The 50,833-nt window shown below is 52.2% G+C and overlaps 1 pseudogene across 1 annotated transcript; it reads left to right on the forward strand.

Annotated features, from left to right (window-relative positions):
* Positions 1–4,324: 4,324 nt before the first annotated feature.
* Positions 4,325–48,943, forward strand: LOC149440034 (sentrin-specific protease 3-like; annotated as a pseudogene). The gene is made up of 11 exons (XR_016307799.1): positions 4,325–4,496; positions 8,100–8,519; positions 8,604–8,799; positions 15,258–15,369; positions 31,499–31,646; positions 31,725–31,772; positions 33,924–34,001; positions 42,653–42,790; positions 45,055–45,138; positions 45,243–45,293; positions 48,407–48,943. The product of XR_016307799.1 is annotated as a sentrin-specific protease 3-like (transcript).
* The last annotated feature ends 1,890 nt before the right edge of the window (positions 48,944–50,833 follow it).

Consider the following 50,833-nt stretch of genomic DNA (forward strand, 5'->3'; position numbering starts at 1 on the left):
AGAGCTCCTGTGCCTGACCCCAGTGCCTCCAGAGCTCCTGTGCCTGACTCCAGTGCCTCCAGTGACCCCAGAGCTCCTGTGCCTGACCCCAGTGCCTCCAGTGACCCCAGAGCTCCTGTGCCTGACCCCAGTGCCTCCAGTAATCCCAGAGCTCCTGTGCCTGACCCCAGTGCCTCCAGTGACCCCAGAGCTCCTGTGTCTGACCCCAGTGCCTCCAGTGACCCCAGAGCTCCTGTGTCTGACCCCAGTGCCTCCAGTGACCCCAGAGCTCCTGTGCCTGACCCCAGTGCCTCCAGAGCTCCTGTGCCTGACCCCAGTGCCTCCAGAGCTCCTGTGCCTGACCCCAGTGCCTCCAGAGCTCCTGTGCCTGACCCCAGTGCCTCCAGTGACCCCAGAGGTCCTGTGCCTGACCCCAGTGACCCCACAGCTTCTGTACCTGACCCCAGTGCCTCCAGTGACCCCTGTGACTCCATTGAACCCTGTGACTCCAATCAGGACACAGCTTGCCAAATTTGAGTTGGCTTTAAATGGTGAAGCGACACTAGGCTCAGCATATGAACTGTCACTAGTCCAAATCCAAGCCTGTGTCTCCAGTGACCCCAGAGCTCCTGTGCCTAACCTCAGTTCCTCCAGTGACCAAAGAGCTCCTATATGTGACAGCGGTGCCTCCAGTGACCCCTGTGACTCCAGCGCCTCCTGTGCCTCCAGTGACCCCAGTGCCTCCAACACCTCCTGTGACTTCAGTGCCTTTTGTGAATCCAGCACCTTTTGTGACACCATCACCTCCTGTGACTCCAGCACCTTCTGTGACTCTAGTGCCTCCAGCACCTCCTGTGACTCCAGCACCTCCTGTGACTTCAGCACCTCCAGTAACCTATGACTCCAGCACCTCCTGTGACTCCAGCACCTCCTGTGACTCCAGCACCTCCAGTAACCCCTGTGACTCCAGCTCCTCCTGTGACCCCAGCACTTCCTGTGACTCTAGTGCCTCCAGCACTTCCTGTGACTCCAGCACCTCCTGTGACTCCAGCACCTCCAGTGAAGCCTGTGACCCCAGCACCTTCTGTGACTCTAGTGCCTCCAGCACCTTCTGTGGCTCCAGCGCTTTCTGTGACTCCAGCACCTCCAGTGATCCCTGTGACTCCAGCATCTCCTGTGACACCAGTGACCCCTGTGACTCCAGCACCTCCTGTGACCCCTTTGACTCCAGCACCTTCAGTGACCCCTGTGACTCCAGCACCTCCTGTGACCCGTGACTCCAGCACCTCCTGTGACCCCTGTGACTCCAGCACCTTCAGTGACCCCTTTTACCCTAGTGCACACAAAGCATTCTGTGTGACCTCAGTGACGTCACCCCTGTGACCCCAATACATGTGCTGTCACCCCCCGTGACCCCAATACATCTGGTGTCACCCCTGTGACCCCAATACATCTGGTGTCACCCCTGTGACCCCAATACATCTGCTGTCACCCCCTGTGACCCCAATACATCTGGTGTCACCCCTGTGACCCCAATACATCTGGTGTCACCCCTGTGACCCCAATACATCTGGTGTCACCCCGTGACTTTGGCTAACACCGTACATCATCTTACTTCCTTGCTACAATGGGAATTATCCAGCACACAGTATTTCTGGCAGGATCCACAGGTCTTCTCTGTCCTTGCTACAAATGTTCCTAGAATAAAAAAACGAAAACAAATTCAGCCACCCCACCTAGGGAGAGGAGAGCACCAACATATACTGTATACGACATCTCTGTTCCTGGGTTTACACATACTTCCTGTCTTAGGGTGACAACACTGCTGCTTCATAGATGTCCAATCTGTGAACGTTGTCACTATATATATATATTAATACAGGAAATACGGATCACCAGGAGAACTGGGAAACCAGAAAGGTCAAAGGGAGGGGTGGACAATAGCGGCCTCCATGGTGGTGTATGACCAGTCTCTGAATATCCTCACAGGACAGGCAGGGTGTAGCGTAATAAATGGGGTCACCGCCTGGCAGGGATTTGATGGTAAAACAGGGTTGTTGTCCATGTTCTTGGATAGGAAAGACCACAAGGCCAGGATTTTATCCCACAGAAGGTGGTCACTTTGGTTACCTGGGTGACAGAACGTGGACACCATGTTGCACTCTGGGAATTATCATGGTGACGGCGGCCTAGTGAGAATGCAGCTGGTAAAAACAGGACGTGTTGTCCATGTTATTGAACGGGAGAGGCCTAAACCCAGATTTAATCCCAGTTACTATGGTGACAGAACATGGACACCATTTTGTGCTCTTGGAATTACCAAAGTGATGGCAGCCTCATAAGGTATTCTGTGGAGGGCAGAAATGGGTCTTGTTGTCCATGTTATTGAATGGGAAAGGCCAAAAGGCCAGGATTATATCCCAGTGTCTCTGGTTACTATGGTGACAGAACATGGACACCATTTTGCACTCTTTGAATTACCATAGCGATGGCGGCCTAGTGAGGAATTCTGTGGTGGGTAAAAACAGGAATTGTTTTACGTGTTTCTTAAGGGGGAAAGGCCACAAGGCCAGGATTTTATCCCAGAGAAGGCGGTAACTATAGTGACAGAGCATGGACACCATTTTGCGCCCTTGACATTACCTAGTAAGGTATTCTGTGGCGGGTAAAAATGAGGACTTGTGCTCCATGTTATTAACAGAGAAAGACCACAAGAATGGGATTTGATCCCAGTAACTCTGGTAACTGTGTTGACAGAACATGGGCGCCATTTTGCATTCTTGGAATCACTATGGCGGTGGCAGCCTTGTAAAGGTATTCTACCGAGGGTAAAAGCAGGACTTGTTGTCCATGCTATTGATTGGGAGAGGTCACTAGGCTGGGATTTTTTTTCCCAGTGTCTTTGGTTACTATGGTGAGAGAACATGGACACCATTTTGTGCTTTTAGAACTACTGTGGTGATGGCGGCCTAGTATTCTACGACAGGTAAGAAAAGGGACTTGTTGTCTAAGTTATTGAATGGGAAAGGTCACTAGGCTGGGATTATATTGCAGTATCTCTGGTTACTACGGTAACAGAACACGGACACCATTTTGTACTCCTGGAATTACCACGGCGATGGCAGCCTAGTAAGGCATTCTGTGGGGGGGATAATACAGGACTTGTTGTCCATGTTATTGAATGGGAAAGGCCACAAGGCTGGGACTTTTTCCTCAGTGTCTTTGGTTACTACGGTGACAGAATATGGACACCATTTTGCCCTCTTGGAACTACCACGGCGATAACAGCCTAGTAAGGCATCCTGTGGAGGTTAAATACAGGACTTATCGTCCATGTTATTGAAAGGGAAAGGCCACAAATGACATCCCAGTGACTCCGGTTGCTATGGTGACAGAATACAGGCACCATTTTGTGTTTGTGGCATTACCGTGGTGATGGACATCTAGTAAATTGTGGAAGGATAAACTTGGGACTTGTTTTCCGTGTTATTATTAGGGAAAGGGCACAAGGCTGGGATTTGATCCCAATCCGGTTACTACGGTGACACAACATGAACACCATTTTGCGGTCTTGGAATTCCTGCAGCGATGGCGGCGTACCAAGGTATCCTGTGGCAGATAGTCCAGGTTACTGAACGGGAAAGGCCACAAAGCTGGAATTTTATCCCAGTGACTCCGGTTACTATGGTGACAAGACATGGATACCATTATGCACCTACAAAATTACCACGGTAATGGCGGTCGAGGGACTTGTTCTGTCTTGTGCAAAATGAATGCAGCCCAATGGATTGGGTATGTGAAAAGAAAATGGCGGTATGTTGGGTACTCTGAAGTGAATTTAGAGCTGGCGCTCTCTGGGGAAGGCGTTAATAATGGCAGGAAATAGGGGGCATTTGGTGACTGGACTCTTTTACTAGGTCCTGTCCTGTGAGAGGTTTTCAGTTGAGGTTGGAGCCACGTTCAGGTGGAGCACCTGGAGGACAGAGAACAATGAGCACGTGCTGCCAGGTTTCTGGGTGTACGAAGATGGCGGCCGCTCCAGCACTTATATAGGCCTCCGATCCCCCTCCGAGTCCTCCTCCGCCTCACACAGGCACATATATCGCGGTAAGAGTTCGCTCGTGGTACTGCGGACCGTATACACTTGAAAATGCTGGCTCCGGGTCGCCTTAAACGGACCGGAGGGTGTCGAAGGGAGTACCAAGATGGCCGCCGGCCTACAGAGCACCAAGATGGCGGAGGAGCGCTTCCTGGAGACTCGGCTGAGCGGCGGCGCGGGAGTTCCAAGGTGGCGGTGCTTCCGGCGCGGGAGGAGGCGTTACCATAGTGACCCGCTCCGTCGGCCTGTCAGGGCCCTGACGTCATTTCCCCGCGACGCCCGCCACCGACGACGCCAGAGAGAGGAGAGCGCCGAGACCCGGAGAGCCGGGAGAGGGATGAGAGGAGGAGCCGCCGGCCTGACAGCACCGAGAGCCTGTGCGGGAGAGCCCAAGACACCCCCGCACCCCTCCCCCACCGTGTGTGTACTCCTCCCCCACGCTGCACCCCATTCCCCCTCCCCCACCCTCTGTGTGCACCCCTCTATACATGTGCACCCATCAATATACACTGCACCCCACTGTACATGTATGTGTATTACTCCCCTCCCCCACATGTGAAACTGCACTCCCTCCCCCATATGTCTGATATCCTGTGTACCCCTCCCCCACCCTGCACCCCATTCCCCTCCCCACTCTGTGTGCACCCCTCTATACATGTGCACCCATAAGTATCCACTGTGTATTACTCCCCTCCCCCACGTGAAATCTTGTGCACCCCTCCCCCCATTGTGTGTACCCCTCTATACTGCACCCCATTCACCCTCCCCCACTCTGTGCACCCCTCTATACATGTGCACCCATAAGTATCCACTGTACATGTATGTGTATTGCTCCCCTCCCCCACATGTGAAATCCTGTGCACCCCCCCTCCACTGTACCCCTCTATACTGCACTCCTTCCCCCATATGTCTGATATCCTGTGTACCCCTCCCCCACCCTGCACCCCATTCCCCTCCCCCACTCTGTGCACCAATAAGTATCCACTGTACATGTATGTCTCCCCTCCCCCACGTGAAATCCTGTGCACCCCTCCCCCCCCACTGTGTGTACCCCTCTATACTACACCCCTCCCCCATATTGTACCCCCTCCTCCCCCCCACTGTGTACACCTCTATACTGCACCCCTTTCCCCTCCCCCACATGTGACATCCTGTGCACCCCTCCCCCATACTACACCCCTTCTGTGTACCCCTCTGTAATGCACCTCCTCTCTGTGTACCCCTCTCTGCTACACTCCCATCCCCACCTACTGTGTAACCCTCTATACTGCACCCCCTTCCCCTCCCTGGCTGTGTACCCCACTATCCTGCATCCCCCCCCCCCCCCCGTGTGCTCTATACTGCACCCCCTTCCCCACTGTAGTCCTCTATACTACCCTCCATTCCCCTCCCCCTTTGTGTACCCCTCTATACTACCCTCCATTCCCCTCCCCCTTTGTGTATCCCTCTATACTACCCTCCATTCCCCTCCCCCTCTGTGTACCCCTCTATACTACCCTCCATTCCCCTCCCCCTCTGTGTACCCCTCAGTACTGCACCCCCTTCCCCTCCTCTCTGTGCCCCTCTATACTGCACCCTCTTCCCCTCTGTGTACCCCTCTATACTGCACCCCCTTCCCCTCTGTGTACCCCTCTATACTGCACCCCCTTCCCCTCTGTGTACCCCTCTATACTGCACCCCCTTCCCCTCCTCTGTGTACCCCTCTACTGTATTCCCCCAGTGTGTACCCCTCTTTACTGAACTCCACCATATATTCTGTGTACGCTTCCCCCCATGTGTGACATCCTGTGTACCCCTCCCCCATACTGCCCCCCCGTCCCCTCTCCCTCTGTGGTCATGCATCCCTGTATATGGCACTCCTGTATTACATACTACATGCATTACTCTGCACCTCCCTGTTACAGCATACCTGTCCACCCGGCACCCCCTTATTATATGTGTGTGCATACCGTGTGTGCATGGATGTTGTATTCTGCCTGGGAAGTTCTGTTTAGGAGGGTTCCTCGTACGATGCGTCCGTGTCCGGGAGGGTTCCTCGTACGATGCGTCCGTGTCCGGGAGGGTTCCTCGTACGATGCGTCCGTGTCCGGGAGGGTTCCTCGTACGATGCGTCCGTGTCCGGGAGGGTTCCTCGTACGATGCGTCCGTGTCCGGGAGGGTTCCTCGTACGATGCGTCCGTGTCCGGGAGGGTTCCTCGTACGATGCGTCCGTGTCCGGGAGGGTTCCTCGTACGATGCGTCCGTGTCCGGGAGGGTTCCTCGTACGATGCGTCCGTGTCCGGGAGGGTTCCTCGTACGATGCGTCCGTGTCCGGGAGGGTTCCTCGTACGATGCGTCCGTGTCCGGGAGGGTTCCTCGTACGATGCGTCCGTGTCCGGGAGGGTTCCTCGTACGATGCGTCCGTGTCCGGGAGGGTTCCTCGTACGATGCGTCCGTGTCCGGGAGGGTTCCTCGTACGATGCGTCCGTGTCCGGGAGGGTTCCTCGTACGATGCGTCCGTGTCCGGGAGGGTTCCTCGTACGATGCGTCCGTGTCCGGGAGGGTTCCTCGTACGATGCGTCCGTGTCCGGGAGGGTTCCTCGTACGATGCGTCCGTGTCCGGGAGGGTTCCTCGTACGATGCGTCCGTGTCCGGGAGGGTTCCTCGTACGATGCGTCCGTGTCCGGGAGGGTTCCTCGTACGATGCGTCCGTGTCCGGGAGGGTTCCTCGTACGATGCGTCCGTGTCCGGGAGGGTTCCTCGTACGATGCGTCCGTGTCCGGGGGGGGGGGTCCCTCGTACGATGCGTCCGTGTTCGGGGGGGGGTCCCTCGTACGATGTGTTCGGGGGGGGTCCCTCGTACGATGTGTCCGTGTTCGGGGGGGGTCCCTCGTACGATGTATCTGTGTGATGAGCTCAGTAAAAAAACCACCTGTGCCTTATGCGCTATGTACTATACTGGGGGAGGGGGGAACATTGCATATTACAGGCGGTGCTTTGCTGGTGTGCTTAGGGGAAGCCTGCGTTATGCTGTTTCTGTCTTTTTCAGCAGACTTGTGTGGGTACACATGCGTATTACAGGCAGACCACTTGGGGAGGGTGCCTGCTGTGCTCATGGAGGATGACAAAGCTGTCCCTGCGCTGCTCAGAAGTGGGGGGAGGAAGCAGGCACATTACAGGCAGACCACTTGGGGAGGGTGCCTGCTGTGCTCAGGGAGGATGACAAAGCTTTCCCTGCAGTGTTCAGGGGGGACGACAAAGCTTTCCCTGCGGTGCTCAGGAGTGGGGGGAGGCCATCACATTACAGGCAGCAGACTTGTGTGGGTACAAATGCGTATTACAGGCAGGACTACTTGGGGAGGGTGCCTGCTGTGCTCATGGAGGATGACAAAGCTGTCCCTGCGCTGCTCAGAAGTGGGGGGAGGCAGGCACATTACAGGCAGAATACTTGGGGAGGGTGCCTGCTGTGCTCATGGAGGATGACAAAGCTGTCCCTGCAGTGCTCAGGAGTGGGGGAGGCCATCACATTACAGGCAGCAGACTTGTGTGGGTACACATGCGTATTACAGGCAGCACACTTGGGGAGGGTGCCTGCTGTGCTCATGGAGGATGACAAAGCTGTCCCTGCGGTGCTCAGAAGTGGGGGGAGGTCGGCACATTCCAGGCAATGCTTCGGTTCTGTGCTCAGGGGACGCATGTACCTTACGGGCAGCACACAAGGAGCCCCTAGACCTGTAGCTCCGATGCATTAGATGTCTGCCATGCTCCGTGTCAATCCCTGATTCAGGAAAAGTCAGTTGGGAGACAGGAAAGAGAAATTCATTACCACTGAAGTCACTGTGGTCACAATAAAGGGAAATATTGCCGTGTTCATGTTTGCAGAACGTTTGGTGAAATGAAAGTTGACGTTGATCTTAGGAAGGTACATCCTCCATGACTTCCCAAGCCTCAGATTTGTGTCCCCCACCACCACCACCACCATGTTGTCTGTTGGTAAGAAGATGTTAGTTGCGGTAATTCTAATGGCTGTTTGTCGTTCCAGATCGCCGCGATGAGGCACACCCCCGTCCAGCGCCACCTTCCCCCCTTCTCTAGCCACCTGCTGCCCCCGGTTAAACATGACAAGCTCTTCCCACTCAAAGAGGACAACGGCTGGGAGGAAGAGGAAGAGGAGGAGCCTCAATTCCGCAAATCATGTCGGCAGCCGCCCAGACAGCGGAGAGGGCGAAGGGTGCGGCTGCGCGTTTTACGCTCCCTGTACCTACGCCTGTACAAGCGGACAGTTACACTGCCCTTCTACTGGAAACTTTGGGGGAGTATGGGGGTAAAACGGAGGCGGGCATCGAGCCGAAGAAGAGAAGGAGGCGGGGGAATGTGGGGGTGGAACTGGGGAAGGCACAACACAGATTTGCAAAGGAGGAACAATCGTTGGCCAATCACATAGCAGAGGCGGAGGAGACAGGTATATGGGGGTATTGCCTGGTGATGATCCTGGTGCTCGGGTCCCAGAATCCCGCGCCTCACTTAGGCTTTCTTTCTTCCTCAGGTCCTGCCCGCGGGATACCCAACGGCTTTTCTCCACTACCAGCAGAACCCGAAAGCATCGTCATCACCAACGTCTGCAGTGTCCGGCAATGAAGACGGCCTGGCTCCAAACGGGCCCCACCAACAAGAAGACCTAAGTCCACTTCTAGAGAAGGACGTCCCAGCCTTGACTGAAGAGCATGTGGCCTGCGTACAAAGTAAGCCCCCCCTTGCTGAACACAGAGGTGCCCTGCTTTTGGGGTAGGGGGCTTGAGCAGTCAACAGAATATATGCAGAGCCATGTTTCAGCATGCTAAAGGCTTTAGTGCACATTTTATAGCAGGATTCTAGTTGTCATAATGAAGCCTTTGCTACGCTCTTCTGTCCTCAGGTTATCCCTATTATACTGGCTCTCACATATCCCCCCCCCCCCCCCCCCCCGACCTTGGTGACTATGTCTTCTCTCCTATGGGGATTTCAGTAGATGTGCTTCTCGTGCTGGGCTTTCTGTAGCATCCAGGAGACTATTCTGTAAACTGCAGATGAATTACAATTCCCAAGATTCACCATCCTATAGAAGTATGGAGTAGGGCTTGTTTGGTATCACAGGATCGCCCCTCGTTACATCACCTCCTAGGAGTGGGAGAGCTATGGGCGGGAGCACATTACATTTCTGGTGGGAAGGTGGAGAAAGCTGTGGGTGAGCGTACATGACCGCCTATCATCCGGCAGACCCTCATACACTTCCCTACTGACACCGTGTCCTCCATGCGGCAGACCATCGTACGCTGCCCTACTGACACCGTGTCCTCCATGCGGCAAAACCCTCATACACTTCCCTACTGACACCGTGTCCTCCATGCGGCAGACCATCGTACGCTGCCCTACTGACACCGTGTCCTCCATGCGGCAGACCATCGTACGCTGCCCTACTGACACCGTGTCCTCCATGCGGCAGACCATCGTACGCTGCCCTACTGACACCGTGTCCTCCATGCGGCAAACCCTCATACACTTCCCTACTGACACCGTGTCCTCCATGCGGCAGACCATCGTACGCTGCCCTACTGACACCGTGTCCTCCATGTGGCAAACCCTCGTACACTTCCATACTGACGCCGTGTCCTCCATCCGGCAGACCCTCGTACACTTCCCTACTGACGCCGTGTCCTCCATGTGGCAAACCCTCGTACACTTCCATACTGACGCCGTGTCCTCCATCCGGCAGACCCTCGTACACTTCCATACTGACGCCGTGTCCTCCATCCGGCAGACCCCCGTACACTGCCCTACTGACGCCGTGTCCTCCATCCGGCAGACCCTCCTATGCTGCCCTACTGACGCCATGTCCTCCATCCGGCAGACCCTCGTACGCTGCCCTACTGACACCGTGTCCTCCACCGGCAGACCCTCATACACTGCCCTACTGACGCCGTGTCCTCCACCGGCAGACCCTCATACACTTCCCTACTGACGCCGTGTCCTCCATCCGGCAGACCCTCGTACGCTGCCCTACTGACACCGTGTCCTCCACCGGCAGACCCTCATACACTGCCCTACTGACACCGTGTCCTCCACCGGCAGACCCTCATACACTTCCCTACTGACGCCGTGTCCTCCATCCGGCAGACCCTCGTACGCTGCCCTACTGACGCCGTGTCCTCCACCGGCAGACCCTCATACACTTCCCTACTGACGCCGTGTCCTCCATCCGGCAGACCCTCGTACGCTGCCCTACTGACACCGTGTCCTCCATCCGGCAGACCCTCGTACACTTCCATACTGACGCCGTGTCCTCCATCCAGCAGACCCTCGTACACTGCTCTATTGACTCCTATACACTGCCCCGCTGACCTTGCATGCTCTGCCCCCCTGATATTTTTTACTGCACCCCCACATCAGCCATGCTAGATCTGGCCATGGCCCCCCTATTTGCAGTGTTTGGCTTTGCAGGAAGTCTTCTGATTGCATTGATTACTTCTACAGCACAGATCAGCCTTGAAATGACGCTGCTAGCAGGTATGAAGAGCAGGCACATAAAAGTGCACCTACAGGCAGTCTCAAGAGCAGTGGCGCTCTCTCGGCTCTCTCCTTCCTCATTGGTTTAGAGACAGCAACAGGAGTCATTGACTATCACTGCTATCATTCACAGCCAGTAAAAAGGGGGCAGGGCCAAGCCATGCTCTGAGGAGCATTGGGGCTGCTCTGGGCAAAACTGTTGCACAAGTTATGGACGTTATTAAAAAAAAATATGGGTTTGCGATCACTTTAACTATAATTGACAGCACTTTCCTCAGGTACCAGGCACTTCTCCGGGACAAACACCGTCACTAGATATGCAGGGTTGGTGGGGTCCGTTCACTTGTCCTTTTATTGATAGGACGCAGGCCTGTGCCGTAATTGCCTGGATTCTAGCAATCAAGATAGGGGCTCCCTGCGTCCTAGTAACAAAAGCCATTAGACAGCAGGGGCCACATTTGTCCTAGCAACCAAGAACACAAGGCGGCAGAAGCAGTCTGTGTCCTAGTTGCAAATATTAGGGGGGTGGGGGAGTGGAAAGTGAGGCGCCCTAACTGAACCCTCGGTAACTGAATCCTGAGTGTGTTCGTAACCTCCGCAAATCAGGATTCTCTCGGGAGGAGCCAAAAAGCTGGAAAGCAAGGAATAAAGGGGGATTTTCTTCATATTTTCAATACAGTTTCATTGGAGAAGCTAATACAGGCATTTAGACATAAATGTATTCATATTTACAGAGAAATGTGTATAAACATTACTCCAAAGTGTACGCCTTCTGTCCTGAATTCCTCCAGAAATATAGTGCACTTCCTGGTTGGTGAGGTTGCCTAGGCACTCCCGTGTTGTAGCCTCATAGCCCTTCATCTAAGGCACTGCTGCCTCTGACTTCTAGTCTCAGGAGGTTTGGTGACGTCACTACTGTGCTGCTCATTGGTCTTGCTGGAGGGTCTGACATGAGGAAGCAAAGTCTTGCCTCTACCAAGATGGCCGCCTCGACGTACAGTGTGCAGAGCAAGGCATGGCGGGGTTTAGAGCAAGGCATGGTGGGGTTTAGAGCAAGGCATGGCGGGGTTTAGAGCAAGGCATGGTGGGGTTTAGAGCAAGGCATGGTGGGGTTTAGAGCAAGGCATGGTGGGGTTTAGAGCAAGGCATGGTGGGGTTTAGAGCAAGGCATGGTGGGGTTTAGAGCAAGGCATGGTGGGGTTTAGAGCAAGGCATGGCGGGGTTTAGAGCAAGGCATGGCGGGGTTTAGAGCAAGGCATGGTGGGGTTTTTCTACTAAAGCTGGAGAGTACAAAATCCGGTGCACTTCTGCATACAAACCAGTTAAGCTTTAGCAATAAAACCTGAAAGCTGACTGAACAGGCTGAGGTCAGAAGCTGATTGGCTGCCATGCTCCGCTGCCCCAGACTGAGTGGACTGGCTTTAGTAAATCTCCCCCAGTGTGTGAATCATGGGGGAAAAGATCAGCTGCAAGGGGACCACAGGCAATGCTGGTGACTAGTCCTAGAATTGTGTTTTGGGATACAGCTTCCAGAGTTCAGATCCTCTTTCACTACTACTCCCCGGAAGGGTACCATCTGATCTCCTCAAATGTACCGTATTTGTCGCTGTATAAGACGCACCTAGGTTTTAGAGGCAGAAAACAGGAAAAAATAAATTCTGAACTAATGGACTGCGGACAGCACAGGAGATGACCAGAGACTGCGGACAGTACAGGAGATGACCAGAGACTGCGGACAGTACAGGAGACGACCAGAGACTGCGGACAGTACAGGAGATGACCAGAGACTGCAGACACAGTACAGGAGATGACCAGAGACTGCGGACACAGTACAGGAGATGACCAGAGACTGCGGACACAGTACAGGAGATGACCAGAGACTGCGGACACAGTACAGGAGATGACCAGAGACTGCGGACAGCACAGGGATGACCAGAGACTGCGGACAGCACAGGGATGACCAGAGACTGCGGACAGCACAGGGATGACCAGAGACTGCGGACAGCACAGGGATGACCAGAGACTGCGGACAGCACAGGGATGACCAGAGACTGCGGACAGCACAGGGATGACCAGAGACTGCGGACAGCACAGGGATGACCAGAGACTGCGGACAGCACAGGGATGACCAGAGACTGCGGACAGCACAGGGATGACCAGAGACTGCGGACAGCACAGGGATGACCAGAGACTGCGGACAGCACAGGGATGACCAGAGACTGCGGACAGCACAGGGATGACCAGAGACTGCGGACAGCACAGGGATGACCAGAGACTGCGGACAGCACAGGGATGACCAGAGACTGCGGACAGCACAGGGATGACCAGAGACTGCGGACAGCACAGGGATGACCAGAGACTGCGGACAGCACAGGAGATGACCAGAGACTGCGGACAGCACAGGAGATGACCAGAGACTGCGGACAGCACAGGAGATGACCAGAGACTGCGGACAGCACAGGAGATGACCAGAGACTGCGGACAGCACAGGAGATGACCAGAGACTGCGGACAGCACAGGAGATGACCAGAGACTGCGGACAGCACAGGAGATGACCAGAGACTGCGGACAGCACAGGAGATGACCAGAGACTGCGGACAGCACAGGAGATGACCAGAGACTGCGGACAGCACAGGAGATGACCAGAGACTGCGGACAGTACAGGAGATGACCAGAGATTGCTAACATAGTACAGGAGATGACCAGAGATTGCGGACATAGTACAGGAGATGACCAGAGACTGCGGACAGTACAGGAGATGACCAGAGACTGCGGACAGTACAGGAGATGACCAGAGACTGCGGACAGTACAGGAGATGACCAGAGACTGCGGACAGTACAGGAGATGACCAGAGACTGCGGACAGTACAGGAGATGACCAGAGACTGCGGACAGTACAGGAGATGACCAGAGACTGCGGACAGTACAGGAGATGACCAGAGACTGCGGACACAGTACAGGAGATGACCAGAGACTGCGGACACAGTACAGGAGATGACCAGAGACTGCGGACAGTACAGGAGATGACCAGAGACTGCGGACAGCACAGGGATGACCAGAGACTGCGGACAGCACAGATGACTGCTGACCTTTGGGGAGGGGGGGGAGCGGGTTCCTGAATTTGACAGGTACCCGCTCTTACTTCCGCAGAGTTGTTCTTTCATCTTACCTGTTCCTCGATCCAGCCGCGCGCTGTCTTCCCGGCTTCTGTAATGGCGCTCGGCATGACAGCCGGGTGCCCAGTGCGCATGAGCGAGAAGCACTTGCGCTTTGTGATTGGTCCGGCGGCTTCTGGGATCTGTCATGTGTCCCAGGTACCGCCTTACCATTCACAAAAAGCACCGCTTCTTGCGCATGCGCACTTGGCACCCGGCTGTCATGCCCAGCGCCCACACTACAGAAGCCGGGAAGACAGCGCGCCGCTGGATAGAGGAACAGGTAAGATCCCGCTGCAGAGCTGAGCGGCCGGCCCGGTATTCTGACACGGGCGCGGTGGAAATACCGGACCGGCCGCTCCATATTCGCTCCATAAGACGCACTGACATTTCCCCCCCAGTTTTGGGGAAGAAAAAGTGCGTCTTATACGGCGAAAAATACGGTAGGTGGTTACATCGGATTGATGTCTGCAGCGACAGGCATCATCCTGGTATCAACATTTTCAGCTGCCGTAGCACTTTTCATGTAGAAGTGATGGTGTGGCTATACAGCCACTCCACCACTTCTACAGGCGATGGAACGGGGCACCTTTCTGGGGCTTTCCTGTTTCATCGGCTGCGAGGAATTGACGTCATCCCTCCCTCTCTGTGAAATGGGAAACCAGAAGCAACGAGGATTTTGTCAGTTTCGGTTCTTTGTTTACCTGGCCGTTACCGGGTCCTGCAAGCACCAGCCTTGGTTTGATCAGATGCTTTGGAGGCCAGAGGACACATCTGGGGTCTAATAGAGCCCAGATCTCTCCACAAAGAGGACCTGTCACCGCCCATGCTATCACAAGGGATGTTGTTCAAAATCAAAGGAGCAGTGTAGAAAAAAAAAAGGAAAAAAATGTAAAGCTCCTCTGTCCCGTCCCACGTGTGCTCATGCGCAAATGCGAAGGCATACCTAAGTCCCATGTACGTATGTAAAGGGTGTTCCTATCACATGTGAGGTATTGCCGTGAACGTCAGAGTGAGAGCAGCAATTCTAGCACCAGGCCTCCTGTGTAACTGAACCAGGAACCTGTAGAGGCTGCCGCCTATGGAGATAGTACGGTCCTGTCGTCTGGTGCCGGTCCACGGGCACATGCGGCTTAAAGCGTTTAGGTATTTTATGTACTCAGCGTAACATTATCTTTTATGCTTCACCAAACAATTGGGTATTCTATTGTGTTTGTGTGCAATAAAGTTCATTAAAGTGTAAAAAAAAAAAAAAAAAAAATGTTTTTAAAAACCCCCTGTGCAAAGTGACATAATAAATTGCAACACCCAACATTTTATTCTCTAGTTCCTGTGCTAAAAATATGTTGGGGGTTCTGAGTCTAGCAAAAAAAATGCTGTTTTTTACCTTTGTGTGAGAAGTGTCAGCATTGGTAAGGAAGTGGTCAATAGACTTAGATGCTGGCTTTGCTGTAGATGTCCATGTGAACATGTGAATGACGGCTGCTGCTGCTTTCCGGCAGGTATTCTGGACCAGTTTCTCCAAACGTACGGCAGTTTGATTCCGCTGGGGACGGATGAAGTCCTGGAGAAGCTGGAGGATGTATTCCAACAGCCCTTCAACACACCAACAAGGTATTCTGCTGCCTGATAGGGGTGGGGGGGCAGCTGAGGCGTTCAGTGGGAGCTTTCCATGTCCAATTACCATCATTTAAAGTGTTACTAAACCCTGGACCCTGCATTCACTATATCCGCTCTCCCCGGACCCCGCATTCACTATATCCGCTCTCCCCGGACCCCGCATTCACTATATCCGCTCTCCCCGGACCCTGCATTCACTATATCCGCTCTCCCCGGACCCCGCATTCACTATATCCGCTCTCCCCGGACCCCGCATTCACTATATCCGCTCTCCCCGGACCCTGCATTCACTATATCCGCTCTCCCCGGACCCCGCATTCACTATATCCGCTCTCCCCGGACCCCGCATTCACTATATCCGCTCTCCCCGGACCCCGCATTCACTATATCCGCTCTCCCCGGACCCCGCATTCACTATATCCGCTCTCCCCGGACCCCGCATTCACTATATCCGCTCTCCCCGGACCCCGCATTCACTATATCCGCTCTCCCCGGACCCCGCATTCACTATATCCGCTCTCCCCGGACCCCGCATTCGCTATATCCGGTCTCCCCGGACCCCGCATTCGCTATATCCGCTCCTCCCGGACCCCGCATTCCCTATATCCGCTCCTCCCGGACCCCGCATTCCCTATATCCGCTCCTCCCCGGACCCCGCGTTCTCTACATCCGCTCTCCCCGGACCCCGCGTTCTCTACATCCGCTCTCCCCGGACCCCGCGTTCTCTACATCCGCTCTCCCCGGACCCCGCGTTCTCTACATCCGCTCTCCCCGGACCCCGCGTTCTCTACATCCGCTCTCCCCGGACCCCGCGTTCTCTACATCCGCTCTCCCCGGACCCCGCGTTCTCTACATCCGCTCTCCCCGGACCCCGCGTTCTCTACATCCGCTCTCCCCGGACCCTGCGTTCTCTACATCCGCTCTCCCCGGACCCCGCGTTCTCTACATCCGCTCTCCCCGGACCCCGCGTTTTCTACATCCGCTCTCCCCGGACCCCGCGTTCTCTACATCCGCTCTCCCCGGACCCCGCGTTCTCTACATCCGCTCTCCCCGGACCCCGCGTTCTCTACATCCGCTCTCCCCGGACCCCGCGTTCTCTACATCCGCTCTCCCCGGACCCCGCGTTCTCTACATCCGCTCTCCCCGGACCCCGCGTTCTCTACATCCGCTCTCCCCGGACCCCGCGTTCTCTACATCCGCTCTCCCCGGACCCCGCGTTCTCTACATCCGCTCTCCCCGGACCCCGCGTTCTCTACATCCGCTCTCCCCGGACCCCGCGTTCTCTACATCCGCTCTCCCCGGACCCCGCGTTCTCTACATCCGCTCTCCCCGGACCCCGCGTTCTCTACATCCGCTCTCCCCGGACCCCGCGTTCTCTACATCCGCTCTCCCCGGACCCCGCGTTCTCTACATCCGCTCTCCCCGGACCCCGCGTTCTCTACATCCGCTCTCCCACAGTACACACAACATGGAAATGCAGTTATTTTAGTAAATATAAACAGCTAAATACCTTTTCTCACCAGCAGTATATTGCAGTCTTGTGACTTTTATTCAGCAGAGCATTGGTTAAATCTTGTAGGAGGAGTTTTCTTTCTGCTCTAGGAGGATGCAGAATCCCTACCTCTGTCTGGACAGTGCTGATTGGCCCTGTGCTGATCACATGCACTCTCCCAAGAAAAAAAAAAAAAAACCTGTCAGAGTGTGGAGTCACTCTGCACACCAAACTGAGCATGTGCAGAGTGACTCCACACGGTATGTCTTACCCTGAGATAAGGGGGAGGGGACATTGGAAGAAGGGGAGGATCAGAGAAGATGGGATCAAACAGCCTTTTTTACACAGTGCAGAGGATTAACCCCTTAGGGTCCGTAGTGTATAACAATCATTTTTCCTGCATCTACAGACTGATTGTACTGTTGTGGGTTCAGGAACACGTTGATGGTTGTGCTGCAGCCAGAGGTGTCCTATTTATACGGATCCACAACATTCTCAGCACTGTCGGGGTTTGCTGCTAAAAAATTTTATTTTTTTTTCTCTGTTGAATAACTTTTGACATGGAAAGTTTTGAGGTCAATGAAAACGCAGGTTGAGGGCTGAGTGAGGGGCCACGTTATCTAACATCATCATGAGCTCTAACAGTCGTTATCTTCGCTCACAATACTTCCTGCTTTATTGGAAATCTGTGAAAAGCCGTTGCCTGCCCCTCCGCTCCCTCATCCCACCGAGGTTCATGACATCGCACGACATCTGACGTCAACCATGTGTCAGCCCTCCTCCCAGTGTCTGTGTACGCCCCCCTGGGAACATTTATATGGAAAGAAGCCGACCCACCTATCCTCCTCCTCTTGGATTGTAAAGTCCCTGATGGTGTAGCTGTTTGAGGGCTGACCGAGGGGAACAGATTGGTGATGTGAGGTGTGAAGGTGCAGGAACTGGGGGGACCTGAGGTGTGAAGGTGCAGGAACTGGGGGGACCTGAGGTGTGAAGGAACTGGGGGGACCTGAGGTGTGAAGGAACTGGGGGGACCTGAGGTGTGAAGGAACTGGGGGGACCTGAGGTGTGAAGGAACTGGGGGGACCTGAGGTGTGAAGGAACTGGGGGGACCTGAGGTGTGAAGGAACTGGGGGGACCTGAGGTGTGAACGTGCAGGAACTGGGGGGACCTCAGGTGTGAAGGTGCAGGAACTGGGGGGACCTGAGGTGTGAAGGAACTGGGGGGACCTGAGGTGTGAACGTGCAGGAATTGGGGGGACCTGAGGTGTGAACGTGCAGGAATTGGGGGGACCTGAGGTGTGAAGGAAATGGGGGGACCTGAGGTGTGAAGGAAATGGGGGGACCTGAGGTGTGAAGGAAATGGGGGGACCTGAGGTGTGAAGGAAATGGGGGGGACCTGAGGTGTGAAGGAAATGGGGGGGACCTGAGGTGTGAAGGAAATGGGGGGGACCTGAGGTGTGAAGGAAATGGAGGGACCTGAGGTGTGAAGGTGCAGGAATTGGGGGGACCTGAGGTGTGAAGGAAATGGGGGACCTGAGGTGTGAAGGTGCAGGAGTTGGGGGGGGGGGGGGGGACCTGAGGTGTGAAGGTGCAGGAGTTGGGGGGACCTGAGGCGTGAAGGTAAGGGAATTGGGGGGACCTGAGGCGTGAAGGTAAGGGAATTGGGGGGACCAGAGGCGTGAAGGTAAGGGCATTGGGGGGACCTGAGGAGTGAAGGTACGGGAATTGGGGGGACCTGAGGCGTGAAGGTGCGGGAATTGGGGGGGGCCTGAGGCCTGAAGGTGCGGGAATTGGGAGGGACCAGAGGCGTGAAGGTGCGGGAATTGGGGGGGACCAGAGGCGTGAAGGTGCGGGAATTGGGGGGGGACCAGAGGCGTGAAGGTGCGGGAATTGGGGGGGACCAGAGGCGTGAAGGTGCGGGAATTGGGGGGGACCAGAGGCGTGAAGGTGCGGGAATTGGGGGGGGACCAGAGGCGTGAAGGTGCGGGAATTGGGGGGGGACCAGAGGCGTGAAGGTGCGGGAATTGGGGGGGACCAGAGGCGTGAAGGTGCGGGAATTGGGGGGGACCAGAGGCGTGAAGGTGCGGGAATTGGGGGGGACCAGAGGAGTGAAGGTTCGGGAATTGGGGGGGGGGGGACCTGAGGGGGGGAAGGTGCGGGAATTGGGGGGACCTGATTGGGGGAAAGTGCGGGAATTGGGGGGACCTGAGGGGGGGAAGGTGCGGGAATTGGGGGGGACCAGAGGCGTGAAGGTTCGGGGAATTGGGGGGGGGACCTGAGAGGGGGGGAAGGTGCGGGAATTGGGGGGGGGACCTGAGAGGGGGGGGAAGGTGCGGGAATTGGGGGGACCTGAGAGGGGGGGAAGGTGCGGGAATTGGGGGGACCTGAGAGGGGGGGAAGGTGCGGGAATTGGGGGGACCTGAGGGGGGGAAGGTGCGGGAATTGGGGGGACCTGAGAGGGGGGGAAGGTGCGGGAATTGGGGGTGACCTGGGGGGGAGGGTCTGGGAATTGGTGTGACCTGAGGGGGGAGGAAGGTGCGGGAATTGGGGGGACCTGAGGGGGGGGAAGGTGCGGGAATTGGGGGGACCTGAGAGGGGGGGAAGGTGCGGGAATTGGGGGGGACCTGGGGAGGAAGGTGCGGGAATTGGGGGGACCTGAGGGGGGAGGAAGGTGCGGGAATTGGGGGGACCTGAGGGGGGGGAAGGTGCGGGAATTGGGGGGACCTGAGGGGGGGGGGGGGAGAAGGTGCAGGAATTTATTTGGGTGACGGGGGGGGGGGGGGGGGTGCAGGAATTTGGACTGCATTGTGTAAAACCACTGATTAAGCTTGTGGCGGGTCATCTTGCTCTACTTAGCGGTTTGGGGTTTTTTGGGGGGCGGGGGGGGGGGTTGGGTAGCTACACGCTCGGCCTGCATTGTATTTGCCTTTGTTCCCTATACTGGAATGATTACTGAGGCGTGGGCTTCCCATGTACTCTTCTAGCTGCTCCTTCTGTCTGATCACATCAGGTTAGCTGCTTCATATTCCAGTTCTGATTGTATGAAAGACTCGCTGTGAGACCCGGGTCAGTGGTATTCTGCTCCCTGATTGGTTGAGGTGTTTATATAATACCTGATTCAAAGTATATACAGTATACAAAATATACAGAGCTCAGTATAAATGAGTCCACCCCATCGGATTTGTCAGAAAACCTTTACCTTCCTTTCAGAATCCACATTTTCTATGGGACACTATACTACAAAATCCTCCCACAAATGCCGGCCATTGATTGCAGAAACGATTTGTTCATTTGCACTCACAAAAAAGTATTTTTTTATAATGAACTTATTCAAGACCATGTTGCAAAAATGAACACGCCCCAATGAAAGTCTTAGGAGCAAAGCTACATTTTAGGCGAAATACTAATGAACAAGAATTCAGCTACAGGTGAGTCTAATTATTCATTAAACAGTGTCCAGCAGACAGGTGATTATAAAAGGGCGTTACTTAACAAAGAAAACCCCGCCCATTTCATGCTGTCAGCAACGGCACCAGATGGAAGAGAAATGTCACAAGGCCTGAGAAAGAAAAAAATTTCTTCACACAAGAAAGGTGAAGGCTACAAGAAGATCCGCAAAGCTTTACTTATCTGTCAGAATACTGTAGCAAAAGTGTAACTAAGATGGCACTGCAACCATCTTACAGAGACGTCCAGGCCGTCCATGGAAGGTAACACCTCTACAGGAGCATCTTCTGATGAGAAGGGTTGAAGAAAATCAGCATGCTAGTTCACTGCAGTTGGCTAAAGAAGTAGAAAGCCAAACTGGAGTGATGGTTTCCTGTGACACAATACAGTGTACACTGCAAAGGAATGGCATGCATGGGTGTCGTCCATGAAGGAAGCCTCTCCTAAAGCCCATGCACAAGAAAGCCCACCTAGAATTTTCCAGGGCCCATGCTGAAACAGAAGACTACTGGGACTCTGTGCTTGGGTGTGATGAGACCAACATAAATGTTTTTGGAACTGATGGCTTCAAAACTGTATGGCGTCATAAGGGTGAGGAGTACAAAGAAAAATGCATGGTGCCTACTGTGAGACATGGTGGTGGCAGTGTCCTTCTGTGGGGCTGCATGAGTGCTGCTGGTGTCGGGGAGCTGCATTTCATTGATGGTGTCATGAATTCACAGATGTACTGCTCTATATTGAAAGAGAAGATGCTCCCATCACTCCGTGTCCTTGGCAGTCGTGCACTTTTCCAACATGACAATGATCCAAAACACACATCTAAGGCCACTGTTGCATTTCTGAAGAAGAACCGGGTGAAAGTGATCCAGTGGCCAAGTCTGTCTCCTGATCTGAACCCAATCCAACACCTATGGGGGATTCTGAAGAGACAAGCTGATCATCGCTCTCCATTAAGCATCCAGGGTCCAAAAGAGGTCGTTCTTGAAGAATGGAAAAATATCGATGTTGCAATATGTCACCAACTTGTTCATTCCATGCCTAGAAGACTCGGTGCCGCCCTTACCAATCATGGAGGTCATACAGAATACTAGATGTAGTTCTTTGTTGTGGGGGGGGCGGGATTCATTTTTGCATCAACTAATTTGAGTAAAACGGATGAATTTATCATCGAAGTTCTATTATTAACCTTTTATGTAATGAGCCGAACAAATGTTCTATAAATCTCCGATCTGTCCCCATGGTGGAGATTGTTCTTGTATTCATTGAGATATTCAAATCTTACTCTTCAAAAGGGGTGGAGTCATTGATGCTGAGCACTATGTATGTGTGTGTGTGTGCGCATTATTATTATTATTATACAGGATTTATATATTATTATTATTATACAGGATTTATATTATTATTATTATTCTACAGGATTTATATTATTATTATTATACAGGATTTATATTATTATTATTATACAGGAGTTATATATTATTATTATTATTATACAGGATTTATATTATACAGGATTTATATTATTATTATTATTATTATACAGGATTTATATTATTATTATTATACAGGAGTTATATTATTATTATACAGGATTTATATTATTATTATACAGGATTTATATTATTATTATTATACAGGATTTATATTATTATTATTATTATTATACAGGATTTATATTATTATTATGCAGGATTTATATTATTATTATTATACAGGATTTATATTATTATACAGGATTTATATTATTATTATACAGGATTTATATTATTATTATTATACAGGATTTATATTATTATTATTATTATACAGGATTTATATTATTATTATTATTATACAGGATTTATATTATTATTATTATACAGGATTTATATTATTATTATTATTATTATTATTATTATAAAGGATTTATATTATTATTATTATACAGGATTTATATATTTTACAGGATTTATATATTATTATTATTATTATTATTATTATACAGGATTTATATATTATTATTATACATGATTTATATATTATTATTATTATTATAATACAGGATTTATATATTATTATTATTATTATTATTATTATATTATTATTATTATACAGTATTTATAAAGCGCCAATAGTTCGCTCAGCGCTGTACATTACAAAGGGGGACAGAACATGTGACAGAACAATACCAATACAATGTGATACACGAGGGGATCGAGGGCCCTGCTCTTTCGAGCTTACAATCTAGGAGGGAGGAGATGGTGGCACAGGAGGAGATAGCTGTGGGGGATGGGGTGGTAGGAAGAGTGGAGGAGGTCGGCAAGTTAGCAGGGGGTGGGGTAGGCTTCACTGAAGAGATGGGTTTTCAGGGTGCGCCTAAAGGAGAGAAGAGTAGGTGATAATCTGATGGGTTGGGGCAGGGAGTTCCAGAGGATGGGTGACACCCTGGAGAAGTCCTGGAGGCGGGCATGGGAGGAGGAGACCAGGGAACTAGAGAGAAGGAGGTCTTGTGAGGAGCGGAGTGTGCGTGTTGGGCGGTACTTGGATATTAGGTCAGTGATGTAGTTCGGGGCAGTATGGTGGACGGCTTTGTACGTCAGCGTTAGGATTTTGAATTTGATCCGTTGCTGAATCAGAAGCCAGTGGAGGGATTGGCAGAGGGGGGTGGGGGAGATGGAGCGGTTAGAAAGGTGAATGAGTCTGGCAGCCGTATTCAGGATGGACTGAAGCGGGGATAGCCAGCGGCGAGGCAGGCCAGTGAGGAGGGAGTTGCAGTAGTCGAGTCGTGATATGATGAGGGAGTGGATGAGCTGTTTAGTGGTTTCTGGGGTTAGGAACGTGCGGATTTTGGCGATGTTGCGGAGGCGGAGTCTGCATGTTGCGGAGGCGGAGTCTGCATGTTGCGGAGGCGGAGTCTGCATGTTGCGGAGGCGGAGTCTGCATGTTGCGGAGGCGGAGTCTGCATGTTGCGGAGGCGGAGTCTGCATGTTGCGGAGGCGGAGTCTGCATGTTGCGGAGGCGGAGTCTGCATGTTGCGGAGGCGGAGTCTGCACGAGTTTGTTAAAGATTGGACTTGGGGCTGGAAGGACAGGTTGGAGTCCAGAATGACACCCAGTACTCTGGCCTGCAGGGCGGGTTTGATGGTGGCGTTGTTGGACATGATGGAGAAGTCAATGGGGGGTGGTGTCCGGGCTGGGGGGGGAAGACAAGAAACTCGGTTTTGGAGAGATTCAGTTTAAGGAAGTGGAGCGACATCCAGTCTGATATGTCGCTCAGTAGGTGTGTGATTCGGGCAGAGACTGAGGGGGTGAGGTGGGGGGTTGAGAGATAGATTTGTGTGTCGTCGGCATAGAGGTGGTAGTTGAAGCCGTGAGAGTGTATGAGTTGGCCAAGGGAGGAGGTGTAGATGGAGAAGAGAAGGGGCCCAAGGACAGAGCCTTGAGGGACCCCAACAGAGAGGGGGAGTGAGGGGGAGGTGGTAGCATTATAGGTAACGCTGAAGGAGCGTTGTGACAGGTAGGATGAGAGCCAGGAGAGAGCAGAATCTCTGAGGCCGAGGGAGTGTCGTTTTTTGAGGAGGAGGGGGTGGTCGACTGTGTCGAAGGCCGCAGAGAGGTCAAGGAGTAGGAGCACTGAATAGTGGCCATTAGCTTTGGCGGTTAGGTCGTTGGAGAGTGTGAGTAAGGCAGTTTCGGTGGAGTGTAGGGGACGGAAGCCGGACTGTAGGGGATCGAGGAGGTTGTTGTCGTTGAGGTGAGAGCATAGGCGGGTGTAGACTAAGCGCTCGAGGAGTTTAGATGTAAGTGGGAGCAGGGAGATGGGTCTGAGGTTGTTCGGGTCATTGGGGTCCAGGGAGGGCTTTTTAAGTATGGGGGTGATGTGTGCATGTTTCAGAGGGGAGGGGAAAGTGCCTGAGGAGAGGGAGAGATTGAAGATGTGGGTGAGGGAGCGTAGGATGGAGGGGGAAGGAGGTCGTAGGAGTTGTGAGGGGATAGGGTCGAGGGGGCAGGTGGTGAGGCGGGCATCAGAGAGGATCTTGGAGACTTCCTCGATGGTAGTAAGGTCAAAGGTGCGGAGTGTTGGGGGAGCTTCAGTATGAGGAATGTAGGGTGGGGTGGAAGAGGAGGTCAGAGCAGTGGTGGGGCCGTGGGAGAGGGGTGATGAGGGGGTAGCTGAGTGAGGGTGAAGGGGGTTGGAGAGAGTTTGAGCAGCGACGAAGTCCCTGCGGGTTATGTCGAGGGGGATAAGGGGGTAGCTGTGTGAGAGGGGACGGGTTGAGAGGGTGTGTGAGTTGCGGCAATGTCCTTGCGAATTGTGTCAATCTTGTTTTTGAAGTGATTGGCAATCTCAAGGGCGGTGAGTGAGGTGCTGGGTGGAGGTGGGGGTGGAGAGAGTAGAGAGTTGAAGGCAGAGAAGAGTCGGCGAGGATTGGAGGAGAGGGTCTTGATGAGGGTCAGGAAGTAGGCCTGTTTGGCAGCATGGAGGGAGGAGGTGTAGGTGCGGAAGGCAGATTTATAGCGGGTGAAGGCTTGTTGGGATTTGGTTTTGCGCCATAGTCGCTCCAGGGCACGACTTTGTCGTTTGAGGGTTTTGGTGTGATCAGTCTGCCAGGGCTGGAGCGGTCGGGGTCTGATGTTGCGTGTGGTTAAAGGCGCTAGTGAGTCAAGGGCTGTTGAGAGCGCATTGTTGTAGGCAGTCATAGCCAAGTCGGGGCAGGACAGGGGGAGGATGCGGTCGTGGAGTTTATCAGCTGCAGAGTGGAGGGGCAGGGTTAAGGTTGCGGAGGTTACGGCTGGTAGTAGTGTGACATTTGGAAGGGTAGGCGTTGGAGGACGAGGAGATAGAGAAGGTGATCAGGTTGTGGTCAGAGAGAGGGAAGGGGGTGTTAGTGAGGTTGTGGGGAGCGCAGCGGTTGGAGAAGACAAGGTCGAGGATATTTCCGTCGGAGTGGGTGGTGGATTGTATGCACTGTGCAAGTGCAAAGGAGGAGGTTAAGTGGAGGAGATGGGATGTGTCTGGGTTGTCGAGGTTGACACGGATGTTGAAATCCCCAAGGATGATGGTGGGTAGCTCAGAGGAGAGGAAGAAGGGTAGCCAGGAGGAGAAGTCATCCAGGAAGCGGGGTATGGATCCAGGAGGCCGGTATATCACAGCAATCTTCAGGGGGGTTGGGGAGAATAGTCGGACGCAGTGGGCCTCGAAGGAGGAGAAGGATAGGGAGGGGGGGTTTGGGAGGACTCGGAAGGTGCTCTGCGGTGACAGGAGCAGACCAACCCCACCACCTTTACGACCGTTGGGCCTGGGTGAGTGGGTCCAGGTGAGACCTCCGTAGGAGAGTACAGCAGGGGAGGTAGAGTCAGTGGGCTGGATCCAGGTTTCTGTGATCGCCAGGAGGTTGAGGGAGCGGGAAACAAAGAGGTCGTGGATGGCGGTAAGCTTGTTGCACACCGATCGGGCGTTCAGGAGTGCACATGAAAACGGGGGGAGATTTTAGGGAGCAGAGGGACAGATACTAAGTTGTGGGGGTTGCGGTAGGACATGGAGGCGGGAGGGTTTTGTGCGGGTGAGGGAGGTGGTGGAGGGCCAGGATTCAGGGAGATGTCCCCCGCGGTTATGAGGAGGAGAAGGGTGAGAAAGGTGGCATGGGAGGGGGATGTGCAGGAGCGTGAGACACTCCTAGTGGAGGTGTTGGGGTCAGAGGGAGAGTGGAGTGATAGGAGGAGGTGGTGGGTGCCATAGAGGGGTGAAGGAAGCAGTGAGGACACAATATACAATTGTTTGGGAGGGGCAGAGGGATATAGTGAATGGATTTTGGGAATGGAGGAGTGGAAGAGGCATTTTGGGGAGGTGATGAGAGCAATAGTAGGGAGATGATAGCAGTGAGGGGGAGATGTACAGGTTGTGGGGTGGAGCAGAGGGGTAAAGAAATGAGATTTGGGAATAGAGGATAGTAATATGAAGAGGAGAAGAGGGGTGTATTATATAAAGGTACACGGAGTGGGACTCAGGTATGTAAGAGATGTTTCCCGGGGTGTTTGCTTGCAGTCTGTCCAGCGTGCAGTAGAGTTTCTTGCTGTTGTTGTGTCTTCCTGCTGCTTAAGTTCTCCTGCTTTAGTTCAACTGCTGTGTTTAACTGCATCGCACTCCTTCTAAGCCGCACTCAATCTGAAGCAGCACCCCCATCAGAGACTGTGCCCCCCATCATAATACAGGATTTATATATTATTATTATTATTATACAGGATTTAGATATTATTATTATACAGGATTTATGGCACCAACAGTGTGCGCAGCGCTTTACAATATAAGGGAGACAGTACAATTACAATACATTTCAGTACAGAAGGAGTAGGAGGGCCCGGCTCGTGGAGCTTACAATCTAAAGGAAGGGGGAGGTGATACAAAAGGTGATAGCTGCGGGGGATGATCTGGCGGAGGTGATTCAAGTACAGTTCTTAGGTGGAGGAGGGGTCGGCTTCCCTGAATAAGTAAGTTTTCAAAGATCGCTTAAAGACAGACAGGGTGGGGGCTGACCGTACATACTGTGGTAGGGAGTTCCAGAGGATGGGAGAGGCTCTGGAAAAGTCCTGGAGGCGAGCGTGGGAGGAGGTGATGAGGGAGCTAGAGAGGAGGATATCTTGGGAGGAGCGGAGTGGGCGATTTGGTTGGTATCTGTGGATGAGGTTGGTGATGTAGCTAGGGGCAGTGTTGTGGATGGCTTTGTAAGCTGTGGTTAGTATTTTGAATTTTATACGTTGGGTTAGTGGAAGCCAGTGGAGGGATTGGCAGAGAGGGGCAGCAGTCGCTGATCGGTTGGTAAGGTGGATGAGTCTAGCAGCAGTCACTGATCGGTCGGTAAGGTGTATGAGTCTAGCGGCAGTCACTGATCAGTCGGTAAGGTGGATGAGTCTAGCAGCAGTTGCTGATCGGTCGGTAAGGTGTATGAGTCTAGCGGCAGTCGCTGATCGGTTGGTAAGGTGTATGAGTCTGGTGGCAGTCGCTGATCGGTTGGTAAGGTGTATGAGTCTAGCAGCAGTCGCTGATCGGTTGGTAAGGTGTATGAGTCTGGCAGCAGCATTCATAATAGACTGAAGGGGGGATAGACTGTGTAACGGTAGACCAGTGAGGAGGGAGTTGCAGTAATCGAGGCGGGATATAACCAAGGCGTGGATGAGTTGTTTTGTGGTGTCATTGGTCAGGAAGGGGCGGGTTTTGGAAATGTTCCGGAGGTTGAGGTGGCAGGATTTAGTCAGTGAGTGGATGTGGGACCCAAAGGAGAGGTCAGAGTCTAGGATTACGCCGAGCACCCTGACATGAGGGGAAGGACCAATGGTTGTGCTGTTGATCTTAATGATAAAGTCGTGAGTGGGGGGGAGGTAACATTACAAGCTCGGTGTTGGAAAGATTAAGTTTGGAGGTAGTGATGTGACATCCATGCTGATATGTCGCTCAGTAGATTTGTGATACGTGAGGAGATTGAGGGGGTGAGCTGGGGAGTGGAGACATAGAACTGGGTGTCATCAGCATAGAGGTGGTATTGGAAGCCATGGGAGGTGATCAGTTGGCCCAGGGAGGAGGTGTAGAGCGAGAAAAGGAGGGGCCCAACGACAGCATGTATGTGTGTGTATATGTATGTGTGTGTGTATGTATGTATGTGTGTGTGTATGTATGTATGTGTGTGTATATGTATGTATGTGTATGTATGTATGTATATATGTATGTATATATGTATATATATATATATACTCCAAAAGTTTTCCTCCCCTGGCAGAAATGGTGAAAGTTTGGCGTTTTATATTGAAAGACCGATCATGCCAGAAACTGTCTTTGGTTACAGGATAGGGATGATATGAAGCCATTTATTATCTCATAGCTTGTTGGCTCCTTTTTAAAGAACATAAATCCCCCTAATGGCCCGCATCAAATACCTCCCTCCCCTGGAATGTTCAGCCTTGGTACAGACACACGTGGTGACGCACACAGGTTATCATGGCAATTAAAAGTTAATTTCCCACATCTGTGGATTTTTAAATTGCAGTTAGTGTCTGTGTATAAATAGTCAATGAGCTCACTCTCACGTGGATGCACTGAGCCATGGGGAGCAGAAAAGAACTATCAAAAGACCTGCTTAACAAGGTAATGGAACGTTTTAAAGATGGAAAAGGATATGAAAAGAAATCCAAAGTCATTGAGTGTGCCAGTCAGTACTGTTCAGTAATTAAGAAATGTAAAATTCGAGGATCTCTTGATACCAAGCCAAGGTCAGATAGACCACGAAAGATTGCAGCCACAACTGCCAGAAGAATTGTTCGGGATACAAATAAAACCCCACTGGTAACCTCAGGAGAAATTCAGGCTGCTCTGGAAAAAGACGGTGTGGTTGTTTTAAGGAGCATAATATGACAAAAATAAGCTGCATGGTTGAGTTGCCAATAAAGTCTTTACTGCACCAATGCCACAGAAAAAGCCCGGTTACAATATGCCTGACAACACCTTGACACATCTCACAGCTTCCGGCATACTGTAATCTGGAGTGACAAGACCGAAATAGAACTTTATGGAAACAACCATACTTGCTATGTTGAGTGGGCTCAACAGGGACAAGAATACCATCCCCACTGTGAAGCATGGTGGTAGCTCACTGATCTTTGGGGGGGGGGGGCAAGCTCTAAAGGCACAGGCAATGTTATAAAATTGATGGCAATATAAATGCAGCACGTTATCAGAAAATACTGGCAGACAATTTGCATTCTTCGGTTTGTAAGCTGCGCATGGGATGCTCTTGGACTTTCCAGCACGACGATGACACCTAAGCACAAGGCCAAGCTGACCCTCCAGTGGTTACAGCAGAAAACGGTGAAGGTTCTGGAGTGGCCATCAGTCTCCTGACCTTAATATCATCGAGCCGCTCTGGGGAAATCTCAAACATGCACTTCATTCAAGACCACCAAAGACTTTGCATGACTTGGAGGCATTTTGCCAAGACCAGAGGGCAGCTCTACCACCGGCAAGATTCGGTGGGCCTCATAGACAAGTATTACAGAAGACGGCACGCTGTCATTGATGCTGAAAGAGGGCAATGCACAGGATTAAGAACTAAGGGGATGCAGGCTATTGAACGGGGCATTTCATTGGTTTACTTGTTGCCATGGTTTTTATGATTGGGCCATTCTGGTATCACCTCCAGTTACAGAATATGAATCCATAAGAAATACAAGAAATGGGTTTTGCCGGCTCACTCACGTTTTCTTTAAAAATGGTACAAACTGTATATTACCAATTCTCCAAGGGGAGGCAAACTTTTGAGCACAACTGTATGTGTGTGTGTTTACATGCGCATGCGCACACACACACACGCGAACCTAGAATCAGCATATATGCACTGAATATTGTCATTTAATCATTGGTAATACGTGTCACCCAGAAGTACCAGTTTTAATCTTTGTTCTCTGATGGCTGAATGGATGATAAGGGGAGTAAAAGAAAAGGTTTGTATATCCTGTTGGGGTGGGAGGGAGGAAAACACATTCTTGCTACGGTTTTGGCTAATTTAATGCAGATCCCAACAGGTGATCCCTTTGACAGAGATAGGATCCCAACGTGTGCATCTTCGGTAAAGATCTTTCACAGAGCCAGTATCCCAACATGTACATTGTTCATAGAAATAACTCCCAACGTGTGCATCTTTCATTAAGAACTTTTTTCAAAGCTAGTTTCCCAATGTGTGACATCCATACAGATCCAAACATTTTCTCTTCCGTAGAGGTCCCTTTCACAGAGATTGGATCCCAACATGTGCCTCTTCCGTAGAGGTCCCTTTCACAGAGATTGGATTCCAACATGTGCCTCTTCCGTAGAGGTCCCTTTCACAGAAATTGGATCCCAACATGTGCCTCTTCCGTAGAGGTCCCTTTCACAGAAATTGGATCCCAACATGTGCCTCTTCCGTAGAGGTCCCTTTCACAGAGATTGGATCCCAACATGTGCCTCTTCCGTAGAGGTCCCTTTCACAGAAATTGGATCCCAACATGTGCCTCTTCCGTAGAGGTCCCTTTCACAGAACTGGTGTCCCCAAAACGTGTATCTTCCATAGAGATCCCTTTCAAAGATGGGATCCCAACGGGTGCGCCCTCCGTGGAGTCGGGATCCCAACGGGTGCGCCCTCCGTGGAGTCGGGATCCCAACGGGTGCGCCCTCCGTGGAGTCGGGATCCCAACGGGTGCGCCCTCCGTGGAGTCGGGATCCCAACGGGTGCGCCCTCCGTGGAGTCGGGATCCCAACGGGTGCGCCCTCCGTGGAGTCGGGATCCCAACGGGTGCGCCCTCCGTGGAGTCGGGATCCCAACGGGTGCGCCCTCCGTGGAGTCGGGATCCCAACGGGTGCGCCCTCCGTGGAGTCGGGATCCCAACGGGTGCGCCCTCCGTGGAGTCGGGATCCCAACGGGTGCGCCCTCCGTGGAGTCGGGATCCCAACGGGTGCGCCCTCCGTGGAGTCGGGATCCCAACGGGTGCGCCCTCCGTGGAGTCGGGATCCCAACGGGTGCGCCCTCCGTGGAGTCGGGATCCCAACGGGTGCGCCCTCCGTGGAGTCGGGATCCCAACGGGTGCGAGGTGGGAGCTATGCACATATTTGACAGCACACCATGGATCTTCAAAGAGCATCCAAAGGCTTTACTCAACAATGATTAGGGGATCCCAACGTGTACACCCCTCGTAGAGAGGGGATCCCAACGTGTACACCCCTCGTAGAGAGGGGATCCCAACGTGTACACCCCTCGTAGAGAGGGGGGATCCCAACGTGTACACCCTTCGTAGAGAGGGGGGATCCCAACGTGTACACCCTTCGTAGAGAGGGGGGATCCCAACGTGTACACCCTTCGTAGAGAGGGGGGATCCCAACGTGTACACCCTTCGTAGAGAGGGGGGATCCCAACGTGTACACCCTTCGTAGAGAGGGGGGATCCCAACGTGTACACCCTTCGTAGAGAGGGAGGGTCCCAACGTGCGCACCCCTGTAGAGGTAGGGTCCCAACGTGCGCACCCTCCATAGATTCGTTGGGTTTGTTGTGATGGGTTTTATATATGGCACAAGTCCCTAGGAAGCAGTGAGGCAAAGTGATGGTAACTGACAACTGATCCTGGTAGCGGTGAATTAGAATTATATGTGATCAATTGTCACTTCAGGACTAACAAGATCTCCTCTGCAGGAGGACGGTGGTCCAGCACGTCATCCAGTCCTATCAGAGATTACCAGGAAACACTCTACTACGCAGCTTCCGTGTCACATACAAGAGACACGTACTAACCATGGATGACCTGAGCACCCTGTACGGCCAGAACTGGCTGAATGACCAGGTAAGTGACAGCCGTGATCAGCAGTGTGGTCTGTACAGGACGGAGGGACGGGCGTATTAATGGCTGTGTATTTTGCAGGTGATGAACATGTATGGGGACTTAGTCATGGATGCGGTACCAGAAAAGGTCGGTGTCCTTTGAATATTTCCTCTGTGATGATTGACATGATACAGTTGGTTCCCTAGGAAGCGGCCATTTTTGTTTTATAATTTATAACACATTCTGACTCTTTTGTTAGTATATTCCCAGTATTATCTAGTAAAGTACTTAAGTCAGCCAGAATGCCCCCCCCATCACACCCTCAGTCACACAGACCCCTCTTCTGGGGTCCAGCAATGTGGTGGAGGATGGGAGGTGGAGGAGGAAGATGCTGGGAGAGGCTCTGTATACCACCTGTCCTGGATCAGAGTCATGTAGTGCCATCAGGCAAGCTGGCCGCCATCACTAGAGCAATAAATGGCGCTAGGCATCCTGGCCCCCAAACAATCATTGGTGGTTGTGGTGCTGGCGGCTGACCTGCCCGCACCATAACTCCATACACTGATCCAAAGCAGACTAGTTCCAGGTTTGCCTCACCCGGGGGGGAACTCCGATGCCACCACAGGGTGCTGCTTCCATGTACATGCACATACGTAAATGCACGCGTTGCGCGCCTTGCATACAAAAACGTCAGTTGTGCTGCAGGTTACATATCGCCACGCACGCCAGTCATTGAAGGTGGAACTAAAGCCTTCATACTTACCTGTCCAACAGTCCTGCAGCAGCACCGGCATCTTCTTCTGGGTGCGGGTCTTTGGGCCCCTGGATTGGCCAGCGGGGGGATGATGTCACTCTTGCACATGCGCAGGAGGCCGCTGTCCCAACACTCCGAAACCAGCTCGGCACTATAAGCTGAGCTGCGCATGCATCGCTCAGTTTACGGTGCCGGAGGAGACGGTGAGCAGGCAGGTTGGGGCAGAAGAGGCCTTGCATGCAATAGCAGGGGTGTGGGAATGTTTGAAAAAACGACTTGTCCAGGGACTGAATCCGTTCCAATCTACTTGTTCAGATGAAGAAAAAAAATACATTTAAATCGGAGGTGATATTAGGAATGTTGGGGGCTTTTAAAATCAAAAGGGGGACTTAAACGTTTAATAATTTTACCATTGCCCTGTTTATCTCCTCCTCCCCTCCCTGCCTGTCTCCAGCACCGCCCCCAGGACTAGCAGGGAGGGGAGAGACCTGCGTAACAGGTGTATCGCAATTGACGTTTTCATGCGTAGGTGCCCCAACGTGTGCTTTTACGTTTGTACGTGCGTACATATATGTGGGGGGGGGTCAAGATTTTTTTTTTTTTTTTTTGACGGGATGTTATGTGCTTGGCTGTATCTTTTTACTTTTTTACAATGGGAAAATAAAACTTTTTTTTTTTTATTTTCATCACATAGGGGACTAACATGTCCTTATGTGATGATTTTTGGTGACAGGTTCTCTTTATTGAGACATCCAGTGTCTCCCCTGTACTCCACTAAATGTAATGCAGTGCACATCACCAGGGCTGCTGTTAGAAACCATGGGACCCCTTACAGCCAACCTGACAGGGCCCCCCCAAACCGCAGGCCCTATACAGCCAACCTAGCAGGGTCCCCATCCCCACAAAAAGAACAGTTCACTATGCTTTAGTTATGAATGAACACAATGAGTGATTGGTAATGATCACTCGTGTTCATTCAGTAAAGGAAGGGGCTGGTAAATTACTGGAACCGATCCCCTGTATTTCCCTGCAGGAGCTGAAAGCCAGCGGAGGGGGGAGAAGAGAAGAAGCCAGCTTTCAGCTGCTGCAGAGAGCCATACAGGGAATTGGTTCAAGTAATTCTCCCCCCCTTCACGGCCGTGCCGCTCACCCTCTCTGCCCACATTCACCCACCCTGCTGGCCTGGGCCCTGTACAGGGGGACAAATTTTACTGAAAAATTGAATAGTGTGTGTGTGCGCCAGCAGGGCTGGGCTGAGACCTGTTGAGAGGGAGTACTGAGACAGGGTGCTGTAATGTTCTCAGGAAGCTGTGTACAGCACCCTGCTGGCCTCTCCCACCAGCCATGATCTGCCTGCATTGCATATAGTAGCACAGGGACTCAGTGATAACATCACTGTGCTGTGTCTAAATAAGGTTTTATTTAAAAAGTCGTTCACATGTTGCTGAGGGGGAAGGGATGACCCAGGGAAGGCAAAATATAAGCAGATAAACTTCAGTGGACAGATCATTTTTCTGATGACCGGATCTTCCTCCCTTTTTTAGGTTCACTTTTTCAACAGTTTTTTCTACGACAAATTGAGAACCAAGGGATATGACGGAGTAAAGAGGTGGACAAAGAATGTAAGTGTGTCCTGATGAAGGGAAGATTGCTGGTACCTGTAGTTGTTTCTTGATCCTGCTGCTGCTGCCGACAGCTAGTGACTGCACCCCCCCCCCCCTCCAAGCATGCTTTACCCTAAAAGTTAACATTCCCTCTGAGCATGCCGGACACGGAAGCAGATCTGTGCTGGCATGATCATTTTTCATCCCTGGAAGTTGCCGGATACTGTGCCAACACATGGCGTGCCTATACCTCCCATTGTCAGTTTTGCTGCCAGGTTCCCCCGTCTAGTCTTGCTGTGCCCTGCATTATCAGTGTACTGGACACCATACACAAATACAGCAGCTGAGCCGGGCCCCCAGTGCCTTCTGGCTGTGCCCTGGCTGGGCTGGGCCCCCAGTGCCTTCCGGGCTGTGCCCTGGCTGGGCCGGGCCCCCAGTGCCTTCCGGCTGTGCCCTGGCTGGGCCGGGCCCCCAGTGCCTTCCGGCTGTGCCCTGGCTGGGCCGGGCCCCCAGTGCCTTCCGGCTGTGCCCTGGCTGGGCCGGGCCCCCAGTGCCTTCCGGCTGTGCCCTGGCTGGGCCGGGCCCCCAGTGCCTTCCGGCTGTGCCCTGGCTGGGCCGGGCCCCCAGTGCCTTCCGGCTGTGCCCTGGCTGGGCCGGGCCCCCAGTGCCTTCCGGCTGTGCCCTGGCTGGGCCGGGCCCCCAGTGCCTTCCGGCTGTGCCCTGGCTGGGCCGGGCCCCCAGTGCCTTCCGGCTGTGCCCTCCGGCTGGGCCGGGCCCCCAGTGCCTTCCGGCTGTGCCCTCCGGCTGGGCCGGGCCCCCAGTGCCTTCCGGCTGTGCCCTCCGGCTGGGCCGGGCCCCCAGTGCCTTCCGGCTGTGCCCTCCGGCTGGGCCGGGCCCCCAGTGCCTTCCGGCTGTGCCCTCCGGCTGGGCCGGGCCCCCAGTGCCTTCCGGCTGTGCCCTCCGGCTGGGCCGGGCCCCCAGTGCCTTCCGGCTGTGCCCTCCGGCTGGGCCGGGCCCCCAGTGCCTTCCGGCTGTGCCCTCCGGCTGGGCCGGGCCCCCAGTGCCTTCCGGCTGTGCCCTCCGGCTGGGCCGGGCCCCCAGTGCCTTCCGGCTGTGCCCTCCGGCTGGGCCGGGCCCCCAGTGCCTTCCGGCTGGGCCGGGCCCCCAGTGCCTTCCGGCTGGGCCGGGCCCCCAGTGCCTTCCGGCTGGGCCCTGGCTCTGCCGGGCCCCCAGTGCCTTCCAAGCAGATGTTTAAAATGAAAATAGACTTTTTTGTTCATATTTATACATTCCCATGGCTTCAGAAAAGTGAGTGTCGGCTGGTATAATGACACTTGAAACCATGGCAACATATAAACAATAACCACATGTGCCAGATCTCATACAGCACTAAAGCAAATACATCGGGTGCAGGCATCATCGGCTGGCACCCAAAAACTCCACCCCTACTATGGGAAATAAAATGATATATTCTCAGGACTTGTCCCTGTAAAAAAAGAAAATATGACTATCCCATGCAGTTCAGCCTTGTCTTGCTTGTAGTAAAGTTCACCTATGCTGCTCCACACTACAGGAAAATTCTGATCCGGTTCATGCTCACACCACGATGTGTCTGCACGTGCACCGGACCCCCTACACGTGCAGGAAAGCTGCAGACCCTACCAGTAACCTGGCGGAGACCATGCTCCATTTCTGTGCATGCACCAGATCCAGCAAGTTGCCCCCTGGGATGGGTGATGCAGTATAAATCCCAAGAGGCAGTTTGCAGGACTCTGTGGAGAAGTCGGGGACAGAACAGAGGAACATTCGAACAGTGGTGACGGTTCGCTTTAATTTTCAGGACACAAAAGTGTATTTCAGGTGTGCCAGTAGTGTGAGACGTCACTTTGCTCTGTTTGGAGCCGGGATCATTAAAGCTCCTCTTACATAATGCTCTGGAGCGGCTTCCCTGCCGCTGTACCCAGCCATATGTCGCTCTGTTGCTGCTCCCTTGCTAGCGATTTAGTTTCAGCAGTGCTTCGGGCACCAACACAGCGACTTCCACCGGGGAGAACAAAAGCCGAATTTCCGTCATTCTGCCCCTGGCAAGGTGTCACCGCCGCACAATCACAGATGAGGTATTACCAGGCTTGCAGAGAATACACGGCTGCCGGCTCCCACATCTGCCAGGGAAACATGGAAATGAGTCTGGTATTAGAAATGAATTATATTGGTAATACAAGGAGGAAAGTTTACTAAGTAGTTTGGTAAAGTGATAGTAATGATGGGGGGGGGGGGGGGGCAGAAAATGTTCATTCTAACAAATGGGAGATCTGGGACATTTTTGCTAATCATTTGAAGTGATTGCAACGGTCAAAGAATGAACTATGGGGGAGGGTTTGACAGTGATGGGTATGTACAGGAGAGGAGTGTGGAGGTATGACAGTGATCGGTATGTACAGGAGAGGAGTGTGGAGGTGTGACAGTGATCGGTATGTACAGGAGAGGAGTGTGGAGGTATGACAGTGATCGGTATGTACAGGAGAGGAGTGTGGAGGTGTGACAGTGATCGGTATGTACAGGAGAGGAGTGTGGAGGTATGACAGTGATCGGTATGTACAGGAGAGGAGTGTGGAGGTATGACAGTGATCGGTATGTACAGGAGAGGAGTGTGGGAGGTATGACAGTGATCGGTACGTACAGGAGAGGAGTGTGGAGGGTGTGACAGTGATCGGTATGTACAGGAGAGGGTATGACAGTGATCGGTATGTACAGGAGAGGAGTGTGGGAGGTGTGACAGTGATCGGTATGTACAGGAGAGGAGTGTGGAGGGTATGACAGTGATCGGTGTGTACAGGAGAGGAGTGTGGAGGTATGACAGTGATCGGTATGTACAGGAGAGGAGTGTGGAGGTGTGACAGTGATCGGTATGTACAGGAGAGGAGTGTGGGAGGTATGACAGTGATCGGTATGTACAGGAGAGGAGTGTGGAGGTATGACAGTGATCGGTATGTACAGGAGAGGAGTGTGGAGGTATGACAGTGATCGGTATGTACAGGAGAGGAGTGTGGAGGTGTGACAGTGATCGGTATGTACAGGAGAGGAGTGTGGAGGGTATGACAGTGATCGGTATGTACAGGAGAGGAGTGTGGAGGGTGTGACAGTGATCGGTATGTACAGGAGAGGGTGTGACAGTGATCGGTATGTACAGGAGAGGAGTGTGGAGGTGTGACAGTGATGGGTATGTACAGGAGAGGAGTGTGGGGAGTATGACAGTGATCGGTATGTACAGGAGAGGAGTGTGGAGGTATGACAGTGATCGGTATGTACAGGAGAGGAGTGTGGAGGTATGACAGTGATCGGTATGTACAGGAGAGGAGTGTGGAGGTGTGACAGTGATCGGTATGTACAGGAGAGGAGTGTGGGAGGTATGACAGTGATCGGTATGTACAGGAGAGGAGTGTGGGAGGTATGACAGTGATCGGTACGTACAGGAGAGGAGTGTGGGAGGTATGACAGTGATCGGTATGTACAGGAGAGGGTGTGACAGTGATCGGTATGTACAGGAGAGGAGTGTGGAGGGCGTGACAGTGATCGGTATGTACAGGAGAGGAGTGTGGAGGTATGACAGCGATCGGTATGTACAGGAGAGGAGTGTGGAGGGTGTGACAGTGATCGGTACGTACAGGAGAGGAGTGTGGAGGGCGTGACAGTGATCGGTATGTACAGGAGAGGAGTGTGGAGGTATGACAGTGATCGGTATGTACAGGAGAGGAGTGTGGAGGGTGTGACAGTGATCGGTACGTACAGGAGAGGAGTGTGGAGGGTATGACAGTGATCGGTATGTACAGGAGAGGAGTGTGGGAGGTATGACAGTGATCGGTACGTACAGGAGAGGAGTGTGGAGGTATGACAGTGATCGGTATGTACAGGAGAGGAGTGTGGAGGTGTGACAGTGATCGGTATGTACAGGAGAGGAGTGTGGGAGGTATGACAGTGATCGGTATGTACAGGAGAGGAGTGTGGAGGTATGACAGTGATCGGTGTGTACAGGAGAGGAGTGTGGAGGTATGACAGTGATCGGTGTGTACAGGAGAGGAGTGTGGGAGGTGTGACAGTGATCGGTATGTACAGGAGAGGAGCGTGGGAGGTATGACAGTGATCGGTATGTACAGGAGAGGAGTGTGGGAGGTATGACAGTGATCGGTACGTACAGGAGAGGAGTGTGGGAGGTATGACAGTGATCGGTATGTACAGGAGAGGGTGTGACAGTGATCGGTATGTACAGGAGAGGAGTGTGGAGGGCGTGACAGTGATCGGTATGTACAGGAGAGGAGTGTGGAGGTATGACAGTGATCGGTATGTACAGGAGAGGAGTGTGGAGGGCGTGACAGTGATCGGTATGTACAGGAGAGGAGTGTGGAGGTATGACAGTGATCGGTATGTACAGGAGAGGAGTGTGGGAGGTATGACAGTGATCGGTATGTACAGGAGAGGAGTGTGGAGGGTGTGACAGTGATCGGTACGTACAGGAGAGGAGTGTGGAGGGTATGACAGTGATCGGTATGTACAGGAGAGGAGTGTGGGAGGTATGTACAGGAGAGGAGTGTGGGAGGTATGTACAGGAGAGGAGTGTGGAGGTATGACAGTGATCGGTATGTACAGGAGAGGAGTGTGGAGGTATGACAGTGATCGGTATGTACAGGAGAGGAGTGTGGGAGGTATGACAGTGATCGGTACGTACAGGAGAGGAGTGTGGAGGTATGACAGTGATCGGTATGTACAGGAGAGGAGTGTGGAGGTATGACAGTGATCGGTATGTACAGGAGAGGAGTGTGGAGGGTGTGACAGTGATCGGTATGTACAGGAGAGGGTGTGACAGTGATCGGTATGTACAGGAGAGGAGTGTGGAGGTGTGACAGTGATCTGTATGTACAGGAGAGGAGTGTGGGGGGTATGACAGTGATCGGTATGTCCAGGAGAGGAGTGTGGAGGTGTGACAGTGATCGGTATGTACAGGAGAGGAGTGTGGAGGTGTGACAGTGATCGGTATGTACAGGAGAGGAGTGTGGAGGTATGACAGTGATCGGTATGTACAGGAGAGGAGTGTGGAGGTATGACAGTGATCGGTATGTACAGGAGAGGAGTGTGGAGGTGTGACAGTGATCGGTATGTACAGGAGAGGAGTGTGGAGGGTGTGACAGTGATCGGTATGTACAGGAGAGGGTGTGACAGTGATCGGTATGTACAGGAGAGGGTGTGACAGTGATCGGTATGTACAGGAGAGGAGTGTGGAGGTGTGACAGTGATCGGTATGTACAGGAGAGGAGTGTGGAGGTATGACAGTGATCGGTATGTACAGGAGAGGAGTGTGGAGGTATGACAGTGATCGGTGTGTACAGGAGAGGAGTGTGGAGGTATGACAGTGATCGGTATGTACAGGAGAGGAGTGTGGGGGGTGTAAACAGTGATCAGTATGTACAGGAGAGGAGTGTGGAGGGTATGACAGTGATCGGTATGTACAGGAGAGGAGTGTGGAGGTATGACAGTGATCGTTATGTACAGGAGAGGAGTGTGGAGGGTGTGACAGTGATCGGTATGTACAGGAGAGGAGTGTGGAGGGTGTGACAGTGATCGGTATGTACAGGAGAGGAGTGTGGAGGTGTGACAGTGATCGGTATGTACAGGAGAGGAGTGTGGAGGTATGACAGTGATCGGTATGTACAGGAGAGGAGTGTGGGAGGTATGACAGTGATCGGTATGTACAGGAGAGGAGTGTGGAGCTATGACAGTGATCGGTCGGTATGTACAGGAGAGGAGTGTGGAGGTATGACAGTGATCGGTATGTACAGGAGAGGAGTGTGGAGGTATGACAGTGATCGGTATGTACAGGAGAGGAGTGTGGAGGGTATGACAGTGATCGGTGTGTACAGGAGAGGAGTGTGGAGGTGTGACAGTGATCGGTATGTACAGGAGAGGAGTGTGGAGGTATGACAGTGATCGGTATGTACAGGAGAGGAGTGTGGAGGTAGGACAGTGATCGGTATGTACAGGAGAGGAGTGTGGAGGTAGGACAGTGATCGGTATGTACAGGAGAGGAGTGTGGAGGTATGACAGTGATCGGTATGTACAGGAGAGGAGTGTGGAGGGTATGACAGTGATCGGTGTGTACAGGAGAGGAGTGTGGAGGTGTGACAGTGATCGGTATGTACAGGAGAGGAGTGTGGAGGTATGACAGTGATCGGTATGTACAGGAGAGGAGTGTGGAGGTAGGACAGTGATCGGTATGTACAGGAGAGGAGTGTGGAGGTAGGACAGTGATCGGTATGTACAGGAGAGGAGTGTGGAGGTATGACAGTGATCGGTACGTACAGGAGAGGAGTGTGGAGCTATGACAGTGATCGGTCGGTATGTACAGGAGAGGAGTGTGGAGGGTATGACAGTGATCGGTATGTACAGGAGAGGAGTGTGGAGGGTATGACCGTGATCGGTACGTACAGGAGAGGGGTGTGGAGGGTATCACAGTGGGCAGTATGCGGAGGAGAGGTGTGGAGGGTATCACACTGGGCAGTATGCGGAGGAGAGGTGAGGAGGGTATCACAGTGGGCAGTATGGGAGGAGAGGTGTGGAGGGTATCACAGTGGGCAGTATGCGGAGGAGAGGTGTGGAGGGTATCACAGTGGGCAGTATGCGGAGGAGAGGTGAGGAGGGTATCACAGTGGGCAGTATGGGAGGAGAGGTGTGGAGGGTATCACAGTGGGCAGTATGGGAGGAGAGGTGTGGAGGGTATCACAGTGGGCAGTATGGGAGGAGAGGTGTGGAGGGTATCACAGTGGGCAGTATGGGAGGAGAGGTGTGGAGGGTATCACAGTGGGCAGTATGGGAGGAGAGGTGTGGAGGGTATCACAGTGGGCAGTATGGGAGGAGAGGTGTGGAGGGTATCACAGTGGGCAGTATGGGAGGAGAGGTGTGGAGGGTATCACAGTGGGCAGTATGTGGAGGAGAGGTGTGGAGGGTATCACAGTGGGCAGTATGAGGAGGAAAGGTGTGGAGGGTATCACAGTGGGCAGTATGAGGAGGAGAGGACTGTGGAGGGTATCATAGTGGGCAGTATGTGGAGGAGAGGTGTGGAGGGTATCACAGTGGGCAGTATGTGGAGGAGAGGTGTGGAGGGTATCACAGTGGGCAGTATGTGGAGGAGAGGTGTGGAGGGTATCACAGTGGGCAGTATGTGGAGGAGAGGTGTGGAGGGTATCACAGTGGGCAGTATGAGGAGGAGAGGTGTGGAGGGTATCACAGTGGGCAGTATGTGGAGGAGAGGTGTGGAGGGTATCACAGTGGGCAGTATGTGGAGGAGAGGTGTGGAGGGTATCACAGTGGGCAGTATGGGAGGAGAGGTGTGGAGGGTATCACAGTGGGCAGTATGTGGAGGAGAGGTGTGGAGGGTATCACAGTGGGCAGTATGAGGAGGAAAGGTGTGGCGGGTATCACAGTGGGCAGTATGAGGAGGAGAGGACTGTGGAGGGTATCACAGTGGGCAGTATGTGGAGGAGAGGTGTGGAGGGTATCACAGTGGGCAGTATGAGGAGGAGAGGTGTGGAGGGTATCACAGTGGGCAGTATGCGGAGGAGAGGTGTGGAGGGTATCACAGTGGGCAGTATGTGGAGGAGAGGTGTGGAGGGTATCACAGTGGGCAGTATGCGGAGGAGAGGTGTGGAGGGTATCACAGTGGGCAGTATGCGGAGGAGAGGTGTGGAGGGTATCACAGTGGGCAGTATGAGGAGGAGAGGTGTGGAGGGTATCACAGTGGGCAGTATGTGGGGGAGAGGTGTGGAGGGTATCACAGTGGGCAGTATGAGGAGGAGAGGTGTGGAGGGTATCACAGTGGGCAGTATGTGGAGGAGAGGTGTGGAGGGTATCACAGTGGGCAGTATGCGGAGGAGGGGCGTGGAGGGTATCACAGTGGGCAGTATGCGGAGGAGGGGCGTGGAGGGTATCACAGTGGGCAGTATGTGGGGGAGAGGTGTGGAGGGTATCACAGTGGGCAGTATGAGGAGGAGAGGTGTGGAGGGTATCACAGTGGGCAGTATGTGGAGGAGAGGTGTGGAGGGTATCACAGTGGGCAGTATGCGGAGGAGGGGTGTGGAGGGTATCACAGTGGGCAGTATGCGGAGGAGGGGCGTGGAGGGTATCACAGTGGGCAGTATGCGGGGGAGAGGCGTGGAGGGTATCACAGTGGGCAGTATGAGGAGGAGAGGTGTGGAGGGTATCACAGTGGGCAGTATGCGGAGGAGGGGTGTGGAGGGTATCACAGTGGGCAGTATGAGGAGGAGAGGTGTGGAGGGTATCACAGTGGGCAGTATGCGGAGGAGGGGTGTGGAGGGTATCACAGTGGGCAGTATGTGGGGGTACAGCACAGCATAAAGTGAAGAGGACAGCCCAGTCATGTAAACAGCCTCTCCCCCTCATGATGGAGCTTTCTGATGCATTAAGCAGAGAACTGGTAGGTCTGCACACTGTGACCTACTGACCTGCGTTTTATGAATGGGCTGTATAGATCGGACCATGATGTAGAGATACATTGCAGTGTACAGTGGATAGGTTGAGTTTATGGTGGTTGAGGGTCTGCCCAGGTGTCTATAAATGGCGGTTTATGCTGTCATGTGATTCTCCATCTCCTCTACCTCCAGGTTGACATATTCAGTAAGCAGTTGTTGTTGATCCCCATACACCTGGAGGTGCACTGGTCTCTCGTCTGCGTCAACGTCAGTAAACGGACCATTACTTACTTTGATTCCCAGCGTACGCTGAACAGGCGCTGCCCGAAGGTGAGCTCTGCCGACACCCATTGTGTGCTCCGCCTCCTACCTGTATGCCTGTCTCCCCCGGTCCTGCCTTGTCTCCCCCGGTCCTGCCTTGTCTCCCCCGGTCCTGCCTTGTCTCCCCCGGTCCTGCCTTGTCTCCCCCGGTCCTGCCTTGTCTCCCCCGGTCCTGCCTTGTCTCCCCCGGTCCTGCCTTGTCTCCCCCGGTCCTGCCTTGTCTCCCCCGGTCCTGCCTTGTCTCCCCCGGTCCTGCCTTGTCTCCCCCGGTCCTGCCTTGTCTCCCCCGGTCCTGCCTTGTCTCCCCCGGTCCTGCCTTGTCTCCCCCGGTCCTGCCTTGTCTCCCCCGGTCCTGCCTTGTCTCCCCCGGTCCTGCCTTGTCTCCCCCGGTCCTGCCTTGTCTCCCCCGGTCCTGCCTTGTCTCCCCCGGTCCTGCCTTGTCTCCCCCGGTCCTGCCTTGCCTCCCCCGGTCCTGCCTTGCCTCCCCCGGTCCTGCCTTGCCTCCCCCGGTCCTGCCTTGCCTCCCCCGGTCCTGCCTCCACAACCGTCAGCTTTGATCGCTCTCTCAGTAGACTACAGAACTGTATTGGGCGCCTCCTAGTGTGGGCTCACAGTATTGACAGAGCATAGAAATAAAGCTGCTCCACTGACTTGTAAATGGCCCTTTAAATGAAAGATGTTGCCATAAACGGTGAAGAGTTCTGGAGATAGTTAATTGCTCCCACAGTTGATTTGTTCACACCAAGCTGCTTGCCTATTGCAGATTCAGTCTTTCCAGCCCCGTGCAGGTCTACAATTTTGTTTCTGGTGTCCTTCGACAGCTCTTTGGTCTTCACCATAGTGGAGTTTGGAGTGTGACTGTTTGAGGTTGTGGACAGGTGTCTTTTATACTGATAACAAGTTCAAACAGGTGCCATTGATACAGGTAATGAGTGCAGGACAGAGGAGCCTCTTAAAGAAGAAGGTCCAGGTCTGTGAGAGCCAGAAATCTTGCTTGTTTGTAGGTGACCAAATACTTATTTTCCACCATAATTTGCAAATAAATTCTTTCCAGATCAGCCAATGAGATTGTCTGGATTTGTTTTCTCATTTTGTCTCTCATAGTTGAGGTCTCCCTATGATGCCAATTACAGGCCTCTCTCATCTTTGTAAGTGGGAGAACTTGCACAATTGGTGGCTGACTAAATACTTTTTTGCCCCACTTTTTTGCTAGGCAGCAGGAGATGCTTGTATTCTAGAAACCGAAGATGCTAGGCAGCACGAGATGCCTGTATCCTAGTAACCGAGGACGTTAGGCAGCAGGAAATGCCTGTATCCTAGAAACCAGGATGCTAGGCAGCAGGAGATGCCTGTATCCTAGTAACGGAGGACACTAGGCAGCAGGAGATGCCTGTATCCTAGTAACGGAGGACACTAGGCAGCAGGAGATGCCTGTATCCTAGTAACGGAGGACGCTAGGCAGCAGGAGATGCCTGTATCCTAGTAACCAAGGACGCTAGGCAGCAGGAGATGCCTGTATCCTAGAAACCGAGGGTGCTAGGCAGCAGGAGATGCTTGTATCCTAGTAACCGAGGACACTAGACAGCAGGAGATGCCTGTATCCTAGTAACGGAGGACGCTAGGCAGGAGGAGATGCCTGCATCCTAGAAACCGAGGATGCTAGGCAGCAGGAGATGCCCGCATCCTAGCAAACAAAGATGCTAGGCAGCAGGAGATGCTTGTATCCTAGTAACGGAGGATGCTAGGCAGGAGAAGATGTCTGTATCCTAGTAACGGAGGACGCTAGGCAGGAGAAGATGTCTGTATCCTAGTAACGGAGGACGCTAGGCAGGAGAAGATGTCTGTATCCTAGTAACGGAGGACGCTAGGCAGGAGAAGATGTCTGTATCCTAGTAACGGAGGACGCTAGGCAGGAGAAGATGTCTGTATCCTAGTAACGGAGGACGCTAGGCAGGAGAAGATGTCTGTATCCTAGTAACGGAGGACGCTAGGCAGGAGAAGATGTCTGTATCCTAGTAACGGAGGACGCTAGGCAGGAGAAGATGTCTGTATCCTAGTAACCAAGGATGCTAGGCAGGAGGAGATGTCTGTATCTTTATAACTGAGGATGTTGGGCCGCAGGTGTCTTTTAAATCTACATTTCCATCCAAGATCCTGTCGACATGGTGACAACACTGCTGCACAGTTTTTAATGCACAACAACCAGTATTGTCAGCCTGTTACAGGAAGTGGAATTCTATCAGGCAATAACGAGATTTCCCTTCCCTCCTTAGCACATAGCCAAATACCTGCAGGCTGAAGCCGTGAAGAAAGAGCGTGCAGAATATATGGACGACTGGAAGGGATACTTCAAGATGGTGAGCGCAGAAGTCCATTCCTTCTGTTCTTGTATGTTCTGTGATGGACCGCATTGGGAGCGATTTTGTTCTTTTTGTCATTTTTTTGTTCTTTTTAATTTTAGAATGTGGCAAGACAGAATAATGACAGCGACTGCGGCGCGTTTGTATTGCAGGTGAGGATGCTCAACCTCTAAATCGCCAATGATCGAATCAATGACCGCTTCCCCCTCCTGTGTCGGAGGAGCCGTCTACCGCCTACCTTCATGGTCCCAACCCTGCTTTTCCTACTACTCGTCCCTCAGCTTCTTTTCTTAACCTGAACCCTCATCTCCCCATCCCTTCATTCTACAGGTGCAACTCGAAAAATGAGAATATGGTGCAAAAGGTCATTTATTTCAGTGCAGCAACTTAAAAGGTGAAACTAATATATGAGATAAACTCATTCCATGCAAAGCAAGATAGTTCAAGCCGTGATTTGTCATCATTGTGATGATTATGGCTTACAGCTCATGAAAACCCCAAATCCACAATCTCAGAAAATGAGAATATTCCATGCAATCAATAAAACAAGGATTGTACATAGAACAATATCGCACCTCTGAAAAGTAGAAGAATGCATATGTACTCAGTACTTGGTTTGGGCCCCTTTTGCAGCAATTACTGCCTCAATGCGGCGTGGCATGGAAGCTATCAGCCTGTGGTACTGCTGAGGTGTTATGGAAGACCAGGATGCTTCAATAGCGGCCTTCAGCTCTTCTGCATTGTTCGGTCTCATGTCTCTCATCTTTCTCTTGGCAATGCCCCATAGATTCTCTATGGGGTTCAGGTCAGGCGAGTTTGCTGGCCAATCAAGCACAGTAATCCCACGGTCATTGAACTAGGTTTTAGTGCTTTTAGCAGTGTGGGAGGTGCCAAGTCCTGCTGGAAAATGAAGTCAGCATCCCCATAAAGCTCATCTGCGGAAGGAAGCATGAAGTGCTCCAAAATTTCCTGGAAGCGTCTTACCTGGGCTAAAGAAAAACAGACTTGGTCTGTTGCTCAGTGGTCCAAAGTCCTCTTTTCTGATGAGAGCAACTTTTGCATCTCATTTGGAAACCAAGGACCCCGAGTATGGAGGAAGAATGGAGAGGCCCAAGGACCCAGAGTATGGAGGAAGAATGGAGAGGCCCAAGGACCCCGAGTATGGAGGAAGAATGGAGAGGCCCAAGGACCCCGAGTATGGAGGAAGAATGGAGAGGCCCAAGGACCCCGAGTATGGAGGAAGAATGGAGAGGCCCAAGGACCCCGAGTATGGAGGAAGAATGGAGAGGCCCAAGGACCCCGAGTATGGAGGAAGAATGGAGAGGCCCAAGGACCCCGAGTATGGAGGAAGAATGGAGAGGCCCAAGGACCCAGAGTATGGAGGAAGAATGGAGAGGCCCAAGGACCCCGAGTATGGAGGAAGAATGGAGCGGCCCAAGGACCCCGAGTATGGAGGAAGAATGGAGAGGCCCAAGGACCCCGAGTATGGAGGAAGAATGGAGCGGCCCAAGGACCCCGAGTATGGAGGAAGAATGGAGAGGCACACACTGCAAGATGCTTGAAGTCCAGTGTGAAGTTTCCACAGTCTGTGTTGATTTGGGGAGCCATGTCATCTGCTGGTGTTGGTCCACTGTGCTTCATTAAGTCCAGGGTCAACGCAGCCATCTACCAGGAGATTTTGGAGCACTTCATGCTTCCTTTCACAGATGAGCTTTATGGGGATGCTGACTTCATTTTCCAGCAGGACTTGGCACCGCCCACACTGCCAAAAGCACCGAAACCTGGTTCAATGACTGTGGGATTATTGTGCTTGATTGGCCAGCAAACTCGCCTGACTTGAACCCCATAGAAAATCTATGGGGCATTGCCAAGCGAAAGATGAGAGATATGAGACCGAACAATGCAGAAGAGCTGAAGGCCGCTATTGAAGCATCCTTGAGTACATATGCATTCTTCTACTTTTCAGAGGTCCGATATTGTTCTATGTACAATCCGTGTTTTATTGATTGCATGGAATATTCTCATTTTCTGAGATTGTGGATTTGGGGTTTTCATGAGCTGTAAGCCATAATCATCACAATGATGACAAATCACGGCTTGAACTATCTTGCTTTGCATGTAATGAGTCTCATATATTAGTTTCACCTTTTAAGTTGCTGCACTGAAATCAATGAACTTTTGCACAATATTCTAATTTTTCGAGTTTCACCTGTACAACCCACTCACCACATTACGACCCTCTTCTCCTATTCCCTCTTATATACTATTCCCTACTTTTTCCAAGACCAGCTCACCGCATTACAATGCTCTCCTCCATATCGATCCCTACCTACCCATTCCAAGACCACCACACCACTTTATGACCCTCTCCTACTGTTGCTGCCTTATATAGAATTCCCTTCCCTTTCCAAGACCACCACACCATGTGATGGCCTTATCCTCCTATTTCCCCTTAAATCTTTCCCTACCTACCCATTCCAAGACCACCACATTTGAGCCCTCTCTTCCTATTGCCCCCCTATATATCATTCCCTTCTTGCCCATTCCGAGACCACCACACCGTGTTATGGCCCTTTTCTCCTATTGCCCCCTTTTTCTATAATTCCTTTTCCCTACCCTATCCAAGGCCACAGCACCATGTTATGGCCTTATGCTCCTTTTGCTCCCTTATATATCTTTCTCTACCTACCCTTTCCGAGACCACCACACCACACGGTGACCCTCTCTTTGTGTCCCCTTATAGATCATTCACTTCTTACCCATTACGAGACCACCACACCACGTTGTGTCCTTTTCCTCCTAATGCCCCCTTATATATCATTTCCTTTCTCCACCCTTTCCAAGACCAGAGCCATATGTTTTGGCCTTATCGCTTTCCATATATATATAGATAGAGATATATAATATGACTTTGCGCAGCCCTGCTGCCCTGTAGCAGTATTTCTGCTATAGGGCGGGGGCATAAGAGGTTGAAGGGGGCGATTGGCTTCTATACCCACAGTAGATAACCAACAAGACCATGTGTGTCGGTGGTTTCGTCTAATTGGAGAGGCAGACAATGCTCTTTGCTCAAGAAATCCCTAACAACCTCTGGAGGGAACCACAGAGTTGCACGGAACCCTCGCTGAGAGGCTGATCTATAGTACATGCTGCATTTTGGAACTTGTGTACCATTACCTCGAGTTTGTGAACAGCGAAAATATGAACATTGATTAAAAAAAAAGATGGCCGCTCTCATGTCCTGTGTGTCCTTTTGTCTTTACAGTACTGCAAGTTCCTGGCACTGGAGCTGCCATTTTCCTTCGGCCAGCAGGACATGCCTAAACTGAGGCGCCAGATGTACAAGGAACTGTGTCATTGTAAGCTGACCGCGTGAAGAGAAGTTCCAGGCCCAAGCGTCCGGACTGAGCCAGAGTCCCGTGGTATTATGACAGAGGGGCTCTCCGTGTTCTATCACTGCCCCGCTCTGTGCCCGTACTGTGAGGGACACCCCTCATGCTACACCAAGGCTTTTTCAGCCTCCACTTGTACATTGTTTTATGGAGTCGCGGGGGGGTTTTCTAAACACCCGTTCCCAAGGGTTCCCTCCTCGTCTTTGCAGACAGTCTCGTGTCTGTGTCCTGCCGAAAACTTTTCTCAGACTATGTTACGCCCTCCCCCACCCCCCCACCCCCACCTCTTCATCCTATGTGTCTTTTATTTTTTTTTATTGTTTTTTGATTTTTTTTTTTCTTATTTAAACGGTTTCTGGGAAAAGAAAAAAAAACATTTGTAGGTCTTTTTTTTTTTTTTTTTTTTTTTTTTTTGGCAGAAAAGAAGAAAAAGTTAAAAACAAATAAAACGTTCTATAGAAATCCTGTCTGTAAAGTAGAAGTTTTCAAATTGGTCTCTTTCTGATATCTGCTGTGGTTGCGTCTGGTTAGCAAACCTTTATTGTGGGTGCGGAAAGGGGTGGAGCTCATTGAAGTAAGTCCTTGTTTGGGTTTGTTGTGGGGAGGGGCTTATAGTTACGAAGATTTGGGTAGCCAACCTAACTTTTTGGAAGAAAAGGGTGGATCTCAATGACGTAAATAATTGTTTGGGGTTGTTCTGGGGAGTGGCCAAGGAAGGGGTTGGATCTCAATAAAGTAAGTCAGTGAGGTTGTTCAGGGGAGGGGGCAAACCTATATTTGGTCAAGAATGGTTTGGATCTCAAGGAAGTCATTGTTTGGGATTCTGGAGAGAGGCCAACCTGTATTTGGTTAAAGAAGGGGGGTGGATCTCAAAGTAAGTAATTGTTTGGGTTTGTTCTGAGGAGGGGCTTATAGTTACAAATATTTGGGTAGCCAACGTAAAGTTGATCAAAGAAGGGGGTGGATCTCAATGAAGTAAGTCTTTGTGGTCGTTCTGGAGAGGTGCCAACCTATATTTGGTCAAAGGAGATGGATCTCTATAAAGTAAGTAATTTGGGGTTGTTCTGGGGAGGCACCAAAGAAGGGGGTGGATATCAAGGAAGTCATTGTTTGAGATTCTGGGTAGAGGCCAACCTTTATTTGGTCAAAGATGGGGCTGACCTCAGTGATGTAAGTCATTGTTTGGGCTTGTTCTGGGCAGAGGCCAACCTATATTTGGTCAAAGAAGGGGGTGGATCTCAACAAAGTCAGTCATTGTTTGGGGTTGTTCTGGGGAGGGGCTAACCTATATTTGGTCAAAGACTGAGGTGGATCTCAAAGTAAGTAATTGTTTGGGTGTGTTCTGAGGAGGGGCTTATAGTTACAAATATTTGTTTAGCCAACATAAAGTTGATCCAAGAAGAGAGTGGATCTCAATGAAATAAGTCTTTGTGGTCGTTTTGGGGAGGTGCCAACCTATATTTGGTCAAAGGCAATAGATCTCTATAAAGTAAGTCATTTGGGGGTATTCTGGGGAGGTGCTAAAGAAGGGGGTGGATCTTAAGGAAGTCATTGTTTGGGGTTCTGGGCAGAAGCCAATCTTTATTTGGTCAAAGAGGGGGGGTGGACCTCAATGATGTAAGTCATTGTTTGGGCTTGTTCTGGGGAGGGGCCAACCTATATTTGGTCAAAGAATGTGGTGGATCTCAATATAGTAAGTAATTTGGGTTTGTTCTGAGGAGGGGCTTATAGTTACAAATATTTGGGTAGCCAACGTAAAGTTGATCAAAGAAGGGGGTGGATCTAATGAAATAAGTCTTTGTGGTCATTCTGCAGAGGTGCCAACCTGTATTTGGTCAAAGGGGATAGATCTCAATAACGTAAGTCACTTGGGGTTGTTCTTGGGAGGGCCAAAGAAGGGGGTGTATCTCATGGAAGTCATTGAGGTTCTGGAGAGAGGCCAACCTTTATTTGGTCAAAGATATGGGGGTGGACCTCAATGATGTAAGTCATTGTTTGGGCTTGTTCTGGGGATGGGCCAACCTATATTTGGTCAAAAGGGGTGGATCTCAAAGTAAGTAATTGCTTGGGTTAGTTCTGGGGCGGGGATTATAGTTACTCATATTTGGGTAGTTAACCAAAATTTGGTTGAAGATGGGTGTGGATCTCAAATAAGTCATTGTTTGGCGTTGTTCTGGGGAGGAGCCGTCCTATATTTGGTCAAAGATGGGGGTGGATCTCAATAAAGTGTCATTGGTTGGGATTGTTCTGGGAAGAGGCCAAAGAAGGTGGATCTCAATGAAGTCATTGTTTTGGGTTGT

Source organism: Staurois parvus, unplaced genomic scaffold, assembly GCF_062004578.1.
Source record: "Staurois parvus isolate SC_StPar_1 unplaced genomic scaffold, SC_StPar_1.0 ptg001127l, whole genome shotgun sequence".
Taxonomy (NCBI): Eukaryota; Metazoa; Chordata; class Amphibia; order Anura; family Ranidae; genus Staurois; species Staurois parvus.